We start from the raw sequence: 72,089 nt of genomic DNA, 5'->3' as shown, positions 1-72,089 counted from the left end.
ATGTTATTCCGAATTAAATGAATTTTATGATGCTTTGACACAACTTACTTTTTCAATTTTTAAGAGTCGAGAAAAAAGCTAAAGATGACTCTAGTCGCCTTTGATTTTTAATGAGCCTGAAGTGACAAGTGCTCAGATGGACATTTTCTTTTAAGGAGTATGAAAAGGAATGAAAGTGACTACTCTGGAAATCTAGACAGAGGGATTACCAAACCAATCGCAAAACTGCAGATACTTTTTATGTATGGCAGTCAATCTTCCCGAATGTTGTGTTCAGTGCATTGTGATCAGTAGGGCGGCAGACACAGCTTCCTAAGGATAAAGGATATAGCCTATTGTGGTCTCCCAATATATACTTGATGGTACGTGGGAGCACAAGTCCGTACTGGCACTTGTCGTATAAAAGAGGAGGAATCACCCAACCTACGATGAAAATGATAGTTACCAGGCTTTACGACGCCAGAATACGTCTCTAGCCTAGACTTCTGGATGTTGTGTGTTAGGTTCCAATGTGTTTTTATGTTCATTGAGGTTTATTTTACGGTTGATATTTCTTAAGAAGTTTGCCTTTAAGGTTCATCGCGTGATGTAGATATACAATTCCTAAATATGCAATCTAAGATGATAAACAGTAGTTTACTTTCCTTTCGCAATGAAAATCCTAGCTACTAAGGAAAGAGAAGTAAAATTCTTTCAACATAGAGCAGAGAGCACACACTAAGATGCACTGTCCTAAATCAATTTTAGCATGCAGTCTAAATGCAAATGCACATGAATGTATTTGTTTTTTAGTTTCCTTAATGTGATAATGACAAAAAGAAAACTAACTACAGATCTGAACTATCTTTTCTCAAAGCGACACTTCAACAATTTCTTTTCAAAAACGAAAGGAAGATTAAGACGATGCTATCAATTTCGACTTGAAAATTGCTTTCGACACTTCAAAGAATTGGTGATTCAAATCAAATACAATGGCAGAAGTGTAATCGACTATCTAAAAGAGGAAGACTTTACGACACTCTTTTCTTTGACTGAAAACGACACTTGCGACACTTTCAAATCAAAAGACGATAGTTCAATTAAGCTACTATTTGCAAAGGAGAACTGTAAATGATGAAAAATACACTAAAAAAATTCACAATTATTTATCAATGGAGGCTAAATAATGCAAAGGAAGAGAGTTTCAACAATGATATACTGATCATATACAACAAAACTATTGAATAAAGATGAAGACAATGAAGAAAAAACCAAAATCTGGAGGCAGAAACAGTCTCACTCAATCATCGCACCTGTAACATAGGGAAACAAGGATGCATCTCACCTGCAACACACGGGAGGTGCGATGCATCTAGGTTGCCAATGAGAGACAGTGCGATGGTCTAGGGACGAGACTGAGCTTGGTTTTCACTCACAGTTTGCAGCTAGTTCAGCGATTTAGGCTGAGCTACTAATAGACAGTAAACACAAAGTACAGGGGCTGATCTAATGAGGTTACTTGAGCTACCACCAGGGCACTTAGGATGTTTGCAAGTCAGTTGTTCAGTTCATAAACAAACCTGGAGATGGATTGAAGCAGCATTGATCCACTTTGCACTTGCATAGCAAATGCAGTTCGAAGGCTAGCTATCTTAACTTCAGGCTTTGTCTGTAGTTTATAAAGCAAACAAATAGAAACAAACAAACAAACTATTCACTCCCCAGTGGAGTTTCCATTTTGTTATCGGGAATACTAGTGTCCATTCGGAGCTGCTAGTCCCACTAAGACGGGTAGCTATCTTAGAAACAAACAATTTAAAGTCACTTGTGTTTTCCTTTATGAGAGATAGATGAGAGAGAAGCAGAGAGTACCAACCTCAGTCTTTCGCTTGGTTCCTTGCTTGTTTCCTCTCTCCCTTGATAGAGCTTTCGCCACTCCTTCCTCACTTGTCCCGCTTCAAAGAACACCTGTAGAGTCAAAGCAACAAAATACCATCAAAGCATAGAGATCTATAACCATAAACAATATAGGATCAGATGTATATTAACCATACAAATGCATACACAAATACAAGATTCAGAGATATACAAGTATATGGAGGAAAACTCAAATAGCTTTATTGATAGAAGTAGTAGAAGAGAGGATTACAACCAAGCTGTCTGATCTAGCGCCATCCTCCCAGCATGAAAGCCCTCTTCACCTCATGAAAGGCTAGATCACCCAACAATACAATATTTCATAGAGAAACCAACAACACTTCCTTACAAAATATAAAATTCCAGCCTCCTGGATCTCTGGTATGAGGGATCCATATATAGATATTTGCAGGTGGGTGATTCAGCTTCTGGGATTTTGATTAGTGTCATTTCACTGATAGTTCTTGGTTCCACTTGGAGATTTCATGATCTCTTACTCATCCCTGGGCGAATTTAGAGAGGGAAGTGTCAAATGGGCAGTTTCTAGAAGATTCTCTGGGTTTCCACCTAGCCAGCTGCCTCTACCATTTGTCTGCTCTCGCTCATCGCACCCTACAAAAGGGCTTTTCAGTATGCATCACACTTTTTGCATGTAGCAGGTCAGATGCATCGCACCCTTAGCACTGAGCAGTCTATATGGTCCAGTTTTGACCAGTTCTGAGTAGTTTTTCAGCGAGAACTTCTGGGAGATGATGTAATCGGCTGACCTTGTTCCTTTAGGGTATGAAACAACACTTTTAGGGGCTTAGAAGCCCTTGGTTTATGGACATATGAGATTGGGGTTGCAGTGCCCAAATATGTCTATAACATTACTGTAACAGTCACCTCTGACGGTCAGCCTGGTGGAGAAAATAAAAAGGCGATTATGCTAAGTTTAACTGGAGTTAGGTGTAGTTCAGCAAATTTGGTGGAGTATCTGTTATAGACATTTTTGTGCCTTACAACATAGAGCATGAAATGTCAATAATATAAGGGATCCAAAGTCCCTAAACATGTTGTTCTTACCCTTAGAGGAACAAGGTCAGCAAACCACAGCACTGCAAATCAGTTCTCCACTGAAAAACACTCAAAAACAGGTCAATTTTGGATCAAAGCAGCTTCTCCACTAGGCATCTGCGCTGCATAGCAGGTACAACAAAGGCTACCTGCGTTGCATAGCAAGTAGAACAAAGGCTACCTGCGTTGGGCGTACTTGGACATGTGGAGGAATCTTTTTCTCAAAGTGCCAGTGCCCAGGAAGCTTCCAAAAAGACACTTGATCAAGAGATCCACTTACCGATGTCTTGCGCAAATGGTCGGTCCAATCTCCTTTGTTTGCCGCTTGCTCCCAGCTCCAAGTCTTTTCACGGGCCCAGCTACACGAGATCCTGCAAATAAGACAAGAAAAGGAAACTACAAGAAGCATGCATTCATAATTGATTCAAGGATTAGCATAAATCAAAGACGCAAGTAAGACAATTCACCATTGAAACACATGCGAATAGAAGAACCTCAAATGCTTTATTAATATATGGAAGTAAGGTTTAGGCGGTGATACAACCATGAGAGGTCCAATCCAGCATCACCTTCCCGACGGAGAGAAATCTCTTCTTCACCTCCCTCAAGCAATCACCCAATGCTCACAACTGTAAACCAACAGCAATTCTTCGCGCTAAATTCCGGCCTCCAGATCCCATGGGATGAGATCCTTATATAGAGTTTTGGAGTGAAGGTAACTGGGGAACGTGTCTTATTGGTAGCTTGTGTTTCTTGCTATTCATTTCTTAAACAAAAGAGTACCGAATCGAATTGCATGCGAGTCCTTCGAATGAAAAGTAGAGGGCAGCTACTCTAGCCCAGTGCTGGGCATGTTTATGATTTGAAGAGCTGATCCACAAGGACTCTTTTTAGCTCTTTGTGATAGTGTTCATCTTCCTTTAATCATCCTCTAGTGTATACTTGACTGACAGCCTCTGATTTGGCCAAAAACCGTTCATTTTTTAGCAAACTGTGACCCGGAATCTGAGAGAGACGAGAGTTGTCTCATCAGTGCAGCTGCAACAAAGGCTACTTGCACTGCAACGCAGGTCCCGAAGGGGCTACCTGCGCTGCATCTCAGATTGACAGTGCAGCACCTGCGCTGATCCAGTTTTGCCTTGTGCAGCTGGGATTCCCCACTGTTTGTTGCCCAATTTTCAGTATTGTTTTTGCAGCCTGTTGTCAACCTGTATACCCAGCTGAAACCACTTCTCTTTGCCTTCATTCCGCCTCAGTTGTATGAAGAAACCGTGATTTTTCTTATTGTATTTCTTGCTGTCATTCACAGTTTCCCATAGCGAAAGTGAACTAGTCTTGCTATGACCTCTTGGATCTAGACCTGTGAGAAAGTGTCGTTACGATTCTAAGAGCTAGTTTATTGCTGTTCATAGCTGCTTGAACATTTACTTTCGTTATATGGTTCGAATTTCAGTATTTCTTGTGTTGAAACGAGTGAATCTTAAGGTGTTCTTTTGATTATTGGACAAACACTTGTTGCTTTCGCTTGAAATAGAATTTGAAATTATACAACAGCTTTCTTTTTGTCTTACACCAACACTAAGAGAGAAGAAAAGAAATACTTGCATTGTGCATGTGCGTTTTGACAGTTTGCATGTCGATTTAGGAAAAGTGCATCAGTGTGTGCTCTATAATCTGTTTGAAAAGATGATGTCTTTCTTTTCCTTCAGTAGTTAAGGTTTTCATAAGTTGAAAGAATTGAAAAAGCTTGCTTATCATTCTTAGACTGCATTTAGGAGTTGTATCATACAACACGTGGTGATCCATAAAGGCAAACTGCTAAACAAGATCAACCTAAAAAGAACTGAATTTATCTAACAACGCTTTGAAACATAACGGAACACAGTAGAGGTCTAGGTAGAGACGTGAACCGGCGTCGTTAAACATAGTGACTGTCGATCTCTACGAAGGTGGGTGATTCCTCCTGAGGGACGATAGCACTAATACGGACTTGTGCCCCCGCATACCGTCGCGTATATTGGGGGACCCCTATAGGAACAAAGCCTTTATCCATAGGAAGCCGTGTCGGCCGCCCTACTGATCGCGATGCAGTGAACACAGCATTCACGAAGATCAACCACTCGTACCGTAAAACGTATTCTGTGGTTTCGCGAAAGGTTTGGCACACCCTTGCCTAGAACTCCAGAGTAGTTTCTTTTGGCCTTTTTCAAACTCTATAACTGAAAAAGTCCATCCGAGCATTTGTCACTTCGGGCTCGTTAATACATCGAAGGAGACTAGAGTCATCTTTAGCTTTTTCTCGACTCTTAAAAAGTGAAAAAGCAAGTTGTGTCTTAAAAAAGCGTCTAAAATTAATTCATTTCGAAAACACATTTTACCCTGTGCATTGTTGGTTGATCAAGTAATCCGAAACCGTGGAAGAAAGTCAATCGATGAACCGTCGTTCGCGGAGGAACACGAGACAACCGTATTTGTCTCTGGAATCGAAAACAACCCGGGCAAAGCGATCTCGTTCAACTGGTTCCAAATCTCCTGTCAAAGTTAGAACAAGTGTTCCGACGACATCTGAGGTTCCAGTTACTCCAAACATTTCTGGAAACCCTGCCCCTATTGAAGAAGTTCAACAGCCCCAGAAGGACAGTAACACTGATCCTGGTCTGAGAGCAAATACTTGTGTTACTGAATCAGTTCCATCAGTGATCGGTTCAGAGAGTCTTGCTCCTCAAACAACTGTCGCTGTCGAAACAACCCCTTCTTCGGCACCAGAAATCTTCTACGGACCTGACGGTCTTCCTCTTCCACCCGGTCTGATTACAATAGAAGAGATTGTAGAAGATCCGCAAGCAACTACTCCAACACATTTTGGAGCAGGGATCACTCTACTTCCTACTGCATCAGAAGCTAGCCTATCACCCAGAGAAGTTCCTGAAGAATCACTAGGCAATCTACTGGATAGACTAAAAATGTCTGAACAACCGTCGACATCTAGCACTGTGCCAAATGACACAGCGACCGCAGAACTCCCTGCGGTCATTCCGACAATGTTCGCCGGCATGCCTTCTGTCCCTAACTCTCAACAGCTTGAGGGGGTCCCTTCGGGGGCCATAACGACAGTATGGTCTGTTCCTGTTTGTTCTCCCGGTATAATACCCGGTAACTCCTATGTTGGAACTCAACAGATTGATCCTTTCGGAAATCAGTTTGGGCAATCCGGTCCTTGAGGCGTAATAAATCCTCTCGGTTCCGGACCACCACCGTATGGGGGGCAATATGCTTTTTCATTACCTCCTCCGGGAGGTTACCCATACGGGAGCTCACAACCATACTCAGGTTATACTGGAATAACTACAAGTGGTTGGATACCTATGCTACCCCAGCAACCAAGAGTTGTGTATTCTATGCAACAATAGGTGCCTGTGACGAACATCCCGACGACACCAGCAATTGTGACTGTGTCGCAAGTTCAAACGATACCTGTTGCATGTCAACCTCAGTTTTCTCAGGTTGTAATGCAACAACCCTTTGACCCTGCAACCCAACCACAATAGCCGGCCGGCGGGGCGACACAAGCACAAACGGGTACCCTTACCCCTCATCTTGGCCCAGTGGTAAGCATTGCACAACAACCAATGGTACCACAACCATGGTTGGTGCAGTATCAACAACCGCAGTTCCAGCAAGTGTACCAAGGTACCGAGCAGCAAATTTTTGCGAATAATGGACAACCGTACCTACAATACGGTCAAAACCAACCACTCTATGGTGGAGTAGTCCATCAACCGTATCAGTCATATCAGCATCAATTACATTATGCTGGTATGCAAAGACCAACTGCTCAGGCGATTCCATCGTATCCTGGGTACGCTTCACCTAACCTGAGTCAACAGCTGCCATTCGTGGCAACTTTGGAGTTACCCGATTTACATCGATTGACAAACGATCTGATTGCCTACGTCCCTTGGTGGCCGGCGATTCCTCACAAACTTCCCTCCGACATTCCTAAATTCAATGGAAATCCGGGCGAAGACCCGTCGAATCACGTCATGACCTTTCATCTATGGTGTTCATCGAACACTCTGAACGATGATTCGATAAGACTTCGCCTCTTCCAGAGGACATTGACAGGTCCGGCGGCCAAATGGTATATAGAATTGCCAAGAGCCTCTTTCGACAACTTCAGCTCCCTAGCCACGACTTTCTTAACCCACTTTAAATTACCTATCAGGTATGAAACAGGAACCGAGATACTAACCAACTTCAAACAGACGACAGCTACTCACATATCTGATCATATACATGAGTGGCGTCGCCGTCGTAGGATGGTCAAAACATACGTTCTTGATCAGCTACTAGCTGAATGGTTTATAAAGTCATTACTTCCGGCTATAACAGAAGATGTGGCCAAGGGGGGAGTCGTAACAGAGGAGCAAGTCATTGCTCGTGCTCAATATTTAGACTTAGTATATACTCAGTCTGGCACGCTCTACGACAAAATACCTGATGCCCCCAGACCTGAATTTTCAATTCCTCCCCCTCCTAAATCGAACATTGACTCTCATGCCAGAAATGGCGTGATTGGCACTGCAAGCGCGAAGTCGAAAAAGGCTTCACCTCAGAAAGCCCGTAAGACTTCAGATCGAAATGCCCATGAAGAGATTCTTGCTTCGGAAGTAAATGCCATATCAGCAGATAAAGGCAAAGAAACCAATCAACCAGGAAGCAAGAAGAAGCAAAACAAAGGGAAGAAGAAGCAACAGGATGATCCGTCACCTGAAAAAGCTTCTTCAAGCTCTCCTAGGAAAGGGAAACAGAAAGGGAAGCCACCTGGTCCATGTTTTATATGTGACGAGGATCATTGGACACAAGATTGTCCATACAAAGCTGAGCTCAAGAGATTCTTTAAAAGTCCAAAGAACCCAGCTGTGTTGACTGACCCGTTTCCCAACCCAGGTCAAAATATGGTTGATAGTGGAAATGCTTCCCCGTCGCAAGTGCTGATGTTGTCAATCTCTAAGCAGCAAAATGATGCTTTGATTTCGACAAGGAGCAAAGATTACGGGAATCCGCAACTGTCAAACGAAAAAGGTAAAGATCAACCTAGTAGTTCGACAACAACTTCGATAGAAGTTGTCCCACCCATAATGCCAGAATTAACAATAAAACCACCTAAGGGTGTAGTACACAAGTCGACTTTTAATCCTCGTGCCAGAGCGGCGCAACATTATAACATAGTGGAAGATTTGGCTCAATCGCCATCCGCTATGTCGACTCTAGAAGTACTACAAAATTGTCCATCCCAAAGGCAGGCATTGTTATCGGCAATAGGGGGGTTGATCCTAAGGATTCCAATCTCGTGTCCTTTGATCACAAAGGGTATGACCCTCAGTTACCCGCTCAACTAGCTTTCCTTATTCAAGTAAAGGCCCTCAACAAAACTGTTCATAGAACAATTATTGACGAGGGGGCGTCGACATGTATTATGTCGATGAGCTGCTGGAAAACGCTAGGGTCACCAACCTTGTCGAGATCTTCGACAACACTAAAGGCTTTCGACGGTAGGACATATACCCCTTACGGTATCCTAAGTAACTTGAAGGTTGAACTAGGTGGAAAGACAGTAGAGATTGATGTTGAAGTGATAGATGGAAATCTGGATTACAACATCCTACTGGGAAGACCATGGATCTATGCCATGGTAGCTGTAGTGTCGACTTATTTTAGGAAGATCGCATTCCCGTTTGAAGGAGGGATTACGATCGTCGACCAACAGAACTTCCTCCTTAATGGTTCACAAGTTACGGGAAGCATTCCCATGATCCATGAAAGCGACCATTCAATTCAAGATATAGGAGTAGGCTTGTTGAAAGACCCCACGATGATGGGAACTTTCTCGCTACCAAATCATATGTACATAGGAAATGTACCATTGGTGGCTACCTGCAACATGATATCTTCCACGAAAGTCGCAAAAGACAAAGTCGTCATGGATCGGGCAATGGTGTTGCACCCGAGCCCAATCGAAATATTGTAGCAATCAATGTTTCAGGCATGGGAGGCGAGCCCAAATCAACGCTCGTCAAGCATTTGGGTAGATAGGTCAGGAGAATGTGGTACCCCTTTGGATCCTTGGTCACAAGTGCATGCAAGTGACGAAGGAATCCTGCAGTCAATGATGATTGAGGGGGCACCATGGGATGATAACCACCATCGTTCCCTTCCAAAGGAAGATACTCAAGGCGACCTGTATCACCCTTCAGTATTTGAATTCCTAATAAATACTGTAAATACGGTGGATTCCGAGAGAAACCTATCCAATATAGAAGAGACTATAGCCATAAATATCTCGACCAAAACAGACATTGTAGAGAATATTTATGTCGGCAAAGGTTGTTCCCCTTCAGAACAGGAAATATATAAAGCTCTTTTCCGCGAATTTAGAGATGTCTTTGCTTGGTCATATGATGAAATGCCAGGCATTGACTCGAGTATCGTTGAACATGAAATTAAGATGTATCCTAATGTCAAACCAGTGAGACAACGGCTTTGGCAGGTGCACCCCAAGAAAGCCGCTGCCATTAAGGCAGAAGTTGAAAAACTCCTCCATGCTGGTTTCATCTACCCGGTTCCTCTAACCGATTGGGTATCGAATATTGTCCCTGTTATGAAGAAACAACGGACAATACGAGTGTGCGTCGATTATAGGGATGTAAATCAAGCTTGTCCAAAGGACAACTACCCTACACCCTTCATCGACCAGATAATTGATGAATGCGCCGGATGTGAAATCTTTTCGTTTATGGACGGATTTTCCGGGTATAATCAAATTAATATCCGCCCACAGGACCAGTCAAAGACTGCATTTATTTGTCCGTGGGGCACATTCGCTTATCGAAAATTACCCTTTGGTTTAAAAAACGCAGGGGCGACGTTTCAGAGAGCAATGAATTATGCTTTCCATGACATCAAGAACATCGTTCAACCTTATCTCGACGATCTTCCGGCTCATTCGCAAAAGCGGACTGATCATCCGCATCATTTAAGAGCAATATTTCTACGTTGCCGACACTACAAGATAAGACTCAATCCGCACAAATGTGTGTTTTGCGTCGGTTCTGGTCGTTTACTTGGCTTTATAGTCTCCAAGGATGGGATTCGTCTCGACCCTTGCAAGGTGCAGGCAATCATTAATTTGCCTCCACCTTCGAACTTGCTTCAGATTCAGAAACTCTAACGGAAAGCAAACTTTCTGAGGAGGTTCATTCCAAATTACGCAGAACTTGCTAAAGGTTATACCCGTCTCCTGAAAAAGGATGTACCTTTCGTCTGGGACCAGGTTGCACAAGCTTCCTTTGATGCTTTGAAAGAAGCGCTAGTCAAAGCATCATTAATGTACGCCCCAGAATATCTAAGGGATTTTAACCTGTATCTGGCTGCAGCAGATACGACCATTGCGATGGTTTTAGTTCAAGAAGTCGACGGAACTGAACACCCTATATATTATTTAAGTAAAAACTTAAATGATACGGAAAGTAGATATTCTCATGTTGAAAAGCTGGCATTGGCAGTTGTTCAAGCGATTCAAAGATTTCGGCATTATGTCCTCTTTAGGAAGACCACTGTATTGTCAGATTGCAACCCCATGACTTATATACTGTCGCGACAGTTGCTTGGGGGCAAATATTCAAAGTGGATAGCTATCCTTCAAGAGTTTGATCTGGAATTTGTGAAATCCAAATCAAAGAAAGCTTTAGTTTTCGCAGAATTATTATGCGATCTCCCGTCATCGTACAACGGTGAAACGTCCAAAGAATCGATCGTGGACGAAAGTTTGTTTCTGATATCAGCAAGTGATGAGTGGTATGGAGATATAATAATTTATCTCCAAACCCAAAAGTTTCGGCCAGACACCTCTCACTCAGAACAAAAACGCATTCGATACCAAGCCAAAGACTACATGATCTTCGGTAATACGCTTTACCGTCGTGGTGTCGATACGGTCCTGAGGAGGTGTCTAACCCATGAGGAAGCCGAAAAAGCCCTGAACGAATGTCATTCAGGCACCTGTGGGGGGCATCAATCTGGATATGCTACAGCACAAAGAATCTTACGAGCAGGATACTTCTGGCCAACCATGTTCAAAGATTGCATAACCGCAGTTAGAAGTTGCCATGCATGTCAGATTTTTGATAGCAAAACCAGAAGACCCCCCGCTCCTCTACAGCCAATAATAGTTGTGGGGCCTTTCACCAAGTGGGGCATCGATTTCATGCAATGTAACCCCACCTCGACCGGGGGGCATGGGTATATTATAGTCGCAGTTGACTATTTTACCAAATGGGCCGAGGCGATGCCTACATTGGATAACACTGGTGAAACATCAGCCCTATTCTTTTTTAATCATGTGGTCACTAGATTCGGCGTGCCACAGGCCATAGTAACAGATCATGGATCGCATTTTCACAATCACATGATGGTTGAATTAACTGCCAAACTAGGATTGTCTCACGACAACTCTACTCCGTACTATCCGCAAGCTAACGGACAAGTTGAAGCGATCAACAAAGTCCTGAAGCGCATGCTGCAAAGGATGGTGGGGGTTCACAAAAGAAGATGGCATTTGATCCTGTACTCGGCCTTGTGGGCCTACCGAACATCGGTAAGGAATGCCACTAGGTTCACACCGTTTCAACTGGTGTATGGCCTAGAGGCGATCCTACTAGTCCAGTGTGAAATTTCGTCCCTTAAACTCGCAATTGATCTCCTCCCCGGAACCTCAGAAGAAGAAGCTCGTTTCTTGGAATTAATCCAGTTGGATGAAACCCGTCATGATGCCGCCTTGGTCAACAAAGCCCATAAGAAACGAGTCAAAGCGCAGTTCGACAAAAATGTCAAACCCCGTGTCTTCTCGGAAGGTGATTTGGTCTTGCTTTATGACCAAGAATCCGATAAATTGGGAGCTGGGAAATTCAAGTCCTTATGGATGGGCCCTTATATTGTTAAAAGTGCGTTAGCAAAAGGTGCCTACGAGTTGGTAGATTATGACGGAATTCCACTGGCGCAACCCCGCAACGGGTTGTACCTTAAGCGTTACTATGCCTAATAGTAACCTGTATGCTTTTGTTACATTTTTGTTTTCGCTAAAGCGTTTGTTCCGGTTTAAGTAATCCGCTTTTTACACTTATTGCAGATGTCAAATCCATTGGAACCATGGGTTGGATATGCTGACGGAGCGAGTCGTAGTTCGAGGAACCTATCCTCAGCAGCATGGGCCATTTTTAACCCAAGCGGCGAGTTAATGAGTTTCAGGGGGGTATGTATTGGTCAATCAACAAATAATATCGCTGAGTATAGCGCGTTGATAGAGCTCCTCTCTGATGCCATCACCCATGGCATACGCCGGCTAGTCGTCAGGCTAGACTCACAGCTCGTGGTACTACAGCTCAAAGGTACCTACTCTGTCTGAAATCCAGCTATTTATCGCAAGTTCCTAAGAGTTAAATTCTTGGAAAGACAGTTTGATTTTATCCAATATCAACACATTTCCAGAAACTTAAACACATTAACCGACTCATTAGCAAACTATGTGTTAGATAGACATTTGTAAAGTTGATAAAAAGAGAAGCATCATCGATGTTTCATACATGGATCACATAAAAACTGGAATAAACCCCGAAAATCAAAGATATATATAATTGTTTACGGTTTACATATAATGTTCTGTAACCAAGACAAAATCGGTCATACGACCCCAAAACTCAAAAATGGCTGGGGGGCACCCTAGCCTAGTGATGCTCATGATAACATGCCACGGCCTGTGCGATCATGCGCAGAAGACGAGACCATCGTCTAGGAACACCAGCAGTATGTCGCTGCAGTCGCAGAGGCAACTCGTTAATCCGTACATCCGGAATCCCAAAGGTAAGACCTTCGACCTGTTCCTGCACAGCTGCAAGAGTCTCGGCCAAGTCAAGGTCACGGAGAATAGCTCTCCCTGGAGCCTCCCCTGCTGGGGCAGCGGCCGGAACTCCCGGACGAACTGCTGGACGGACGGGGCCCACATCTGCATGCACACATGAGTTTGATTAGAGTCTTGATAGAGTAAAGCACAAGGACATTATAAAGAAAAAACAGTAAACAGTGATAAGGTCAAAATATTTACCGAGATCACCCCACTGCTCGCCATCCGGTAGTACCAAATCCGGATCACCTCAGAAATCCATGCCAATATATGGATACTCGGAAAAAGCCATATCCTGCCGCTCGAACCACCTAAAGAAGGCATCAGTGAAAGTAATCTTGGATTGACCTGCATGTCTAGCCATGTGGTCAACCCACCTCTGCATGCGTGGCTCAGTAGGAGATGGCAAGTCGAGGACAATGTACTGAGGTTGCATCAGGGGTATCTTCTCCAAAGCGAAGGCAGTCAAAACTGAACCAAAGCCAAAATTCTTCAGTCCCATGTCCTTTACTTTGGTCAACTGGTTTTTCATCTGAACCAGTACTGCATCACACCAGTTAAAAACTTTCGGCTGAAGACATTCCAGGGCGTGCTGCACATATGACCTGTTGGCAACATGAGGGGATGCACTACCGGCCATCCTACAAATCGTGTACAGAATAGACCTGAGAGACCTGTCAGTGACATCGCAGATAGAAATCCTGCCGTCTCTGCTCGGCTGGGATCCCTCCCTGCAATACTGACGGATATAATCTTTCACGGAATCACTCCCTCGGGCCGAACCGGACAAAGAAATGGGGGCACCCCGCCTTGACAACCCGGTCTAGAAGTAAATGTCCACTATGGTCAAAGGGATGGACTTGCCCCTAATCTGGAACACTTGGTTAACAGGATCCCAAGCATCAAGCAGGTACTGCAGTAAACGTATCTGTGCCCTCATCCTAGATATGCGGAAGAATTTTAGCAAGCCAGAGTTCCGCAACGCGCTCACGGTAACAGGATCATGGAGGGCAATCATGTCCTCCTCTTCATGCTCTTGTTCTCGCCACGTAAGAGTCATTCTGCTCCAATAAACTCTGCAAAACCAACAAGAGGAGGAGTAAGATCCCTGACTCAGTGAAGAAAATGGCAAAATTCTCATGAAAAAGTATGCAACTAAGATGTTTTCTGCGCCCAACGCAGGTAGGGAAGGGTCTCACCTGTGTTGGGAGGCAAACTGCCTTTGGAAATGAAGGCCCCAACGCAGGTTTCGATATAGGGCACCTGCGCTGATGGCAGAGCGCCCTAGAGAAACCCCAGGGGCTCATGGGGGCAGGAAAACAAGCATGAAACTGAGAAATAAGACCATGAAAAGATAGAGCTAGGGTTTAGCTCCTACCTGGTGAAAACGGCGCTGAAAATCGTCCACAGAATCTCCCAAAATCAGCTGGTGAAAAATCGAGAGGAAGAGGCACCTCCAAAGCTCCAACAAACCAAATGCACATGAAATGGTAAAATGAGAGGTAAAAACATCTTTTAATTGCTTTTTACGTAGTTCAAAGTAAAATATTAGTATTTTTACTTCATGTTATCCGTTTCTAACAAAGTTTGTTGCAGCAATTGATGAAAACAGTACTATCTCTGAAAAGAAAAAGCTAGTCATGGTAAAATATGAATTTGATCTTATCAAACGAGCAGTTTTGGCAAAGTTCATGCTCGTTAAAAAATAAACGCAAGATCCGAGCAGTTTTAATGTGGAAATTCATGCTCGTTAAAAAATAAACGTAAGCTTGTGAGCAGGATTCCCCCCAGAGTTCAAGCTCATTCAGAAAAAATTTACCGGTAAATAACCATTTGAGACCGTAAATTCATCAGCCATAAAAGCCTTGGTCGTGTTTGTGCACCGTCACCTCCACTTTGTCATTTGGCCGATCATTCACATCCATTTGATTGTTTACCTATTTTGAGGAACAACTGCGAAGAGTGATCCCACCTAGCCATCCTTGTAATACTGCCGTGATTGGAAAATTCCAACCTGTACCTGGAATCTGTTGCTATCCCTGTTTATCACTCGTTCCTCAAAATACGAGTCTTCTTTGAGCTCTTTTCACTGACTCGTAAAAAATGAAAAGTTTGCCGAGTTTTGGCCTTCCAGCTCGTCAAAAGGACCGGAAGAGCTATCCCTCCTCTAGATTTTAATCTTTTTGGACCTGAGGGATTATTGCACAAAAAGATCGAGCGCTTGTCTAGTTCGGCTCGATAAAGATATCAAACATTCATCCCTTCTGTATTGTTTTATACTTTTTCGGACTTAAGGGATTAGATGACGAAAAAGGACCCCTGGAGTCCACTTTATGTACCCTTTTCAGACTCTCTAAATATGAAAAGGACCGAGTTGTCTTTGTCGTTGGGCTCGTTAAAAATATTAGATAGCGACAAACTTGTCTTTAGACGAGAACGAGTTTCCCTATCGTTAGGCTCGTTAAAACATAGCGATGGGCTTGCCCGAAGGGCAGGTTATAGAACAAGCATATGTTATCCTCCTCAAGCTTGACAAAAATAAAGAGGTACTGGTCAGAAATGACTGGGGAAAAATTGGGAAGAACCTCAAAGCTTAATGGTAGCAAGTCGCTCTTGAACATGACACTTTTGCCTCCGTAAATATCGGGTTGGGTTATTATCATTCACCGGTCCCTTCACCATGGTCTCGCCATACCATCCATACATGGGGTAATGCTACCGATCCATCACATCAGTGTCGTTATATGTTCAAGAGATATCATTCAGAAAGTGTCAACCGGGTCCCATCCACTACCGTACATCATCTTTTATCCTTCCATGACCGCCACCCTGAATCATATTTCACAGATCGTTTTCACCATCATCACTAGCTCCGTTCCGTGTCACTGATGTGGGATTCATTAAGGCCCTCCTTTGACGGATCACTTCTTGTCGACATCAGCTCATTATCCAAGAAGTTGATCTAGGAACACCCCCTCAGTACTTTGAAGCTTGCATGCCTCAATGGCAAGTTTCTCACTCCCAGCGATAGGTATACATTAATGACCTTCGACCAGGAGACTTTGCGTGGTGTTCGACGTCAGATCGTATATTCACACCACGTGAATTGTGTTGCAGTACCTTGAGGGTCATCATCATTATCGGTGATTCCTCTCGCGCTTGTTAACAGTTTACATTATTGACTGGTAATCAAGCGATGTCTTTCCATGTTCGACTTCAAGAAATTCTCACATGGATCGACTTGTACTAAAGTGAAGATCGGACAAGTTTGAAGACCCCGGATCTAGTTTCATCCATCCGGGCTGCGATATATATTCAGGAGATAAAAACATAGACATGTGCAGCAGATGATCATCCTACTAAAAGGATGATAATTAAAAGCAAAGAATTATCAGTCTATTATTAGACGATCGTCTGTTTATGTACAGCAAATGTATTTATAAAGCTGAGCATGGGAAATGCCCGCATCAGCTAGATCATGAAAAGAAAGTATGAAAAGATAATGTATTGTATTGTATTTTGTTACAGGTCACCTCCCGACGATTGAATGAACTTCGGATCCTCCTAATAAAGCATTTCACCCGATAAACGACCTCATACTTTAGGGGGCAACTGTTATAGACATTTTTGTGCCTTACAGCATAGAGCATGAAATGTCAATAATCTAAGGGATCCAAAGTCCCTAAACATGTTGTTCTTACCCTTAGAGGAACAAGGTCAGCAAACCACAGCACTGCAAATCAGTTCTCCACTGAAAAACACTCAAAAACAGGTCAATTTTGGATCAAAGCAGCTGCTCCACTAGGCATCTGCGCTGCATAGCAGGTACAACAAAGGCTACCTGCGTTGCATAGCAAGTAGAACAAAGGCTACCTGCGTTGGGCGTACTTGGACATGTGGAGGAATCTTTTTCTCAAAGTGCCAGTGCCCAGGAAGCTTCCAAAAAGACACTTGATCATAAGATTCGCCTAATGATGAGTTAAGAGCTTCTAAAACTCCAAGTGGAAGGCAGAAACTCTGAGTGAAGGACTGAAGAACAACTGGAGTTGAAGAGGACAACAAGTCACACATCAAGATGACTTACCTTCACTCCAAAACTCTATATAAGGATCTCATCCCATGGGATCTGGAGGCCGGAATTTAGCGCGAAGAATTGCTGTTGGTTTACAGTTGTGAGCATTGGGTGATTGCTTGAGGGAGGTGAAGAAGAGATTTCTCTCCGTCGGGAAGGTGATGCTGGATTGGAACTCTCATGGTTGTATCACCGCCTGAACCTTACTTCCATATATTAATAAAGCATTTGAGGTTCTTCTATTCGCATGTGTTTCAATGGTGAATTGTCTTACTTGCGTCTTTGATTTATGCTAATCCTTGAATCGATTATGAATGCATGCTTCTTGTAGTTTCCTTTTCTTGTCTTATTTGCAGGATCTCGTGTAGCTGGGCCCGTGAAAAGACTTGGAGCTGGGAGCAAGCGGCAAACAAAGGAGATTGGACCGACCATTTGCGCAAGACATCGGTAAGTGGATCTCTTCCTTTTATCTCTTGCATGTCATAAAGAAGAAACTTTAGATAGCTTTGCTTTCAGCTGTTGCTAAGGAACTGTCACCCTTAGAGTGGGTTAGGGTCATTCCGAGTTGGATACTTTCCCCCACAACAGTATCCTTGGGGGATATTGATTAAATGCACTCCACGAGCAGTTTTCGAAAAGTGAGAGGGAGTGAAACAAGAGGCTAGCTACGCTAATTGGAGCCTTCTGAAGCCAATGGAATAGTCCAAAGAAGCTGAAGAAGTCATCTTCATGGAGATTTTCATCTAGGGAGATTTTGGAGCTCAGGGCCACCATGAGTTGGAAGCAGTTGTAGGAGCTACCAATACTTGTTCTTAGCGAATCGACAGTGATTCCTAACTGTAATGAGCCTTCTGAATCCATTGTAGGGATTTGCAGAAGCATTTGAAGACATTTAAAGGTCGAGACGCTACAAGGAAGTTTCAGACAACCTAGTGCCAATAATGGAGGAAGGCCTAGTTTGGGGATGCAGTGCTCATTTTGACCAAATGTTCAGTCTATTTTTAGTGTTTGTATGTGCTAGAGATAGGAGATGAGGTTTCAAAGACAGTTAAATAATTCTGAAGGAGTTAGTGCCATCAAGAAGCTCAGGGTAACTCAAAGCACTGATTGAAGGAATCAAGTCTAAGGGAGCTTAGATCTGCTTGCGAAGTGATGACAACCATGACAGCGATATAGATGGTATTCTAAGCCCATTGGTTCAGTTTAGTAACCTTTGGAGTTAAGTGTGGAACTTGTAAAAGAAACTTTGCCATAATCCCAAAGAGCCAAGTCAATATGACAAAAGCTCAAGGAGACGTAGCCCACGATATTCGGGTGAACTCCTAGATTAAATTTGCTTTTATGTGTGGTTGTTTATTTGCCGCATTATATGGCTATTATATGTGTTTAATATCAGTAGAAAAAAATGAACTTAAAGCACTTAAATAATTAAAAGAAAACATACCCCTATTTCAAGTATTTAATTCTGTAAATGTCATATATAAGCTAGATCATTTATTTGTTTAACTGAGTGGGAGGTTCTTGTAAGCATAACAAGTTATCAAACTCCCATTTCAGATCAAGGGTCATGAGGGTTTTTTAAGAGATCCTCTCTCGGAACAAACTTACAGACTCTATCTGCACAGAACATCGTGTAGAAAAATGAGTGCTTACTGTTAGCACTCCAAGAAACTCTCCTAGGTTATAGCTCGGAGATGCTTGGTAACATATAAATCTTCAATATCATTCTTTGAACTATTGGAATGGATTGGGGCTCGGATCAAGTCAGATGACTGTTTCAACTCTGTTTTCACTCAAGACATGCATGAACACCCTCAACTTGACAAGGCTTTCGACCACTAATGCTCAATAGTTTATAGATTCAATGGATAGGTGGAGAATCCTGACTGTACCGACAGATGCATACATAAACACATATGAATGGCTAGCTACAGAAAGTAAATGAAGCTTGCAAATCTAATTTATCAACGTAGAGATAAGATGACAATTATCTGGCATTAGACACAGAAGAAACTGGAATAAGCTATTCAAGTGCAAGCTTAGAACAAAGGAGAAGATGGCGATTGAACATGTAATAGCAAAAGAAGCTTGTATTACTAGAATGAAGATGAGACGCTGGGAGGAATAGAGTATCCACAGTCTCTGAAAGTTGAATCTTTATTCCCTTCAACTTTCAGCCATTTATAGGATTTTTACAATACTCTCGAACTCTCTGAGGCTCAAGATGTCTTAATCTATCCCCTTTGTCTTCTAACTACCTGATGCCATAACTCGAAAAACATGAGCTCAGAGAGCTCTGTTTCTAACCAACATGGTAATCAAATTCTGGTAAGTTCGCTGCGTTGTCAGGTGGTTCACTCGTGCCAGCGTGTTCCATGATCATTTCTGTTGGTTCGGCTGCATCGTGCTGTTGTTTTTTTTCCCTTTCGACCATGCATTATGTTATTTCAGGCGACGAAGATCGAGCCAAGGAAGAATAGATGAGAGAGTGCACAGGAGCCGTCGAAGTGATATGATCAATGGACATGATCATATCACAGAGATAGAGGAATTGATATCGCATCGGCGGATTTAAAAGCGAAAGGTGAGAGGTGAAGGGTTGGCAGACAGTGCGATGGGATTGCAATACGCCGATGGACAATTAAGCGATGTGTGATAGCCGTTGGATCGGCGAATGAAATGGACAGTGGAGATCGATCTGATCAGAGATCAGAGAATGGAGAGCGCAGCGGAAAGGAGATGAACCGAGAGCGGACCCACCGATATTTATGAGTGTGGGTATATAATTTTTGAAGTCCGGCTTATGGCCAAAGCAGAGCAAGAGGAGACATGGACCATCAAAGCTAAAACATGGGACATTTCTGTTAAAATAGTAGCACTGCACCTCAGGGCTAACACTGGCTCCTTTTGGGGATGAAAGCCTCCCTGTGAGGTTTCAAGAACTGCAGACCACTACCTTTCCAGTAACAACCAAAACAAACTTATCTCCTAGTGTTCCATTGGGCATGGAGTTTATTTGCATAGAAAACAAAAACTGAAAAAACCTATTATAATATTAAGGCCTTAAAGCCTCATATGAAGTAAAGTTTCAAAAATCGCCCATTGACTGGGCCATCAAAAACACCTTCCCCCTCCAAATTGTGCAGAATGAAAGTATTGTTCATCTGAACTTGAGCAATGACGAATGGTCCCATCCATAAGGCATCAAATTTACCATGGTTGCCTTTCTTTTCCTTCAATGCATCCCATTTGAGAACCCAGTAACCAACTTGAAAAATGTCCATTTTTGCCTTTCTATAAAGGTTTCTTTGATCTTCTTCTGATGAATTCTTGACTTCTCAACCAGTTGTTCTTTGATCTGTTGTAGTTCAACCAAGTTACTCATTCTCCTCGCCATGTCATTCTCTTCATCCTATTCTTCTTGCAAGAATTTTGCCATAGGGAGAATTAGTTGGATAGGAAAAATGGCATCAGTGCCATAAACCAGCTTAAATGGAGAATTTCCTATGGACTTCTTGTTGGTAACTCTGTCAGCCCACAGTGCAAACTTCAACTTGGAATCCCAGTTCTTTTTGTTTTCCTCCAATAGTTTTTTGATTATCCTTACAAGGCTCTTGTTAGATGATTTTGCCATGCCATTGCCTTGAGGATAATATATGGTAGAATGCACCAATTGAATGCCCATGGATTCACACATGTCCACCAATTCTTCTGCCCTGAAAGCTGATGCATTATCAGGGACTAGTTTGGCTGGGCAACCAAATCTAGTGAAAATATTCTCATTCAAGAACTTTATGATAACCAGATGATTAACATTTTTAGTGGGTATAGCCTCAATCCATTTGGTAAAATAATCAATGGCTACCAAGATCCATTTGTGTCGGCCACTGGAATGTGGATTGATCTCACCTATGAAGTCCAAGCCCCACTGTTGGAAGGGACCATTGGCGTGTACTGGCTTCAAGGGTAGAGATTTTCGTTGTTGTGTTCCTGCAAACCTCTGACATTTGTCACAAGACTTCACAAAAGAAAACACATCAAAGAACAAAGTAGGCCAATAATACCTAGCTCTTAGGATCTTCTGGGCTGTGGTTTTCCAATAATGATGCCCTCCACAGATGCTAGAATGGAACTGGTGCATGACTTCCACGGATTGTCCTTTGTCTAGACATCTCAAGAGGATCCCTGATGGGTCTTCCAATAACACAAGTTTTTATTAATGCATAATTTGGCTGATCTGAGCTTAATGGCTTGAGCTTGACTTGAGCTAAGCCCTGGAGGGACTTCTAGCTTCCGCAAAAAATGAACTACAAAGGAATACCATTCACAGGTGGCTAGATTTTCAGCCAAAGACTGATTCTGCTCTTGCTCACCACCTGAATTTGAACCCATGCAATTGATGTCTAACAAACTGCAATTTTCCTCATCTATAAGCTTAGCCAAGCCCTGGCCTTTGACAAGCTTGGTGGACTTCACCTCTATGTTGAACTCTATGAATTTTGCAATCCATTTAGCTCTCTTTCCATCAATATCTAGCTGAGTTAGGACATCTTTTACTGAGGCTGAAGGTACATACGCAACCACTTTGGAATGCAGAATATAAATTCTGAATGCCTTTAAAGATTTTATGAGAGCATAAGCTTGTTTTTCAATAAGGTCATACCTTAGTTCAGCATCCCTCAGAGTTTTGCTGAAAAAGGCCACAGGGTGCTCTACACCTTCATCATTTTCCTGCAATAGAACTGTTGCAAGTGTATCATAAGAGGCAAAAGAGAAGATATAGAACTCCCTAGTATAATCTGGATTGATTAGAGTGGGAGCTTCCATGATAGCTTGTTTGATGGCTTCAAAAGAGCTTCTTGCACCATCTATCCATTTTAGTTTTGATCCTTTCTTCAGCATGGAAGTGATCTGCTTCACCAGCTTTGCAAAGTTTGGAATAAACCTCCTGACAAAGTTAATCTTACCCAGGAAAGATTGAATGTCCCTTTTTGACCTTGGAATGGACAATGTCTGAATTGCATGAACTCTTGTTGGATCGATCTTCACACCTTCAGTGTTGAAAATGCAACAAGATGATGGAGCTCAGTGGAAAGGAGTCGCCTTCACTAAGTGGGCCCGCAGGCTATTTTTGGCGCAAAGTCTATTTTTAGACTATGTCTATTTTTAGACATATGGATCATGGTCTATGAGTTGCAGGATGCTATTTGTGGATGATTGGTCATGTTGGTAAAAATAGATGGACTTCTATTTTTAGACATATGGGCGGAGTCTATTTTTAGACTGCTCAGTCTAAAAATAGAATAGTCGAATATTATTAGCTCTTAATAATATTTGGACTATAAACATTAACTTATTCTCTTGGAGCACTTCAGTTTGAGCTACAGATGTGGCACATGCAGCTGTCAGAAGGAAATACGCTTTTCCTATGGGTCAGTTGAGCTATTGCATGGTGGACTTCAGTTAGAACTCAAGTGGTTGAGTTTTGGTGGAGTTGATTGAGGAGTTGATGGAGTTGTGTTCAGTTTGACTTGGTTGAACTAGTTGTATTTAGTCTAACTAAAGGATACACTAGTGATGAGTGATGTGAATTAATTATTAATTAATTCACTAATTATTAAATCATAAAGCAACTGAAGAATACATCAGTTAACTCAGTGCATGGACAGTTCAGTGGAGACAGGTGTTAGAGGTAAGTGAAAGGGCAAGACAGCTGTCAGTTGTGACTATAGTTGTGCATGAGATTTGCACATGCATGGATTGAGATTGCCCATGAGGATTTCGCAGTGTCACACAAGGTAATAACGAGTTTTCTTCAGCCATTCATCATTATTCTCTTGCAGGATTGCGCAGTGGAGGCAGGCAAATAGTGGAGGAGATTTGAGGCTTCAGATCTGAGCTAGTTTGTGTGTAACAGGTGGAGATAGTATTGAGTACTTGCGAGGAGTATTGTACTATGTATTGTTACATGTTCTCAATCATTATAATATACAGATAGTGTGGGGTTTTCAGCTGTATGCTTTCCCAGGGTTACATATTGTGTTAATGTGCGCATGCGATTGATGTTTCATTGTTTTTAATGCTGCTAAATTGATGATCAACGTAGAGGAGATTATGTGTTGTGCATGTATTCCACAATAGTGTATAATCAGGATAATCTCTATGAATAAGTGTCATATTATTCAAAATTTCTACATGGTATCAGAGCTGTTGATCATCAGATCTATTATTCAGAAAGTGTTTACATTTTATTTCTTCAGGCAGAGTCTGTAATCGGGCCAGGTAGCCTCTGGACTCATCCTTCTTTTGGAAGGTGAGATATCCAGTGAATGCCCATACAGTCAATCTTTGTACAAGAAATACTTTGTTCTCACGAATTTTAGATCAGAGGCGGTTGAGTTTTGAGTTGGTGGAATTCGAATTTGCAACAGTGTTTTCTTGGTGTCAAAGTTGCAATGTCTTTCAACGGATTGCGATTGGAGTATGCTCTTGAGGGCAACTCGAATTATATTGCATGGAAAGACAGGATGGACGCGGTGTTAGATGACAATGGGCTAAAGGAGTTCATATATTCTGAGGTCCCAAAGCCTACTGATGCTGCTCACGTTGATGCTTGGCAAAAGAAGACAGCTAAGTGTCGAAGGATTCTGTTGGAGGGCGTGAAGGATCACATTGTATCTAGCCTGCATAGAAAGGCTTCTCCATACTTGATGTGGAAAGCGTTGACAGAATTATTCCAAAGCAGGAGTGACAGAGGAAGTTGGCACTCAAGGATAAACTCGGAAACATTAAGTGTGAGAATGGAGATAGTATGCCCAGGTATCTCACGAAGTTCACCCAATGCCGGGATGAGCTGGGAAGTGTGGAGGTGACTATCAATGATGAGGACTTGGTGAGCTTGGTTGTCCTTGGTCTTCCGAAGAGTTGGCATTCCTATCAAGACTCTGTCAATGGTCAGGAGAAATTGCCAGGATGGGAGAGACTTTGGTCGGATCTTGTGCAAGAGGAGATCAGGCGGAATACCAGGGACGGATCTTCATCAAAGGCATATGATGAAGAAAATTGTGCTTTGGCTGCCAAAGCAAAGAAGGGGAATGAGAAGGGTTCTCTTTCCGAATCCAGTTCTTCCAATGATGGGAAGAAGCTTGACAAATTGAAAGTGCGATGCTTTTGTTGTCATGAGGTGGGCCATTATGCTACAAATTGTCCACGGAGGAAATCCAAGAAGGGATCTGGGGAATGATATGAAGGTGAGGCACTTTCTTCACAGTTTGAGTTGGATTTCACACTCTTCGCATGCATGGTTTCATCCATGGTGGGAAGTGGTTGGTTTCTTGATAGTGGAGCTTCTTTCCACATGACCGGTGACAAAAGTTTGTTCAGTACTTTGGAGGAGAAAGATCTCCAGATGCTCATAGCGATGGGTAATGATGAGAAGTATAGTGTCTCAGGTGTAGGCACGGTTATTTTTCAGAGGGAGCATGGAGCTCGCCTTACCTTGCCTGATGTCAAGTATTTACCAATACTGAAGAGAAACTTGGTGTCAATCGCGATACTGGAAGACAAAGGCTATGATGTAGTCTTCAAGAAGGGAAAGGTTTTCCTTAGACACATCATCACTAGACAGGTGAAGCAGATTGGTTCACGGGTCAAGAACCTGTATGCTCTTGAGGTTCAAGATGCATACAAAGCCTTGAGCAGCGAGGCAACTGATGGAGACTTGGTGGTTGAGAGGGAGCGTATAATACCTCTCAACATGCAGAGCCAGAAGAAGTCTCAAACGATTGTGGAGGAGCCACGATTGGTGCAACAACTTCAGGAGGTTGTGGAGCAGTCACAACAAGGGAAGCTGAGAGGAGATTGAGTAGAGACATCTACTCATGCAGAGACCTCCAGTAGGAAGAAACTTCGAGCCAGGTGGGCTGAGGGATCACATGCAGCCATACCTCTAGGTAGGAGGTGGGGTGATGTGGATTGATCGTCCCAAGGAGGAGGGGTAGGATCCTTGAGGTACCCAACCTCTCGGATGAGACCTTGCTATGGGAGCCCCGATGTGGAGTCGCAGGAACTGACTGATTGGGTAGAGACAGATGCGGATGGAGCGGCAGAGAGAGCGACAGTGTAGGGAATCCCAGGACAACGCATAGCTAGTAGGCTGCAGCAATGCGAGAGGCACAAGTGTTTTGCACAGTGCTAGGTGACACAGAGAGGTGTGCAATGGTGCGAGATGCATGGAGATGTTTCAGTAGCACAGATGTCAGAGAGGGAGCACTTGTCAGCAGCAGGTAGAGCTTTAGCATCAGAGTATGTTCCTAGCCCAACAGAGTGGTTAGTTGGGAGTGTTTTTGTTCCAAGTGTTGTTGGAGCAAGTGGACCGAGCAAATGCGTTGCATGCAGAACATTACAGAGGCAGGATAAGGGTTGCAGATAATCCATATCTTATTGAGAGGGAGCGTTGAAAATGCAACAAGATGATGGAGCTTAGTGGAAAGGAGTCGCCTTCACTAAGTGGGCCCACAGACTATTTTTGGCGCAAAGTCTATTTTTAGACTATGTCTATTTTTAGACATATGGATCATGGTCTATGAGTTGCAGGATGCTATTTGTGGATGATTGGTCATGTTGGTAAAAATAGATGGACTTCTATTTTTAGACATATGGGCGGAGTCTATTTTTAGACTGCTCAGTCTAAAAATAGAACAGTCGAATATTATTAGCTCTTAATAATATTTGGACTATAAACATTATCTTATTCTCTTGGAGCACTTCAGTTTGAGCTACAGATGTGCACATACAACTGTCAGAAGGAAATACGCTTTTCCTATGGGTCAGTTGAGCTATTGCATGGTGGACTTCAGTTAGAACTCAAGTGGTTGAGTTTTGGTGGAGTTGATTGAGGAGTTGATGGAGTTGTGTTCAGTTTGACTTGGTTGAACTAGTTGTATTTAGTCTAACTAAAGAATACAGTAGTGATGAGTGATGTGAATTAATTATTAATTAATTCACTAATTATTAACTCATAAAGAAACTGAAGAATACATCAGTTAACTCAGTGCATGGACAGTTCAGTGGAGACAGGTGTTAGAGGTAAGTGAAAGGGCAAGACAACTGTCAGTTGTGACTATAGTTGTGCATGAGATTTGCACATGCATGGATTGAGATTGCCCATGAGGATTGCGCAGTGTCACACAAGGTAATAATGAGTTTGCTTTAGCCATTCATCATTATTCTCTTGCAAGTTTGCGCAGTGGAGGCAGGCAAACAATGGAGGAGATTTGAGGCTTCAGATCTGAGCTAGTTTGTGTGTAACAGGTGGAGATAGTACTGAGTACTTGCGAGGAGTATTGTACTATGTATTGTTACATGTTCTCAATCATTATAATATACAGATAGTGTGGGGTTTTCAGCTGTATGCTTTCCCCGGGTTACATACTGTGTTAATGTGTGCATGCGATTGATGTTTCATTGTTTTTAATGCTGCTAAATTGATGATCAACGTAGAGGAGATTATGTATTGTGCATGTATTCCGCAAATAGTGTATAATCAGGATAATCTCTGTGAATAAGTGTCATATTATTCAAAATTTCTACATTCAGCAGAAACAATATGTCCCAGAAGTTTACCTTCTTCTAGAGAAAACTGTGACTTCATTGGGTTCACAGAATTCCAAAATGTCTGCACTTTAGAAACACCTTCTTCAAATGCTGCAAATGGTCCTTGTGACGATTGGAAAAGGCTGTTATGTTGTCAAGGTAAATAAGGACAAACTTGTCCTTCTCTCCCACAAAGGCTATGTCCATGGCCCTCTAAAAAGTAGCCCCAACATTCATCAGTCCAAAAGGCATCTTGGAGTACATGAAAGTGCCCCAAGGAGTAGTGAAGGCTATATTTTCCTGATCTTCTGGATGTACAAAAATCTGATTGTAACCTGAAAATCCATCTAAAAAAGACATGACTCTAGCCCCTGAAACTTTTTGCCGCAAGTGTTCCATTTTAGGTAGGGGGTAGTTGTCTTTTTTAGAGCATTTGTTCAGATTCCTGAAGTCAACACAAAGCCTGATTTCTCCATTCTTCTTTCTTAATACCACAAGGTTAGCTATCCACTTTGAATACCTTAGGGGAACTATGATCTTGGCATCCAACAACTTCTTGATTTCCTTTTCAATCAAAGGCAATAAGAGAGGGCTGATAGGTCTTAATTTCTGCTTAAAAAGGATGGTGTTCTTCTCTAGTGGAATCTTATGCTGAATGATGTTGGTGTCATAGGTCTTAAGATCACTGTACTCCCAAGAAAAAATATCAGCAAATTGTTTCATCAAGGTGCAATACTCGGAACTTTGGGCAGAAGACAAGTGAGTGGACATATTTATGTACTTTGGATGGGCTAGACTCCCTACATTGTGTCTATGAACTGCAGACTCTTTTTCTTTTTTGGCAGACTTATAAGGTACATCATTATGATCAAACAACTTCTCTTGGGGCACCAATCCTTTGGGTATATGGTTACTAGGCAGCTAAACAATGCTATCCTGACCAATTTCGTCCTTTAGCTTGGACAGGTTGCATTCTTCAATGATTTCGTTTTCTTGGTCAATGTGCATTTCAGAAAATTCATCAATGACTTGTAAAAACCTATTAATTTCATCATCATCTTCAAAAACTTTCCAGTATTTGACATTGTCAGGCAGAGATGGTCTATATTTCACCTGAACTTCATAAGTCAATTTAGGAGGCAAAGGAGGAATGAACGTACTAGCAGACACAACAAGGGAATCAGCAAGCTGGTTCTTCATTCTAGGGATGTGAGAAATGTTGAAACTATTGAAAGAACCCTTGAGCTTCCATACCTCATCTCTGTATGCTTTCAGACTTGGATGCTTTGCTTGGAAAGTTTTGTTCACCTACTAAATGATAAGGTCTGCATCTCCAAACGCCTTCAAACCTTTGATGCCCATTTCTTTAGCAACGTTTAAGCCCAATATCAAGGCTTTGTACTCTGCTATGTTATTTGTGACTTGAAAAGTTAACTTGAAAGATAAATGAATGCATTCTTGTGTGGGGGACAAAAGGACTACACCTGCCCTTGCAGCTTCCTTAAAGCAAGCTCCATCAAAGAACATGTCCCAAATTTGTGGGCCTTCTTCCTCTGTGATATGGCAAACCCGTTTCTTAAGCTGCATGGAGGCCAACTGGGATTCTCTAATTTGAAGAATACAGGCTCCAAAATCAGTGTCGACAGCATATATGGGATGATTAGTGGGATTCCTTTCATCACTGATGATATAAGCCAACTGAGCTTCTCTGTATAATCTCCTACTCTCACCTCCAAAAACTGGGACAGTAACATAGGACATATCATTTTGCAATGTTACACCTAATCTCTTGATCCAACCTTTGGAGAGCAACATGCCAAACTTGGGGGGTACATCTGCTACCACAATATCCATCGTCATGCTCTTCATGGGAAACTAAGACAAGGTGATGGCTAGGTCTTTGATTAATCCCAAACATTTCACTTTTCTAGAGTCAAAAGAAAATAGATCATGATAAGACTTGGTAATGTCAAGACTGAACTCATCTATGACAGCCTTGGGCATTAGATTATGGCTGGCTCCTGTGTCCAGAAGGCAGTTGTGAAGGATTTTGTCATGAATAGTCAAAGAGACATAGAATGATGGGGAGCTGTCATCACAATTTTCAATCATTGGGCTGAGAACAACAACTGGTTTGTCGTCTTGCATATTTACATAGTCAGTGGAGGCTTGGATGGCTTTAGGCTCAAGGGCCTCGAGGATAGATCTCTTGAAGGACTCATTCTTCACTAGTTCAATTAGAGGTATATGTATGCTTAGCTTCTGAATTTCTGATTCAAAATTGAAAGGAGAAGGAGACTTGTCAAGGCCTCTTACCTTGTGGGCTGGAGCTTTGAGGATGATGGGATCAATTGCCAGTCGATCTGCTTATTAGCTTGCTGTATTGCAGGGACGACAACTCTCTAAACATGAGTTTCCTTGGCATTATTCCTCTTCGACCTCAGATCATATTTGTGTTGATCATCAGTTTGCAGAACAACTCCACCATCCCACTCTTGGCTGATCTGGTCATTGAATAATGACTTTTCATAGGCAGCTGAAGTAAAAAAGGAGGCACTGCCTTTGTCTTCCAGACAGTGGATCTCATCATCTTCTTCAAACTGTTGTTCTTCCATGACTACATTCTGGAAAGGGGTCTTCACCCTTTGGTCTTCATTGGCATCTTTGCTTCTTTGCAGAATTTGCAACTGCTCATTAGCTCTTCTATATGGATTTGGATTTCTAGGAGCAAAGGTATTAGGAACTCTTCCTTTCCCAGGGTGCTGCTCAACCTTTAATTTGGAGATTTCAGAGGCTAATGACTCCATCATCTTAGTCATTTTATCTATCTTGGGATCTGAAGATGTTGAAGATTCGCCCCTCTGTCTCCTTCTATCAACAATCCCCTTGAGCTTCTCTGTAGCCATGATGTTTGATTCTACTTCCAAGACTGCATCCTACATATCAGCCAAGGTAGCACATCGTCTCTCCCTCAACAGTAGACAGAAGTCAACATCAAAGGCACTGGCATAGGTGAGTTTAGCAGAGGTAATGGTGGGTTTTACTTCAGCTAGTATCTTACTGTACATGCGATTAAACCTCTTATTAAAATCAGACAACAACTCACCATTTTCCCTCTTTAAGTTCCCAAACTCGGTGTGGTAGTAGAGTAGATCCTTCTTATCCCCCCAATGCTTTAGGAATGCATCAACTAAAGCCTCAATATCTGCTATAGAACTTGGGGTCAATTCTCTAAACCATTTTCTAGCCTCTCCATCTAGACTTTGGACAAAGACTCTCATCCATACATCATCTTCACTAATGTCCAGGTTATCAGCATAGCTATAGAATGATTCAAGATGTTCCTCAGCTGTAACACCTTCAGTCCCAGTGAACTTAGGCATATACTTATGATATTCTCCAGTAGGTATGGCATTCAAAGGAGTGGGTAGTACTAGAGGTCCATACCTAGCAGCTATGATTCTTTCCATTTTGGTAGGTGCTTGTGGACGTGCCATAGCTGTGGGGGCTATAAGGGTATTGGAAGTCTGAATGACAGAGGGTTGATGAGTGACTGATAGGACTAAAGGAGTATGATGGATAGGAGGAGAGGCTTCCTTTGGGCTTACAACGAAAGAAGAACCTAAAGAATAAGGAGCTTTATGAATCTCTGAGATTTTTTCTTCACTGCTAGTATTAGATGTTATACTCTCAACATGTATTTGTTCTATTACAAGATTTTCTTGAAGAGATATAGAATATTGTTTAGAGATACCTGAACTTGATGCTCCTTTCTGCAATGCCTTTCTTTCTTTGATGATTTTTTCAGGGTCAGGTACTGGGTCAGCTTGTGGCTTCTAAGGATTTCTCCGAGTATGCCTCACAAACTGAGCTAGAACTATGAAGTGGAGTCGCCAAGAGGTTCATCCTCCAGTAGAGTCGCCAGATAGATGACTACAACCCAAATAGTGTCCAGACTTTGTCTATCATCAAAGCTAGATCTGTGTCATCTCCCAGGGAAGCTGAGCTTCAATCTCCTCTCCCCGGCAACGACGCCAATTATGTTAGCACTCCAGGGAACTCTCCTAGGTTGTAGCTCGGAGATACCTGGTAACATATAAATCTTCAATATCGTTCTTTGAACTATTGGAATGGATTAGGGCTCGGATCAAGTCAGATGACTGTTTCAACTCTTTTTTCACTCAAGACATGCATGAACACCCTCAGCTTGACAAGACTTTTGACCATTAATGCTCAATAGTTTATAGATTCAATGGATAAGTGGAGAATCCTGACTGTACCAATAGATGCATACATAAACACATATGAATGGCTAGCTACAAAAAGCTTATGAAGCTTGCAAATCTAATTTATCAACGCAGAGATAAGATGACAGTTATCTAGCATTAGACGCAGAAGAAACATGAATAACCTATTCAAGTGCAAGCTTAGAACAGAGGAGAAGATGGCGATTGAACATGTAACAGCAAAAGAAGCTTGTATTACTGGAATGAAGATGAGACACAGGGAGGAATAGAGTATCCACAGTCTCCGAAAGTTGAACCCTTATTCCCTCCAACTTTCAGCCATTTATAGGCTTTTTACATACTCTCAAACTCTCTGAGGCTCGAGATGTCTTAATCTATCCCCTCTGTCTGCTAACTACCTGATGCCATAACTCGACAAACATGAGCTCAGAGAGCTCTGTTTCTAACCAACATGGCAATCAAATTTTGTTAATTTCGCCGCGCTGTTAGGTGGTTCACTCTTGTTAGCACGTTCCATGATCATTTTTGTTGGTTCGGTTGCATTGTGTTGTTGTTTTTTTCCCTTTCGACCATGCATTCTGTTATTTCAGGCGGTGGAGATCAAGCCAAGGAAGAATAGATGAGAGAGTGCACAGGAGCCGTCAGAGCGATATGATCAATGGACAAGATCATATCACAGAGATAGAGGAATTGATATCGCATTAGCGGATTTAAAAGCGAAAGGTGAGAGGTGAAAGGTTGGCGGACAGTGCGATGGGATTGCGATAAGCCGATGGACGACTAAGCGATGCATGATAGCCGTTGGATCGGCGAATGAAATGGACGGCGGAGACTGATCTGATTAGAGATCGGAGAATGGAGGGCGCAACGGAAAGGAGATGAACCGAGAGCGGACTTGCTGATATTTATGAGCGTGGGTGTATAATTTTTGAAGTCCAAGTTATGGCCAAAGTGGCGCAAGAGGAGACGTGGACCATCAAAGCTAAAACATGGGACATTTCCGTTAAAATAGCAGCACTGCACCTCAGGGCTAACACTTACTAAAAAGGAAAATGAGTTTTAAGAAAATGTAGAACATTACTTTGCTTGATTGAGAGTGGGGGAGAAAATCCTTATAGAAACCTGGTTGCTCAATCGACCTTAAGCGCTGGTCAAGGAGGCATCCCACGTGCTAGAACCCTTTCCATATTCTCTGACTACTCCTTTAAGCGTCGCTTGAAATGGTCAGATTTTCTCAGGAAACCCCATGTAAGTCGTTGGTTAAGTTACATTTGGTGACAAGAAATAGTGTCCCCTGATTCAAAGCTCTCCCAGGAAACCACATAGTAACCCCATGTAAGTGGCCAGATAAATCACATTTAGTGACAAGAAATAGCAACGATTGATTCAAGCTCTCACAGGGAAACCACACGTAATATAAAGCGTCTGAGAGATTTAAATTCTCAAATTGGTAGAAGGAATATTGTACTACAATATATGCAACCGGACTTTCTTTTTACATTGTCGTCTGAAGATTCGATTTATGGATCAGTAAGACATTTTTATGTCCTTTTCTTTTTACAGTGTCGTCTCATGATGTGATTTATGGATTAGTAAGACATTTTTATATCTTGCAGGATAAGGAGGTGAATAATCGAATTGTCAAAGTTCATGCAAAGGATGGTAACTTTGTTGAATAAGAGTATAAAATTTTGATGGTAGGAGATGTAGTGAGGGTGGAGAAGGATTCTTTTTCCTAGCCGACCTTTTCTTATTGTCATCAAGCTATGAGGATGGTGTTTTCTATCTTGAGACAATGAACCTTGACAAAGAGACAGATTTAAATTTAAAGCAAGCATTGAAAGTGATAACAAAATTGCATAACAATGAAAGTTTCCAATCCTTTAAGGCTTTTATCAAATGTGAGGATCCAAACCCAAGCTTGTACACATTTTTTTAGCGGTATGGAATATGATGGTCAAACCTATCCTCTGTCATCTCAACATATTCTTCTTAGAGACTCAAAAGCTCCTCAACACAGAATATATCTATGGTGTGATAAGTTTTAGTGGACATGATACAAAAGTGATGCAAAACACGATTGACCCACCATCAAAGAGAAGTGGGATTGAGAGGAAAATGGATAAAATTATTTATTTCTCCTTCAATATGTTGGTTTCGATTGCATTGGTCAGTTCAACAACCTTTGGTGTCAAAACTAGGGATGACATGCTAGATTGGTGGGACTTAAGACCGAATGATGCAAATGCTTATTTTAATCATGCCAAACCAGCGTTAGCATCACTTTTGCACTTTGTGACAACACTTATCCTGTATGGTTACCTCATCCCAATTTCTCTCTATGTATCAATAGAAATTATGAAGGTCCCATAGAGCATGTTAATTAAAACTAGGGATGACATGCTAGATTGGTGGGACTTAAGACCGAATGATGCAAATGCTTATTTTAATCATGCCAAACCAGCTTTAGCATCATTTTTGCACTTTGTGGCAGCACTTATCCTTATGGTTACCTCATCCCAATTTCTCTCTATATTCAATAGAAATTGTGAAGGTCTCATAGAGTAGCCTATTTTACCCAAAAATATGGAAAATCTTGCCAGACTTTGAAAAAATTTAGTAATTTTTTTTGGAAATTCAGATTATAGATGTCAAGTGACAACTTTTGGTGCCCTGGATTGATTTTTGATGGTGTTGAATCCATTTTTGATGGTGTTGAATCCATTTTCACCGTTACAAGATTAAGCACTAATCAAATTTTTTTGGGAAAAAATAATGGGATTCTGAGGATTTTTTGGCCGTCCACGACAAAATTGATTCCTCGGTAAACAACACCTGTTTATTAAGAGGCAAAATTGATTCCTCGGTAAACAACACCTGTTTATTAATAAGGACCAGCAAATGTATTATACTGAAACAAATAGGCCTGCACAAGCCCGCACATCCAATTTGAATGGAGAAGTTGGGCAGGTTGACACTATCCTATCTGATAAAACTTGTACATTGACCTACAATTTGATGGAGTTCCTAAAGTGCTCTATTGCGGGTACTACCTATGCTCAAGGTATGACGGCGGTGGAAAGGGCAATGGCAGAAAGGCTAGGAAAATATGTTGTAGAGCTGCAGAACTTGTCCTTTGAAGACAATGAGGTAAATGATCAAGTCGGCACTGAAATGGAGACGAAACCTCGTTTTAAAGGTTTCGATTTCAGAGACAAATGCCGCATGAATGGACATTGGCAGCAGGAGCCGCATGCAGATGTTATTCATATGTTTTTTTGTATTTTGGCTATTTGCCAAACTGCAATCCCTGAATAATATGAAGAGACTGGTAAAATCAGTTACGAAGCTGAGTCACCAGATGAAGCAGCTTTGTTGTAGCAGCAAAGGGAGCTTGGCTTTGAATTTTTCAAATGTACACAGACAAGTGTTATGCTGCATGAACCAGGTCTCATGCCCTACCCTTGACCAGGTAGAGAGGTGGGTGTTTGTACACAATATTTTTCCCCATATGGATCTTTGTCGTTTATTTCTGGTGTTATATCAAGTTGATGCTGGATAGGTTTATTGTGGAGGCTGTAAGCTCCAGACCATTTTATGGCCCGTAATGTGATATCAGATAGAGGTCGTATTATGCAGCGAGTACATAATTTTAAATGTATGGAGTTTAGTAGTGCTCGAAAAAGAATGTCTGTGATAGTAAGGAAGGAGGAGGATCGGTTGTTTCTATCTTGCAAGGGCGCAGACAGGGTATATCTCAACCCTTTATAAATCGTTTCTCTTTATGAGCGAAAAGACAAGTATTCAATATTATTAAAATCTTACGAGCAAAAAATGTGAGAACAGAGATTTTCCAAATATCTGTCGGTATAAAGATTTCAAGTATATGAAGTGTCTTGAAGACAAGCATAGAATTTAGCCTTAGGCCTTTTCCTCCTCATGTGTTGGCTCTTATATATTAATATTGGAGGCATGCAGGCCAACAATATGTTGGAAACCTTGTTAAAGTCATTGCCAATGATTGTTCTGCTTATAATGCTTGTATTGGGCGATGGATTCTTTTATAATGACTATTTTTATGTCTGTGTGGTGTCATTTTGAAACATTGTCAAAGAAGCAAGGAAGAGGATTTGAGGAAGCCACGAGAACTCATATAAGCAAATATGTTGATGCTGGGTTAAAAACCTTGGCAATTGCATGCTGTGAGCTTGATGAAGGGGAGTACAAAGTCTGGAATGAAGAATTTATGGAGGCTATAAATACTATACGTGCAGACCAGGATGCAAAAGTGGATGCTATCACAGACAAAATTGAAAGGGAATTTATTCTTGTTGGCGCAACTGTTGTCGAGGACAAACTGCAGAAGGGGGTGGGTCATAATATAAAAAATGTCTTGTTTTTCTTATGGCACAATTTCTGTTGTCATTAGTTGATGACTCATGAAAGAGACACTGCTTTGTTTTATTATTTTGTATGAAGTATTTTTTTTTCAGTTTTTTCTTTCATCTGTTCACATGAACTAAAGTGATTTCTTTCATAACTTGCAGGTTCCTCAGTGCATTGACAAGCTAGAACATGCTGGTATTAAGATCTGGGGTTTGACTGGAGATAATTGGAAACTGCCATCAATATTGGGTATAGTCTAAAGCACTTGATACTATGTGTTTGAAAATATTTTATAGTTAAATTTTAATTTACCTCTGTGGTTATCAAAGGGTCACCATTTCCTCCTACTCATTTGCCTTAAATGGATTTTATCCCTGCGTATTTGCATGCAGTTTTCTGAGACAAAGAATGAAACAAATACTGATCACATTGGATACACTGGAGATAAATGTAGTAGAGGCACAAGGAGACGAGGAAGTCATTTCAAAGGTAAATGCCTCATCTTATGACTGTTTCACAAGAACCTGAAACACATATCTATATCTTCAATATATCCAAAGGATTCATACTCTGAATTTGCATGTCATTGTTTTATTATTTTTTCTGGTCTCTAAGGGAAAGTGTACGGAAACAAATTAGTGAGACAAATGCAAGTGAGTTCAGTAAGTAGCAATGACGATGTGTTTTCTCTGATTATCGATTGGAAGTCATTGGCATATGCATTGGAGAAAGAAATCATAGAGAAGTTTCTGAGTGTGGCTATTGGCTATGCATCAGTTATTTGCTACCGAGTCTCACCAAAACATAAAGCACTTGTAAGTGTCCTCTGGAACCAGGTTCACTAGGATTTCAAATATTTTTCTATCAGGGACTTTCCTTTTGAGATAATTAAAATCCATGTCTTTGTCATTAAAGTCCACGATGTAGCATTTTATTACAAAGGCCCATTCTATCATCATCAAAGGCCATTTTTCCCTTACTAGAACATCTCAGAATAGATTGTGTTGAAGTATGTGGTGGTCGACATTATTCAAGGATTGTTTCAAATTGGTTAAAAAATGTGTGCAGTGCCTAAATGCAGGCATGAAACCTTAGATCCTAGATTACAATGATCTCTCCCCAATCCCATTGATAAAACCTTTTGAACATTAGTGGATAGATTTTATTAGACCATTTCTGCTAGTGAAAAATATGCAATTTTGATATATAATTGTGGCCACTTAGCTTTTCACTAAGTAGACAGAGACCAAAGCTGTTAGAGTAGCCTCATCAGAAGCCAGAACTAAATTGCTTTTCGAGGTCATGATTATAGGTTTAGATGTCTGATCCAAATCACTTATAAGTTCTAACCATGACAGCCCCATATTCTATAGATTTAGCCTGTTTAGAATAAAAGCTCTAGCTCATCAGATAGTTGAAACTTGAGACACACCATAAATGTTGTAAAGGATGGATTTGACCCACTATCGAAAATGCACTAATGCTTTGTTGCTTAGCTGTTTGGCGCTGGACCTTTGATAGTGTAATGGGGGAGAGGGCTCTTAATATAGGACTCTAATCACTGAATGAGTCTTCATGGTGGAAACAAGCTAGATCTCGACCCGGTCAAGGTCTCTTTCCCCAAGTGTATATCCAAAATGCATAGAGAAAGCCCAGGAAAATGTAAAATTCTAGACGATCTTTCTCCCTATAAAGTAAAGAGTTGTAGCCTCTTGTTTCCACCACCCTTAACATAAGCTGTTCCAAAACCTTAAATATCTAACTGAGTTCTAATCAAAATGTTAAAATGTGCAACTAGGGCCAAATTCCACTTTGGGCAGCTCATTGGCCTTAGATGATTATTGGACAATATTCCTCTTTTCGAGAGGACCAAAATCGACTCTGGAAGCACTAAAATCGGACAAGAAGAAATATGTTTTTGATTTCAAGCCCTCAAGAGCACAATTGGTCAAGGTCGGCTAGGGGTCGATTAGACAAATTGATCCCCCTCCAATGCATACAAATAAAGGAGACTTTCATCCTCATTTGGCACATTCACTTACACATCATTCTCTCTCCTCATCTGATTGTCATTGGTTTGTACATCTGAGGCAGCTATTCATCCACACGTGCGAAGTTTCTTGGGCTGATCTGACCTGTTTTGACTTTCTGTTGTGAGGAGACTTTGACCAGCATTGACTTTTGGACTTTAGAAGGACTGTTTGACTGCATTTTGACCAGGGATAGGTCTGGCCATGCAGGCTGCATTATCTGCCACAGAAACCGAGGCAAAATGAGCTGCTTTGACCAGGATTGACCACAGAGTTGCAAGACTGTTTTGACTGCAGGTTGACTACATGATTTGACTGGGTTTAACTGCTGATTTGTTGACTGTTTTCACTGCTGTTTGACCACCAAGGAAGGCCGAGTTTGACTAAGGTTGACTGAGCTCAAGAAGGCAAGTTTGACTGCTGTTTTGATCGTTGACTACTGATTGGTTAGGGCAAGTTGAATTTTTAGAATTGCAGTCCTTCATCAAGCTGATCAGATTTACATTGGTTTGGGTAATTTGCAAAAGTCAAGTCACATTGACTTTGACTCTCATCGTTAAAGTCAAGTCACATTGACTTTGACTCTCATCATTGTACTCTATTGGACATTCTCTCTCTGCTGAACATTTGATATTTGATAATAAGAAGGATTGATTAAGGGTTTTCCCCATCTTGGGGTTTTTCCCTAGCTTGAGCCAAATATTGGTGTTCTCTTGTCTTGACTTGTCTTCTGCATTTATTGTTTATGTTCTATCTACAGTTACTGTCAATGTGAATTAATGGTTTATGTGATTGCTATTGGAAATTAAAGTGGAATTGACATTGGGCTAATAAAAGGACATTGAAGTAATTGTTGCAAGCATAGAACATACCATTGTTATCTAAAATTAACATGGTATCAAAGCTAAGGTGAGGACAAGCCCAAGCAAGAGAACAAGCAATCACCAAGATATTTGTTGACAAGGACTAGTCTCCATGGCTGCTACTTCATATTTCAAGACTGAGGATAAGCTCAATGACAAGTCTGACTATCATGCATGGAAGATGACTTTGGACCTGACCTTGGAGGAGCATGAAGTATTGGATTATGTGCAAGGGAAAGTGGTAGAATCTCCTTCAAATGCACTTGCTGCTGCCAGAACAAAGTATAGAAAAGGTGAGGTCAAAGCTAAGCAAATTTTGATTGATTCCATTCAAAAGCATTTGGTTGCCTATATTTCTGATTTGGGAACTTCTAAGGAAATGTATGATAAGTTGGTCGGAATGTTCAAAGTGAACAATGCAAATCAAATCCCCTTTCTCAAGAACAAGCTAAAGGATATCAAGATGGATGAACAAGAGTCTATCCAATCCTATTTTATGAGAATAACTCAAGTCAAGAATGACTTGCTATCTATTGGAGAAGTTACTGCTAATAGGGAACTCACTCTCATCACACTTGGAGATCTTTCAAGACCATGGGATACATTTTCCACCACTATACTCAATAATGACAACATACCTAGTTTTGATGAGCTATTGGCTAGATGCATTCAAGAGGAAACAAGGATGATGGAGAGAGATAAGTCCTCCAATGGAAATGAACCTACTGCTTTCTCTACACATGCTAAAAGAAGGAATGATGTCGGTCCATCTAATTCAAGGAGACATGATCAAGGATCTAAGAAGGGATTCAAAGGAAGAGGCAAAGGAAGATGCTACAATTGCAACAGGTTCGACCACTATGCTAGAGAGTGTCCTCACAAGAAAAATCCTCCAAGGGATGACAACAACAACAACAACAATTACAAAGACAATAACAATCAAAGAAACAATAGGTATAACAATAAAGGAAAGAGGAATACTCTCGCCGCTTGAGAAGGAAATAATCGACCTCCCAATAGGACAAGAAATGCCAGGTATGATGAAAATAATGTTGTAGAAAAACAAGATGAGTTCTAACTTATTTCTGCTTTATCTACTGCCTCTCCTCCGAATACTTTGGATTAGTGTTACTTGGGAGCGGGAGCGGGAGCGGAAGCGGGAGCGGGAGCGACCATTTTCAGAAGCTCCCGGTTTGGGAGCGAATCCCGGAGCGATTTTTTAAAAATATATATATTTTTTATATTTTTTAATTTTTGATACATATATGTCAACAAAAACATGTAGAATGATGAAATAGACATAAAAAACATAAAAAAACATAAATTGATCATTGAACCATATCACATCAATCATCTAGAAATTATAATCGTCATCAACCTTAGTAAAATAATAAATTAAAATAACATTCAATTCAATAACATTTATCATCATTGATCACCAAAGTAACAAGTTGTACTTGTAAGCCAAGTTTAACCATTACAAGAAGTAATATCGAAGATATTTCTAAGTCCTAACTTCTAACTGTTAACATGATATGAAATGTTAAAAATTTATAAAATGAAACATGAATAATGAGATGAAATGAAACAACTTTAGTCTTTCACAAAGCATCATATTCATAATTCACAATCATTACCAATGAGTTATAATTGCCAAGGCCCAACTTCAAACTTCAAATTTTCATTGTCACAGTGATATAATGTTTACAAAAAATATCATAATGTCATAATGATATGAAAGAGTCAAGAGTCAAGAGTCAAGGACTCAAAACTCAACACTGAACAGTTATGAAAACTAAAGTGACAAGTCTAATAGAAACTAAAAAAGACAAGTAAACTGTAAATCTACAAGTGGCCCTTGCCACGAGAGTCTCCAGGAGTATAAGTAGGTCTTGGCGGTCTTCTAGGAGTCTCCCTCCCAGACCGACGACCAGAACTAGAGCCTCCACGCGAGGGTGTCGATGGAGGTGGCGACAGCAATGGAACAAGACTCGGGCCCCGAGAACTGCTACTGGATGGTGGAGGTGGAGGTGGCATGGCTGCTGCAGCTGCTTCAGCTGCATCCCGTACAAGCTCATCTTCTAGTTCTTCCATATGTACAATGCCATCCTCTAAATTGTCGTCCTCAGGGTGACTGTCCCAAATTTTATATGTGGGATCTTCATTGGCCCGATCACAGTAATGGCTCAACAACCTCAAATTGTAGTGCACATAAACCAAGCTTTCTGCTCGGTTTTCGTTGAGCCTGTTTCTTTTCACATTATGTATATAACTGTAGGTGCTCCAACACCTCTCTGCAGAAGAAGAATTTACAACCTGTGCAAGAACTTTCAATGCCAATTTTCGCAAAAGTCCGTCGCCGCCATATGTTTCCCACCATGTGAGAGAATCAAATTTATCTTTGTCGTCCATTGCATGGAAGTTACCATACAAACCACTGCCAGTGAAGTATCTGCCTATTTCAAGGCGCACAGCTGCACATTCCTCCCTGTCAGGCACCAACTTTTCTAATGCATCCAGATATCCTTTAGTTACCTCTCGATCTAAATGGGGTTTGGTCCTAACACCACCCCTGCTGCAGGTTTGCCCAACCAAGAATCTGAGTAGTATTTTGGCGTAAGGATATACGCCAAGCAATGTAGTGGAAGGTTAAGCTTTTTCCACCGTTCACACACACAATCGTGAATCAGATTGTACAAGTCGGGATCTCTGTTATTAACAATGTCTTTTATTTCCCCCAACATGGTATCCATTTGCTCATACACCTCGCCAATCACCGGTTTGTCTGTATCTGCAAACCGAATCATGTTATAAATTGGCTTGGTGAAATCCAATACCTGTCTCACAGCTGTCCAAAACTGCCCATCAAGAGCGGCCTCCTCCACCGTATCAAAACCTGCAATGTCAGCTACATTTGTAGCCCTTTCCTTTAACACCTGCCAATTTGGACTTGATACCATGCTAGCTAAACCCTCTCTTACCTTCAAAAGGCGCCTGAAGGTGAGGTAATAGCTACCAAATCTAGTCCTCGCAATCTTCAGCAACTCCAATCTCGAGTGACTGCGGAAAAGGCCATGGGTATTGCTATGATTTGTAATAAATTTTATCATTTTTTTTCCTCTCTTGTACAAATCCCCAATCCATTGGTATTGTTCATTTTTGTTTTTGACAATATCATGCAACAAAAGGTTCAATGTGTGAACCAAACATCCAGACCAAAATATGTTCGGGTATCTATCCTCAATAATTGCTCCCGCTGCCTTACAATTAGGAGCATTATCAGTGATGACTTGGATGACATTGTATGGGCCAATACGCTCAATTGTTTCAAGCAATGCTTCTGCAATGTTGATAGCGGTCTTGAACTTGTCTGAGTAATCATGTGCAGCTAGAAAAATGGGACCACTTCGGGACACAGCAAGAACACTTATCAATGGCTTGCCTTTTACATTTGTCCATCCATCAGATACAATGGACACCCCATTGTCAGTCCAAGAACTTGTCATTTTATTCAAAGAATGTGATATTTTTGCTTTTTCATGATCAAGGCCAACTGTTCTTGCCTTGTCATACCCAGGGCTCTTGTATCCTTTAGGGGCATCATTTATGGCAGAAACCATTTCGTGCCAATAAGGTGAGCGTAGAACATTGAATGGTATCCCATTTGCATAGAGGAACCTGTAAATTTTTGAATCCACATCATTCCTACACCCCTCATCAAGGAAATCTGATATGCTTCTACGGCGTAAAGATGATGACCCTGAGCCTCCATGTCCATATCCACTGCCTTGGGAGGATGCTGAAGGAGTTCTTTGTGAGCTTGGTTCAAAGAAACCCCTTGATCTTTTTGCTTTGTATTGGGCGTCCTCCTCTTCCTTTATGTATTTGGCTCTATCAACTGTTGACACCCCGTTGCAAGTTCTGATTCCTATTTGTTTCTCTCCATCCCATGCCCTTTTCCCGCAAAGGTGTCTTCTCAAACGGGTGTATGAGCCTGTGAAATCAGTGTTGCAATGGGGGCAATGAAATTTAGTGGTTCCACCCCCTCTCCCTGTTTCAGGCCTCTGAACATATTTCCACAATGGAGTTTGGTCTTGTTTAGTTTTTTCACCCTCATGTTCACCCTCCACATCCTCCTCACTGGGGTTTTCACCTATTTGACTTCCTCCGGCTTCTTCATCCACCTCTTCAGGGTCAGGCCCCCTCCGTTTCCTACTCTCCACCACCATAATAACCAGAAAGGGGACCAGGAAGAGGAAAATGCCAATAAAAATGCTCAGGTCCATCGTGTTTGATGTTTGTAGGGTTTGAGTCTTGAATCTGCAAATTAATTTAGTTTATTGGGATTAATTCATTTAATTTATTAATTTAATTTAAATTAATGATCTTTAAACTCAAACAGGTAAATGAAACTAACCAAATTAACTACCTAACCAGCTAAACTAACTAAATGATTAAGTTACATACCTCTGCAAGCTTGCTCCTCGCTCCTTGGCACTTGCTCCTCGCTCCTCAGCTCTGGCTCCTTGCTCCTCAGCTCTTGCTCCAGCTCTCAATCTCTTGCTCAAGCTCTCAATCACTTGCTCAACAAAGTTGTAATGACAAGTTTTTGGCCCATTGGGCTTATAAAACAAAAAAAATTAGCTAAATTTTTTTAATTTTTCGGGTCCGGCGGAATTTTTTTCCGCCGAACCGCTCCCGGCCGGTTAAAAATCGCTCCCGGAGCGTTTTTTAATGCCCGGGAGCGATTAGGGAGCGATCGGGGAGCGATCGCTCCCGGGCATTAAAAAACGCTCCGGGAGCTCGGGAGCGATCGCTCCCTGAAACGCTCCCTATCAGAGCAGGGAGCGTAAATTTTTTTAAGGGAGCACGCTCCCGAAAATCGCTCCCGTCCGGGAGCGATTTTGGGAGCGCGCTCCCGACCCGCTCCCGAGCCGCTCCCACCCGGAGCGCGCTTCGGGAGCGGGTTCGAAGGGGGGGGGGGGGCGCTCCCCCGCAACACTGCTTTGGATCATTGGTTAATTGATAGTGGAGCCTCAAGGCATTTCATTGGATATAAGGAGGCTCTCTCAAATTTAGTTGAGAGGAAAATTGAGAGGAAAACTAATCTAAAGATTATACTTGGAGATAATTCCACCTACCTCGTAAAAGGTACAGGAACTGTCACTCTTCACTTGAACTATGGTAAAAACATACATCTTCCGGAAGTCTTGTATGTGCCCGATTTGAAGAAGAATTTGGTGTCTATTTCTGCGATGGAAGACAAAGGCTTCAAGGTAGCTTTCATTGATGGAAAGGTATGTGTATGGAATAGAAACTTCAAAGATGCTTTTATTCTTAGATTTAGGGTTGATGGTCTTTATCAAGTTGGTGGAAATCCTTTGGGGGCATTGGCAAATAATACATCTATTCAATGTGAGCTATGGCATCGAGGATTTGCCCACTTACATTACAAAGCCTTACCTGGGATAAGGAAGATGGTCACAGGGATGCGCGAGTTTCATATGAACCATGAAGGAGTCTGTCAAGGTTGTACAACTAGGAAACATAGAAAGGGACCATTCCCTTTTAGTGAAAGTAAGACAATTGATATTCTTCAGTTGATCCATTCGGACTTGTCTTGTGTCTTGCCCGTAACTCCATTAGGAGGATACTCATACTATGCAATTTTTGTGGATGACTTCTCATGCAAGACATAGATTTATTTCTTGAAGAGGAAGGATGAAGTGTTCAAGTAGTTCTATTCTTTCAAAGCATTGGTGGAGAATCAAATGGGAAAGAAGATCAAGACATTGAGGACTGATAATGCAACCAAATATGAATCCAATGAATTTAATGACTTTTACAGAGTGATCGACATTAAGAGGGAGACAACTGTTCCATATACTCTAGAGAAAAATGGTGTTGCTGAAAGAAAGAATCAAACTATTATGCAAGCCACCCGTGCCATGATCTATGATCAAGGTCTACTGGAATTCTTGTGGGGAGAAGCTACTAACATTGTTATATATGTTCAAAATAGAAGCCCTCATCAAGCTTTGGATTTCAATTTTCAAGACACCCGAAGAAGTTTTCACTGGTAAGATACCTGGTGTTTCTCATTTTAGAATATTTGGTTATCATGTATATTTTCATGTGCCTAAAGAGAAAAAGGAATAGTTGGAAGCTTCGAAAGAAAGGTATATTCGTTGGATATAGGGAAAATTCAAAGGCATATAGAATTGTTGTTCCTGGTCGAACAGAAGTAGAAGTGAGTAGAGATGTTACTTTTGATGAAGACGCTACCCTCGGGAAAGCCAGAGATCTCCCCATTTCAAGAAAGGATGATGATGCTACTGAAAAACAAGAAGAACCTCTGATGGATGAGCCTATGCCCGATGTTGATGGCCTAATGGATCCTCTTGATCCACCTCCTTGTGATCCCTCTACCTCAAGGAAAAGACCACTATGGCTCAAGGATACACTTGAAGATGCTGAAAAACATTCCTCTCCAAGAGGAACATTTTGGGAAAGTAAGAATCCCAACAGGTATCAAGGGTACTTGGCTGCCATGAGTACTATTATTCAAACTGAACCTTGCACCTTCGAAGAAGCCGTGAAGCACCAAGTATGGAAAGATGCTATGTCTGAGGAATATGAATTGATCATGAAGAATGATGTCTGGGAAGTGGTGCCTAGACCCAAGGACAAGTTTGTGGTCACTTCAAAATGGATTTACAAAATTAAACATGGAGTTGATGGAAGTGCTGAAAAATATAAGGCAAGGTTCGTGGCTTGTGGTTTCTCTCAAAAGGAAGGAGTGAACTATGATGAAATATTTGCACCAGTCGCTTGATATACCACTATCTGATCCATAATTGCTCTTGCTGCCAATCAAGGGTGGAGCCTACATCAAATGGACATCAAGACTGCTTTCTTGCATGGTTCACTTAAGGAGGAAGTATACTTGGAACAACCTTAGGGGTTTGAAGTATAAGATCAAAGGACACATGTATGTAGGTTGAAGAAAGCCCTCTATGGGTTGAAGCAAGCCCTAGGGCTTGGTATGAGAGGATTGATAGTTATCTTATGAAGCTGGGATTTACAAGGAGTTATGCTGATCCAAACCTATACTTTAAGGTTGAAAAGGACATGCCACTTATCTTGGTCTTGTATGTCGATGATCTATTTCTAATTGGTGCTGACCCTCTCATTTATCAATGCAAGAGGGAGTTGGCTTCCGAATTCAAGATGAAGGACCTAGGACTGATGCATTACTTCCTAGGCTTGGAGGTCTGGCAAAAGCCAGACGAGATTTTCCTTTCTCAAGGGAAATACATTGTGAAGTTGTTGGAAACATGTGGGATGATGGAATGCAAGTTTGTGTCTACTTCGATGGAGCTAAACTTCAAGAAGCTATGTGGAAGTGCTGCTGGTCCCGAATTGCAAATCCTTTTGAAGATAGACAACTTGTGGGGGGCTTGATGTCTTGGTAAGCTCCCGACCAGACATATGCTTTTCTATAAATACTTTGAGTCAATTTATGGTTGAGCCTCATCATATACATTGGATTGCTGCAAAGAATCTCTTAAGATATCTTCATGGCACTATTAGCTATGGTCTGAGGTACACTGTCGGGAATTTGAGACTACATGGATATTCTGATGCTACCTGGGTTGGCAGTGTGGTGGATAGAAAAAAGCACGTAAGGATGTTGCTTCTCTTTGGGATCTGCTTCAGTTTCTTGGATGAGCAGGAAGCAAAAATCGGTTGCTTAAGCACCGTCATGGTCGAATATATTACAACTAGTATGGCCTATTGTGAAGCTATTTGGTTGAGGAAGCTCTTCAGTGAGCTATTTGAGCATGTGCTAGATACCACCATCATTTATTGCGATAACCAAAGTGGGATTCGCCTTTAATAGAATCTCGCATTCCATGACCGCCCCAAGCATATTAACATCAGGTACCACTTTATCCGAGATATGCTACAGTAGGGAGCAATAAGGCTCCAACACATCAAGACTGATGAACACGTTGCTGACATTCTCACGAAGCCCTTGGGGAAGGCCAAGTTCTTAGCCTTTCGAGAGAGACTTGGAGCCGTGGAAAGACCCTCCCATGAGGGTCCTGCTTGAGTTGGAATTGAGCTCTGGGAGCTCTTGGGGGGCCTGGGTACTTCTTGGAGCTCACCTTCCCTTGTGGAGTACATAGCCCAACATGATTGAGCACAGGGTGAGTGGTTCACCTTCCCTTCCCCTGAGAATGACATATGCATAGGATGAGTGGTTCACCTTCTCCTATGACATATGAGTAGGATGAGTGGTTCACCTTCTCTTGCGGATGCCCCAACATACATCCTACCCTTGTAGTCTGGGACTCTTGGGAAATACCTATCATTTGGCCAATGAGTTGGGAAAAGTGGTTAGGGACCATAGCACTACAAATGGACTCATCGTGTACTGCCGTACTCCCTATGTCTAGGATGCATGATGTTCAACAACTTGATTGCTCAGAGTCAAGTCCGATTGGGGTTCTACCCTTGGTTATGTGGACTTACTTTCGTCAGTGGAGAGTGGTAATGTGTTGTGACTCACTCTCGATCGATCCTTTTAAGTTTTTATTATTTATATCAATCTTCAACAGAGACGAGATGAGATGCAGAGATAATACATGATGATTAGAATGGCATGATGATGATGGATATTGACAGGTGGAATTCTCCCTAGATGAGAGGGAGTGCTGAAATGTGCAACTAGGGCCAAATTCCACTATGGGCAGCTCATTGGCCTTAGATGATTATTGGACAATATTCCTCTTTTCCAAAGGACCAAAATCGACCCTAGAAGCACTAAAATCAGACAAGGAGAAATATGTTTTTGATGTCAAGCCCTCAAGAGCACAATTGGTCAAGGTCGGCTTGGGGTCAATTAGACAAATTGATCCCCCTCCAACGCTTATAAATAAAGGAGACTTTCATCCTCATTTGGCACATTAACTCACACATCATTCTCTCTTCTCATCTGATTGTCATTGGTTTGTACATATGAGGCAGCTATTCATCCACACGTGCGAAGTTTCTTGGGCTGATCTGACCTGTTGACTTTTTGTTGTGAGGAGACTTTGACCAGAATTTACTTCTGGACTTTAGAAGGTCTGTTTGACTGCGTTTTGACCAGGGATAGGTCTGTCCAAGAAGGCTGCATTATCTGGCACAGAAACTGAGGCAAAAGGAGCTGTTTTGACCAGGGTTGACCACAGAGTTGCAGGACTGTTTTGACCGCAGGTTTACTACATGATTTGACTGGGTTTGACCACTGATTTGTTGACTGTTTTTACTGCTGTTTGACCACCAAGGAAGGTCGAGTTTGACTAAGGTTGACCGAGCTCAAGAAGGCAAGTTTGACTGCTGTTTTGACCATTGACTGCTGACTGGTTAGGGCAAGTTGACTGCTGTTGACTTTTCAGAATTGCAGTCCTTCATCAAGCTGATCAGATTTACATTGGTTTGGGTAATTTGCAAAAGTCAAGTCACATTGACTTTCACTTTCATCATTGTACTCGCTGAACATTTGATATTTGATAATAAAAAGGATTGATCAAGGGTTTTTCCCATCTTGGGCCAAATATTGGTGTTCTCTTGTCTTTTGCATTTATTGTTTATGTTCTGTCTACAGTTACTGTCAATATGAATTAATGGTTTATGTGATTGCTATTGGAAATTAAAGTGGAATTGAGATTGGGCTAATAAAAGAACATTGAAATGATGTTGCAAGCATAGAACATACAATTGTTATCTAAAATTAACACAAAATATGTCATTATCAGTTAACATCTTACACATCACCGGCCAAATAAGATCAGAATTCTAAAAGGTCAGAAAACCTTGAGGAAACTAGATGCCTCTCAATAAATTCATCTATTACAAGAAAACCTTCAGCCAAGTGCAAATTAGGTCTAAACAATCTCTCTCAGTATAGAAGGGGGTAATTTCCCTAGTGGGATGCCTTCCTATTGGTTGAGAATAGAATGTAACTGCTGCTAGGAGTAAATGAGCAACTTCCTCGATTAATCCCACAGTAATACACCCTCTTCATGTGCCAAAAACAGAGTGTGACTCCCTCATTTAGGTAACCTTACTGTTGTAACGACTGCCAGAAATAGTATTTGACAAGTACGACAATGGCAGCAAGGGTGTCTGGAAGAACAAGCTTAAAAACAGAGCCCTCTAATCTTGTAGCAAACTTCTCTCTAGTTGGAAAAAAATCTGCCAACACAGCAAGTCAGAGTTCCCATTGATCAGGAAATCTGATTCAATTTTTGACAATCTAGGTCAATTCAGAATTGGGAAAAACCCCTAAAAGCATTATTCCACCATGCATAGCTCTTGGATCATGGTAGAACTTTGCTCATGCCTGAGATTTCTGCCATATTCTTATGAAATTTGCATCCAAAAAGAAGTCTATTTGCTAAAAGATCAGCTTACTTCCTAAAAACTCCCAAAGGTGGTGCACTTTGGGTCATCCTCCTGCTAACCTGGGTATTACTTCAGGATAAAGGGCCCACGCTGATCCCTGAAACACAAACATAATACGTGTTAGGAAAAGTGGAGGGGGGGTGGTTGCACTCTCCATTGAAGTGTACTCTTCATTGATGCGCATAGCTGCCAGCTCCATGATAACATTTACCTACTATCATATATAAATGTTGCCAGATCTAAAGTAACATCCAAGGAGTGTGCCCTCCTAGTTGGCATAACTCAAGTAAATAATGACTTTCCAGCAGTCCACCCTAATGTAACTCCTCATTGAGGGTGCCGTTCATGTAATTAGTAAAGTTAACTCCCTCAGGAACCTCTAATGCTGGTTGTGACTAGTTATACCAGTAAGAATGTAGATCCAAAAATAATTGAAATAACCATCTCAAGTACTGTGCCTTCCTCTGTTGTCATAAATGAATTTGGACAGGCCCAAAAGTAGTATCAAATCAACACCTTTCCTCTGTTGTTAAGTGCTCCCTGCTGCTTGTTATAACTCCCATCACAAGAATGCCCAATCTCTTGTTGTAGATACTATGTTTGGGCATCAAAGGAGTGCCCCATATCCTGATTTATCTCCTCAAAATAACACTCTAACTTCTGAACATAACCCACAGCCACATACTTTTACTACAGTGCCCTATTATCGTGAAAGGTACTTCAAGCATTTGCATCCTCAGTAGAAGTAATGAAGGAACTTCCTTACATTTATTTTTAATATGCCCTTAATCAAGACAGGTGTGGAAAGAAGTTGAACATCAGACCTCATTTCAGCATTTGTGGGATAAATCGATCCTAGAAGATTGCTTTCAAGAGTAGTTTAATAGAAGAGAGCTGAAGGATTGCTTTCAAGTGCACTTCAGTAGAAGAGAGCTGAAGGAATATAGAACACTTACATACTTGATTACTTGGGGAATCTGGTTAGTGAGAAATACCAAGCTTTTTGAGGATGTTTAAGTTCCCAATTTCAAAGTTTCATTACAAGCTCTTTCACTGCTTTCTCCTTATAAGGCTAGTATAAAGCCAAAACCCACACATATGATAGGAGAGGTGATTATTAACAAGGATTATGTGTGGAGCTTCTTTGATGGATCCTGCCAGGGTCTAGAACACTTCTGAAGTCTGGGTATTGTGCTATTTACTACTAAGGATAACAATTTCACTAGTAATGAAAATATGGTTATTGGGACCAATAATGAAGGTGAATTTAGAAAATTATTTTTCCTATTGAAGTGTGCTATGGAGAAAAATATGGTGCAACTACAAGTTTTTGAAGACTCGCCTATGACTATCAAATGGATGAACAATAAAATCTAGGTCCACAGTTTGGGACTTTCTCAGTTGGGATTACATTTGGAGGATATCTTTGTTCTTTATCAGATGATTAGTTTTATTCATATATTTAAAGAATTGAGCGATTTTGGAGGATATCTCTGGTCTTCATCTCTGGTAATCTAAGGATCTCTTTTGACCATTGAAATGTTGAAAAGTAGCGAGTAAAGGTCTTCTTGACTTGTGCCTTAGTCAAGATAGACCTTGCTCAAGTCTTCCTTAGCATGCATAAGTTCGTAAGGAGTAGGACGAGTTCATGATAATACTTTGACTTAAGTGCAGAGGTTGGAGAGGCAGTTAAGTCAATTTCCAAGGTGCGAGTTAGATTTGGAGAAGGACAAGTGAAAGTCTCAAGCTCTAAACTAAGACTAGGACGAGTTACAATAGTTAGTGAGACTCAGTCAACTAATCAATCACAAGTCTGAGTTCCGAAACTAAACTTCCGAGATTTAGCTAGGAAGAGCATGGAAGGAGAGGCCTTTACGCAACTTTTGATAAAAAAAATTCCTTGCAGAAGTGTGCTAATATTTAGGAGGAAATTCCTAAATAATAGAGGCTGCCCAACGCTAGGAAATAAGAGCCAGGTAGTGCAAGGATTTAGGAGCTGGGTTAGGGTTTATTGCAAGCGGGTTTCAACTAAGTATTAGCAGTGAGAACAAGCTTGTTCTCTAGTGAAACAGATTGCCTTGTAACTAATTCTATATTGTTCAATTATGTCAATAAAATTCTATAGCTAGCAAAGGGTTTTCCCAGTTGGGTTCTCTAGAAAATTTATTGCATTATTGTGTGTGAATGTGTTTTTATTTCTGTTCCTATTCCACTGCAAATTACGTAGAGAAATTATGTGTCTTGGTGCAACAAAATTGTTTTTAGGATTGACATCATAGCAGTTGCAGAATTTCAAGGAAATTATACATGGAATCAAAGCTCGAAAAAACATAAATACCAACACACAGAGTTTATATTTGTGAAGAGAAGAGAGCAAATTTGTGATGAGCAGTTCCTTGGAAAGGGAGGATGGAAAACCAAGGACTGAGATTTGACCATTGTTTAGAGGGAGCCTCTAACTTTGTCTCGTGGATAGGGAGGATCATGATAGTATTAGAGGATAATGGGGTGGGAGAAATTGTGAAGCATGCTATACCACCACCATAAGATCCCCAACAGTTGGCCCAACATACTATGAATGATGTCAAGGCTAGGAGGATTATTCTAGAAGGGATCAAAGATCATATAGCTTCTCAGATCCATGAGAAGATGTCAACTTTTGAGATGTTCAAATCTATTTTAGATCTATATTAGAGTTCCAGTGATACCAAGAAGCTTTCTCTTAAGGAGAAGCTAAGGAGTATTTGGATGAGACCAGGAGAGCCCATCATCACATATCTTACGAAGTTCACTCAGGTTTGAGATGAGCTAGGTGGTGTGGGTGTCACTGTACCTGAGCATGACCTTGTCAGTTTTGCCTTACTAGGACTTCACAAGTCTTGGTATGGCTTCCAGGATGTTGTTAGTGGTAGAGAGAATTTTCCTAGTTGGGAAAGGTTATGGACTAACTACGTTCAGGAGGAGATTTGGGGAGGAACCCGTGATGGTAGAGCAACAAAGACCAAGGACGAGGAGAATTTTGCTCTTGCAGGTAAGGCCAAGGGAAAGAAAGGCAAAGGCCGAGTCTAGTTAGAAGGGCGAGAAGAAGAAGAAGGATCTAAGTAAGATCAAGTGCTTCCATTGCCATGAGTTTGGGCATTGTTACCCACTACTAGTGGGTGACCCCTATAGGAGAAATTTTCTCCTAGATTTGTCTTCAGTTGGCAGCCAACAATCCCTTGCAGCCACTAGATAGCTCGATGTGCCACCATTCTCTGCCACGTGAGCCAGACATTATGTGCTCTCACCCATATGTTATGATTGCACGTTAGAAGGTGGGCCTTCCAACCCCGAAGGTATGAATTTTCATTACGTAATTAAGTGTTTATGCTTACTTTTCTTGGGCACATTTAGAAATGGATTAGTGGGGGGATTCGGTGGAAAGAATGGGCGTGGATTGTACTTTTGTTCCCTTGTCTCGACTTGGTGGTTAATCTTGTATCTTAGTCTCGCGGGATCTCCTCTACTAGCTACTAGCTTTAGGAGTGACACTACGTGGGAAACCTTGATTTTTGCATGGTCCCGCTTATCGACACCATATATATCACTCCTTTCCGTTCATTATAATCCCTTTTCACACTTTTCCCATTCGGGTCCACATTTGCCCATTAGGTTCACAAGGGGTTAGCCTCCCCTTCCCCTTGTCCACACTTTGGGTTGGGCCTGGAACGATGCCCTGAAGGTTGATGCAGCTAAAAAGAAAGTTAAAAGCATAATTTGGCCACTTATAATAGGAAATGTACCACATAATGCAGAAGATGGTTGGGACATAAGAATTTAGCACGTGGGAAAAAGCCAAGCATGAGCTCTACCCCTTGTCATTATGGCCATCACCCTGGTTCCTAGGGCCCCTATGTGTGCCCCTCACATCATTAAGGAACCCATGTTTGTCCCAACCCCTGGTGGACGATGAATTGCCCAACCTTAAGGGGATGATCACTGCTTTATCATACACATCATGCTCTCATCCCCTAGAGCCTCGAGTAGTTAAAAGAAAGAAAAATCAATAAAAGGAAAAAGGCATATGAAGAAGGGTGGAAAAGCAAAGGCCAAGGTAACTCATGTACCACAATTGCTCTCATCTACATCTATACACCCAATGTGTGGGCTTCCCTCATTATAACTGCCCTTGTACTGTGGCATGTGGCTTAGTGCCTTCCTTGTTGCCCCACTCTGTTCCACTATCATTTCGCTTGACACCTACCATTTGACAGATGTACCATGGACTTTTTACTCCCTTAGAAGTTGAAACCACCTAATAGGGTCCTTTATTAACCCCTCTCTTGAGCTTGGTGACACCCGTACACTCTAAAGCCCATTTGGAAGGGCATGCCACTATGAAGTGTTTACTTGTGCCCCTGATTAACAAGCTTATTTACTTGATTACACTAATCAATTGTTGTATTGGAAGGTGAGGAGACACCTTGGATCTTATACAGGATTGCAGGTGGGTCTTCATCTTGGACTTGGCCTCCCTATATAGGATCCAAGCCCTCAAGAGGTCATAATGGTACTTGTAGGGTGAGCATTGAGAGCCATGGGCCTCCACCACAACAGTGCATTTATTGTCATGCCAGGGGCATCTTCAACACCACACATTACTTGTTCATGCCCCAACCATATAGATATGATGATGCACTTGGACCATGTTGCCCAGCCGGCCACACATTCGTACCTAACACTTTGTAGTTGATCCAGAGCCCATACAGGGTTTTGTCTCATCCGAAGAGACATGGGAGGGTTTGTGTCATCATTCAAGCCCTTATTGATGGAGCATTGACATGCTTGATCTAGTTGGAGACCCATGAGAGCATTCATTGTGCCTCTCAGCCACTTGGGAGCACCATAGCTGTTTTGCTCAGAAACCAAGCCCCCCCCCACTCTCCTTGGTCATCATTTCGGGAGCCCTTCTCTTCATCATGGCACATGGAGGACTTATCTTGGCCTTCCAACGACCCTTTGCACGGCTATTTTATCATTTCAGCCTCATTAGGAAGGCTTATTTTGCACCTATGAGCTATTTGGTGGGCTTGTCACCAATAAGATTGTTATTTGGCACATTAAATTTATTTTTAGGGGCTCATTAGGCTAATTAGACTAAATCAAATCCCTAAAGGCTCATATAAATAGAAGGAGAGCCTCCTTTGTGAATCATCATCATTTGGATTGGGATTTCTCTTGTAAAAGAATTCAGACCTGCAATTGATGGACAAAATTGGATGTTGTTGATGCATTTTGATGTTTGGATTTTCGCTATTCTTGTCTTGGATCTTCTAATTGCAATTATGATGGATGGATATACTCGCATTGCCTAGTAAGGTTGATTTTTTATGCTATATCTTTATTTTATTGCATGTCTAATGTGTGGAATAACTTGTCATAATCTCGTTGATGCCCTAATTTAATGCAAATGATTGAAAATCATTGGATTATTGAAAATATTGCATGCATTATTCATTAGGTGATGTGAATGACTGTTCCTAGAGGCTTTCCTTGTCTTGGAATCCTTGAAACTCCACCACTTCTTGCCCAACGAAGTATAAATTCCTTTGCTAGTCGAAATGTTGCCTCCTAGGGTTAGCGAAGGCTACATAAGACTCCTTGATAGAGAAAAATTCTTTCGTCAAAGCTAATCTTGACTCCATTTCTCCCAATTGTCTAGGCATTGGTCCTAATCCTAGTTGATCAACCATAAACCTTTCTCTTTTCCTTTATTTTTCCATTTTTTGTCCCTAACCTTAGAAGGCTACTAGGGTCTAGTGCGAATTGCATTAGGAGGATCTCCTTGGGGTGCGAGTTGGTACACTACTACACTGTCCTCTCCTCTAGCTCTCGTCAAAACTTGAAGCAATTCCAATGGCTAGTTTGAGAGAAATATCAAGCCTTAGCTCCAAAACCGTTTCTATCCTTTACCTTCTTTGGTTAGCGACATTCCAAAGGCCATTTGCTCTTGAAAAATCGTTGGAAGTTAATAATTCTTTGATCTCTCTCATCCTTGCTTGACCTAGGTATCTCGTCGAATATCATCCCTCTTGGAATTTTGCAAACCCTAGGCCTCACTTGGATTCTCCTAGGTCTCTCTTGTGGTCCCAAACCTTTATATGGTTGTTACCTTACAAAATCCTAAGAGAGGTCTTTCCCATTCCCTTAGGAAGCCTTGATTTAGGTGTATCCCTTGTTATCAAGTAATCTTTCCTCCTAGGTCTAGGTCTTCTCACTAGCCTTTCTTGGAGAGCCATTAAGCTTCGTTGAAGCAAGTGAGCCTCATATTGAGCCTCTCCTTTGAATGGGCTTTGGAAATCACGTCGCACCTTACCATTGATCCCATCACCCTAGTGATTTCCTTTATACTGGGACTCCTCCCATCGGTGAAAGTCTGTAAAGAGCAGGGGACACTGACTAAGGTGACAGTGGGTCTTTGTCCCATTGTTGTCATTTGGTCTAGTAGTTTTCCCTTTGGTACCCCTCCTAGGACCCATGCTAGATTATGTGGCATCAGGCACTATGCTACCAAGTGTCCAAATCGAAATAAGATGTCTAATAAGAATCACACGGTTGCATCAACTGAGGTAGATGGGTTTGCTTCTCAGTTTGAGAATGATTTATCATTGATAGCTTGCATGGAAAGCTTAGTAGGAAGCAACATGTGGTATATTGATTCCTGAGCCTCTTTCCACATGACTGAGAACATGGAGTATTTCAGCCAACTGAAGGAGCAGGACATGCAACTTCAAATCGAGCTAGGAGATGATTGCAAGTACGCGTCTAGGGGAGTTGGTACTGTTAGCTTTGAGAGGGAGTCCGGGAGTCCTCTCCATCTCAGAGACGTCCTCTATGTTCCAGGACTGAAGAAGAACCTTGTTTCAATAGCTACCCTTGAGGACAATGGATATGATGTCATCTTCAATAGAGGTAAGGCATACCTCAAGCACTTAGCTTATGGAGCAGTGAAGCAGATAGGTGTGAGGGTGAAGAACCTTTACAAGTTGCAGGTTGAGACATGTGCAACCTTGAGCAACAAGGCAGGTGGTGAGCATAGTAGAGATGTTGGAGAACTTTGGCATAGGCGCATGGGACACTTGCATCATGGGGCACTGAAGATTTTTCAGCAGGTAGCCACAAGTTTACCAGCATGCAATTTTGATCATCATGATGTGTGCAAGGGGTGCACACTTGGCAACTATGCCAAGACTTGTTTTCAAGGCCAAGACAAGAAAGCTAAGGATATTTTGGAGTTGGTGCATTCAGATCCATGCGGGGGGCCCTTCACTTCTTTGTCTCTTATGAGACACAGGTATTATGTTACCTTCATTGATGATTATTCTCGAAAAACTTGGATATTTTTCATGAAGAAGAAAAATGAGGTCTTAACCAATTTCATGGAGTTTAAGGCCTTGGTAGAAAACCAGACCGGGGAAATGATCAAGGCAGTGAGGAGTGACAATGGTAGAGAATACGTCTCCAATGCCTTCAAGGAGTTGTGTGCAAAGGAGGGCATTAGGAGAGAGATGATAGCACCCCATAACCCTCAGCAAAATGGGTGGTTGAGAGGAAGAACCGCAGTATTGTTGGAGCGGCCAAGGCCATGTTACATGATCAGGGATTGCCTATGTTCTTGTGGGTATAGGCATGCAACACTGTAGTATTTTTGCAGAACATAAGTCCACATAGAGTTCTTAGATGAGTTACACCAGAGGAGGCTTTGACAGGCAAGAAGCTTGATGTTTCACACTTTTGTATCTTTGGCACAAAACTTTGTCGCCATGTGTCCAAAGATAACAGGAAAAAGCTGGAGCCCATAGTAGAAAAGAGTATTTTCGTGGGATACAGTGAGACAACTCAGGCATATAGGGTGTATCGACTAGGACTCAGGAAGACGATTCTCAAGCGGGATGTCAGGTTTGAGGAGTCCAGAGCTCTGAGTAAGTCTTTAGAGCGAGAGAAGGTTGGAGTATCTGAGATGGAGGAGCTACTCGCTCCCAAGGAGGAGCCTCGACTAGGATCACATATTGAATCTCAGCTAGTTGGCAAGAGGTCCGCATAGTAGGATCCATAGCAGGATGCAAAGTAAGATGTTGAGGAGAAGAGACCAGGGCGAGAGCAGGCAACTACTTAGTTAGAGACTCCTAGCACAGGGAGGAAGAAAGCCAAGTGGGTCGAGAAGTTGATTCAGGAGGCCCAGGAGCAGGTTGAAGCTCCTAGCACCATGTTCAGGTAGAGCAAGTAGCCATAGAGGTACACAAGATATATGGCACTAATGACAGAGGTGGTGGACACTGAGCCTTCTAGTTATAAGGAGGCAACTTCTTAGCAGGTTTGGTAGGATGCCATGGTGGAGGAATATTCCTCCATCATGAAGAACGATGTCTAGGAGATTGTGCCATGACCTGAGGGCAAATCAGTAGTAGGCTCACGCTGGGTGTACAAGGTGAAGCATGGAGCAAATGGGAGTGTGGAGAAGTACAAGGCCAGGTTTGTGGCCAAGGGCTTCTCATAGATTGAGGGCATAGACTATGATGATACCTTTGCCTCAGTAGCACAATATTCATCCATCAAGATTATTTTGGCACTTGCAACACAGATGGGGTTGACAGAGTGAGGTTTGAGGGCTTCACAGATGCAGATTGGGCAGGGTGCTCCACAGATCGAAAGAGTACTTTAGGTGGCATCTTTAGCATTGGGTCGACAAATGTTTCTTGGTACAATAGGAAGCAAAGATCAGTTGCACTTAGTTCAGCAGAGGCCAAGTACATGGCTGCCAGTTTGGCAGCATGCAAGGCTATTTGGATGAGGAAGTTACTTGTGGGACTTTTCAGACAGAGGATGGAGCCTACTATGATACACTGTGATAATCAGAGTTGCATCAAGCTCTTTGAGAACCCAGTGTTTCATGATCGCTCAAAGCATATCGAGATCAGGTATCATCATCTCAGAGATTATGTGCATAAAGGGATAGTGAAGCTATCGTTTATTCCAACAGAGGAGCAAACAACAAATATCTTGACCAAGGCATTAGAAAGAAGGAATTTTGTTCATTTCAAAGATAAGTTGGGAGTTGTACAAAATCCCTTTCTCGCTAAGAGGGAGTGTTGAAAAGTAGCAAGTAATGGTCTTCTTGACTAGTGCCTAGTCATGATAGATCTCGCTCAAGTCTTCTTTAGCATGCAGGAGTTCCTAAGGAGTAGGATGAGTTCATGATAACAATTTGACTTAAGCACAAAAGTTGGAGAGGCAGTTAAGTCAATCTCCAAGGTGTGAGGTAGATTTGGAGAAGGACAAGCGAGAGTCTCAAGTTCTAAATTGAGACTAGGGCAAGTTACAAGAGTCAGTGAGACTCAGTCAACTAATCAATCACAAGTCCGAGTTCCCAAAATAAACTTGCCATTTTTAGCTGATCGAATTGTTTATAAGGAGGTCGAAAGGCATAATTGTAACATAATTTTGTGAGCACGAGTTTGTGTGAGAGCTGGTTGCTAGGAAGAGCATGGAAGGAGAGGCCTTTACACAGCTTTTGACAGACAGAATTCCTTGCAGAAGTGTGCTGATATTTAGGAGGAAATTCCTAAATAATAGGGGCTGCCCAGTGCTAGGACACAGGAGCTAGGCAGCGCAAGGATTTAGGAGCTGGGTCAGGGTTTATTGCAAGTGAGTTTCAGCTAAGTATTAGCAGTGAGAACAAGCTTGTTCTCTAGTGAAACAGATTACCTTGTAACGAATTCTATATTGCTCAATTTTGTCAACAAAAGTCTACTAGTAGAGGGTTTTCCCAGTTGGGTTCCCTAGAAAATTTACTGCATTATGGTGTGTGAATGTGTTTTTATTTCTGTTCCTATTCCACTGCAAATTACATAGAGTAATTCTGTGTCTTGGTGCAATGAACTTGTTTTCAGGATTGACATCATAGTAGTTGCAGAATTTCAAGGAAATTCTATATGAAATTTGATCTTCTATGTGGATTGTCTAATCAAGTAGATGGCTTTCTAACTTGGTAAGCTTTTTCAAGGTGGCATTTTTCTAACCAGTAAGATTGGGATTAATCAATCTATCTTCCATACTTTCTTCTCCCCTTTCTTGATTCACCCAATCAACTAAGTCACTAGTCACTGAAATCATAATTTTTAAATCAAGTTTTTCTAGGGATACCCCTTTGAGGTTGGAAAAGCACTAGCAAAAAGTGAGAAGAAACCAACCAAAATGACAGTTGGGGTTGATTTCTTGTTGTTACACCCAAAACTCTCTTTTGATCTTGTGGCAGGTCACAAGGACAGTTTCGAGTGCTAAGATACCTGTACAGCTTGATTCTTTTTCCATTGTTGAAATAAATGATATGATCTTCTGGACGGAGAAGAATCATATTGATAAATTGCTTTGGAATTGAGGATAACACCATATTTTTTGATATTTATCATATCGAAATCTCAACGACTGTTGTTGAAATAGATATATTTGGGTTGTGTGATACCCTTTTTATACCTCATTCCCATTTGCTAGCTGAACCTCATAACTTAACCTCATTCCCATTTCCTAGCTGAACCTCATAACTATAGGGAGTCTTTTTGACTACTACTTGTGCCTAACTTCACAAGTTCCTTGAGCAGAAAAGTGCGAGTAGACCATGGATTCTACTCCATCAACTCTGTTAATTTTCATACTAATGAAAGACAATTCCAATTTTTCAAATTTCATAAGAAATTGCCTTTTTCTGTAGCAACATCTTTTGTGGCTTTATCTTTGCAGATGATTGATGTCTTCAAATTTTGTGTGTACCTTGTAGTTATTATCTATATGTGTATGTTTATATATTGCTAAAAAGGGAATCGATGTTTAGATGCATTGTCAAATCGTTAAGCTTTTGAAAATCTATTCCACTCACACTCAAGTTACCTTGCATCTGTGCATGCACCTATGCTTTTAGTGTCATTTTCTTTAAACTCAGAGGTATTCTTTTATCTATGATTGCTTAGGGGCAATAGTTGGCTTTGTTAGCTTCTGCATTGTGAATGATGTGTCAATGCAGTTTAGTCCATATATTTTGTTGAGCTCCAAAATCATGAATTTTGACATGGAGTATAAGAGTGTGTATCTGTCTTGTTTCAAAGGAATGTCACCACTATTTGAGTTTTTTTGCAACACACAATTGACATATTCATCCACTTTTGAGTCCTTAGGTGTTAAAAGTTAAATTTTGTTGCCTGAAAAATCAGCCTAATTTGGCAAGGAATAATGACTTCCATATGAAGCATAAAAACGTATCAATGGCACATGTAACTTTTGAGGAAATATTGTTAGTACTTAGTTTGTAAAGCAATTTTGAATGGACAAGTGATTTGTAACGCTTTTGACCAAGAAAGTCTCATGCTATTTTTTCACTTTGTAGGTACATGTTTCTTTGATAGGAGAAAATCAGATGAGAATAGCATGGATTACAAATGATACCAATATACCCTCAGTTGTGGAGTATGAAACCTCTCCAAGAGTATACAATTCTTCAGCCAAGGGAGAACACACTTTGTATACTTGGGTTACAGATCTGGCCAGATTCACAATGTTATACTTGGGCCACTAAAAGCTAATACAATTTATTATTATCGTTGTATAACTTATGGTCCAAAGTATAATGTCAAAACACCAAGATCACAATTCCCCATAACTTTTGCGATTGTGGGGAAGACCATTTCCCCGTTCCACCTTATTTTGTTATTTGGTATATACCAAATTCTAACATACTTGAAATTTTAAAAAGAACAAAATGTGGGTGGAGATAGAATAGTCCCCATCTATTCTTCGTTTCATCTCTGTTTTTCATTATTTTTCTTTTCCCTCACTTTTGCTTTGAGCAAGTTTTGACTCTGACCTATTTTTTTCACCATTGTTGACTACCAACCATGGTGAGAACATGGGTTCCTAACAAGCATGGAGTTACATTTGATTCTTGTGTTTCACCATCCCAACTAAGAAAAATAGACTGTTGATAGATCCAATATTACAATATCATCTGCTCTATATTTCTTCGAGCTGCCTAGTAATTCTGGCTAACAATTTCTTCACATTTACATTATCAATACACTTCAGAGTAGACATCTCATGTGTTTTTCTTCAATTTACAATAGGTGACTTGGGACAGACAGGGCAGACAAATTAACGTTACAACACATTCACCAGACAAATTATGATGTCTTTTTGTTGCCAGGTGATCTTTCATATGTAGATACCCAACAACCATTATGGGATGAATTTGAGAAAAACCATATCTTCACAAGCACCTTACCACTTTACTGATGAGCACCTTGTGATATCTAGAGAATCAAAATTTGTTGAATGGTTCCCAGCTCACTAGTTTCATAGGAGTAATACTATTCTACATGTCGGATATGCCTTCGTATGGCTAGTGGGGTTTCCCTCACCAGGGGTGGAAATTAACTCCGGGATTCATTTTGATCTCGAGGGATCCTCATTTGTTGTATAACTGAGATTGGGCATGCCTTATTCCAAACGCATCTTTAATTGCAGTGTTGATCATAAATGTAGCTAAATTTAAATTTTATTTCAATTCAAGGAACAAGGGAGATGGAGCCAGATCTGTAGTTGTACAGCTTTATTATATGGCATTTTCATTTGATTGTAACATTTCTTTCTCTTTCTTACTTGATAACACTTTGCCCATTTTGATTTCTGAAAATAATTTTTGAACTTGCACTTGTCATATCTAGCTGTGCAGGAGCTGTGATGTCCATTTCTATTTGAGAATAATTTTTGATTTTGGCCTTGTCATATTTGGTTGGTGCAGGTTGGAGCAGCGGATGTGATGGAATAATTGGAATATGGCATTGTAATTGACTCCAGACCTGATGAAGAAAATTGTCCAACAAAGGGAAACCTTGAACGCAATAATTTGAAAATGAGGTGATTTGCAAATAAGAGGAATACACAGGCTTAGTTAATACTTTTTTGCATTCTCCTTGTGTCTTAAATTCAAGGTTTCGTTAATACTTTTCAGCATTCTCCTTGTATCTTAAATTTAATGCTTAGTTAATACTTTTCCTCATTTTCCTTGTGTCTTAAATTTGTGTTTGAGGTTCATGGTGTATTGAAAACAAAGCAAAGAATTTTGTTAGGTTGTGTACTTGGATAGTTTTGTATAAGTAGAATATGAACTTTGTGATGATATCATTTGGATAAATATCTCATTTTTAATTTCTACTTAGGCAGATTTGCCAATTTATAGAAAAGAACCCTGATGTCAAATTTGTCAAGGTGAACTATGAAGAAAACAGGTTTATGTGCTACAATTTACGCATCATGTTTCACCCTTTTACTGCTGCAGAGATTACAAACCAGCACCTGACATCACACATGTCTGCTGTTAAATTGACCACTCTATTTGTCGTGCTAGATTGACCACTCTGTGTATCTTTTATCTCATCCAAGCTTTCTATCTTTTCTATTATCCACCGTATTTCATGTATTAGTGCTCAAGGTCAAGGTTGATCATCTATTTTTTTTCGTTTTTAATCTTCACCTTTCTTGTAACACAGGTATAGTTATTTCCATTATTAGAGAAAACTTGAGAAGCTTTAAATTTGTCTGATATTACTGTCTCACATATTATGGTGTGAAATTTGATATAGCTATTTCCATTATTGTAGATTAAGTTTTTAATTTTTCTGAGACTACTATCTCATGTTATGGTGCGCAGGTTAAGCTTCTATTTTTCTTTTCTGGTCTTTAATTTCATTATAATAAAATCAATAAATAAAGTTTAATTTTGGAGTTGTTTTCCAATTCCAAGTAAGTGGATCTGTTGCTTTCAAAGAATTGTTATGTGCAGCTGCAAAGTTTGACCCTTTGGTCTGAACTACACCTATGGTTGACCAGTGAATCTCTTTCCCCCCTTCCGAGTTGTTTCCAGGCAACTGGGCCTTTTGAGGTCTCTTTGGTTTCAAAACAGTTTGGTTTGTGGTCCATCAATAGCTTTGTTTGCAGTAGCTTTTTTTGCTAGCTCCCTTATCTTCAGAGCTTTTGAAGGCTTATTCCTTCGTTCCTACCAATCTGAGGAAACTGCTACTTGTTTTTTCAGCTATGGATGATTATTTTTTTTTCCATAAGTTTTGAGAATGCTCCCAGACAATTTATATTGATTTGGGTACATATGTGCCAAATGGTTTCGTACCTGTGAAAAAGAGTTGAAGCTTATGGTCCAAAGTTTGATATAAGTCCTAATCATCCCACAATCCACCAATCCCCTTGAAACACTGTATCTCATTCTTTATCTTCAGGGTTCAAAGAAAAAAACAGTGTTCAGTGCCCTCTCAAGAGAGGTTGAATAGCTAAGCCATTTTGCACTTTCTAATTTTGTTTATTCCATTTGGACATACTGTCAAGTTTCAACCAATCACTAAATGCCCATGAATAATTAGATCAATGCTAGACTTCAAATATTTCAATAGGATATGTAAGTGCGGCTTTAATACAATCACCGGTGCTTTGTGTGCTTGAAGGCCAATTGCTTTTACAATCATCAGTGCTTTGGGTGAAGGCCCAATGCTTTTTGGTGCCAAGATAGATTCCTGCCGCCTTTTTTCTTCAAAGGCCACCAGGTATTCTATTTGAGAGGCCCCTGTGTTGGAGTGACACTAGGGTATATGTATCATTGATCAGTTTCCCTTCATACAGGGAGAAACCTGTGGATTTGATGGTGTTAACCAATCAAGGTTTAGAAAAGTGGTTCCTGTACCTAACTAAACCATTTCAATCAACTACTATTTCTCCTTAAAAATGCTAAACCACTATTTCTTGTAAATATGAAAAACTGAAAATGTTGTTGGAAATTGCTAGATCTTTTTGCTTTTGAAAGCCATACCTCCCAGATAACATTGCACATGAAACCTGAAAAGTAAAAGTCTTAATGTTGTATTATAGTACCCGAGCACGGCTTTGGGAGTGAAGGGAGATATTGAAAAGTGGATAAACAAAGAATCCATGAATGTTCATGATTGAGACAGGGCATTGCTAATCCTAGCATCGTCCAATATCTCCATCTTAGCTATGAATTTCTTCAAGCCTGCCCTTCGCACAATTACAACACATTATCTATTTTGATAGATTTCCCAAAAGAGCACACAGTGACAATAAATAGTCTATTTGTTGCCATTTATTTCATGTAATTGTCCTTCAATTCAGAGCCATCTAAATTTTCAGTGTTTTCATCATTCAATATGCCATTGTCTGCCAGTCACATAAATGAGATTGTGCCTTCTTTCAGTGATCACCCAAATATATAGCTGCAATAGTGCCATAATTTGGGAGAGGGGTTTCAGACACTTTCAAATCAGACATGACAAATAAGCCAGTGGGTAGTTTATTCAAAGAGCCATGGAGTACAAGGATTATTGGGCATCCCTGACATGAGGAGGTACATTCTCATGCAATTTCTCCTTAGGTTGCCTGACCTTTTTTTTTTTGTAAACTTGGTGGTGCTCCCTCTATTTATATTAATTTTCCAAAATCAGAGACTTCCATTTGCTCCAGGTGGCTTACCTGCCCGAAGGAAACCAGATAGCCACCTATCTGCATTAAAACCTGTCCAAAATTTGAAAAGGTTTTTTTCTATCCATCTAGCGACATTGTCTTTATTGTCTATACTACTGTTCAGATTAAACAAATTAAACAAGTAAAAGCATTTCATCAAAATTTTATCAGATTTGTACTGGACCGCTGCTTCAATCCTCGTTCGAGGATATTACTGGGGCTGGCGCTTTGGCACTGGAGCCAAGCATCTCGCTCCTCTTCATATCTTGTAGTGTCTGCTCAATTCTTCCCAAGGCCAAGTTGTTTATGTAGGTCTGTATCTGAACTGTTGTTATTTCCCTGAGTAGTTCAGCCCTGACTGGATCCTTTTCCTTGGTATTCTCCTTTGCCTCTGTTCCGCCACACGCTGCTTGTTCTCGATTAAGGGTCATGGCCCGTGCCACCACATTCTTCATGACCCAATATTGCTGTATTGTTTGTCTGAAGAGGGAGTGACGGCCTCGAGAATTCCCTGGATCAGGTACCATACTTTCCCACTCCTCCATGGGGATGTATTGGTTCTTGATACTGTCATTAAGTTCTCTCTCCCAACCAACAATTTGGGCTCTGGTGTCCAGCGGGTTCCTTGCCATATAGGCGTCAATAAGGGTTTTCATATGTTCACTGCCCGACTTTCTCCCTCTTTTCCTTTGTTCTTTGTTCGAGCCGCTCGTTCCTTCTACCGTCTTTTTATCTCGCTTGCCTTTCCTGGGCGCCATGTTACTCCCTGCCTGCCTGTCACTGTCTTCTTCTCGTTGTTCTCTGTCTTCCTCACTGTGCTGGGTGTGGTGTGAGGTGAGACCTATCACATAGTCATTACAATTATCAGTTTTATAATAGTAAAACAAAACAATTTCCCATTTACCTATGTCCTTTTTGTTATCCATTCCATTGCCAGAATTTGTTTCCTTCGATTTTTCTTTCGTAATGTCACCAATCCTCTCAATGTTCTTGGTTCTTTCATTTCCTTTTTCTCTTGCCGTTTTTCCCTCACGGCAACAAACGACACTCGACCTGCCTGTCCTGGGCGTCCTCATGGTTTCTTCCCCAGGTAAGTTTGGTTTTCTGTTCCTCCCTTCCCAGGGTCTCTCTGGATTGGCTATGTCTTCCCTCAGGGTGCTGGGCCTTTACTCCTCCCCTAGCGGTATCTTGTTTCCCTGATTCTCTTTTTTCTCTGTTCTTTTCCTTCCCCAAGGTGCTTCCTTGTTACCTTCTGGTTTCCTCTTATAGTTTCCTACCAGGGTAACTATAGTCTCGCTCTGTTTGGTTTTATTTTGAACATTTGCCATGGTGTAGACCTCTACCATCCTGGGTTCTATTCCCTCCCACCTTAGCTTCCTACCCCGGGTTTTCTTAAGATTTTCTACTATTTTTGCCTGACCAGGGTCGCAGGGGTGTCTGGGTTCCTCCTTGCCTGACTCATTCATTTTGTTTATCAAATTTCCTATATTCCTACAAATATTCATCCTGAGCCTTACAAAGCTAGGGGTCAGAGGAACAACATACCAACTTGCAGGTCTGATACCTCTTTTGTCCGCACGCTGGAACGTCGGTCCTCGACCACCTTTCCTCTCTCCAGCTCTCGTCTTCGTCTTCTGCATGCATCTAAATATGCCCTGATCTCCCTTATGGTTTATGCCCCTCCCCGTCCTGTCGTTTATCTTTGCTGCCATCTGTTTGTCATTATTCCTTACGCTAATCCCTACGTCGTCACCTTGGAATGATGACCCCCTGTCCTGGCCACCACCTCCTTGCATTAACCCTCACTTGCTCCCGACTGCTCTTGCCGTATTCGTGTTGTCCTCGTCCTGCCACTTGCTGACATCCTTCTACCCGCCCCCCTGCTTACTTCCCTGCCCTCTTCGCTGTCACGCTCATCCGTCTCCACCCTCATTCTCTCGGGGGCTATACCTTCGTTGTTCCGCCCATCCACTTGCCTTCTTCCCTGTCCACTCACTTCATTTCCCTCGTCTGTCCTCTCACACACTTGTCCTCTACCTCCCCCTTCCCAGTCCCATCGCCTCGGTCCCTCTTGATTTCTTGTGTTGCACCTCGATCCAGGATTCCCCTCTCCTCTTTTGTCATGTTCTAGGATTTTTACTAAGTTTGCCATCTCCTCCATTTGGTATAACTCTTCCTCGTTTGCGTCTACAGTTCTTCCTACATGACTTCTCCCCCAATTTGCCAGGTTGTCAGCTGGTGCGTTGCCTTTCCTTCTTACATGGGTGGGGAGGATGTAGTCTATCTGTCTGGTAAGTTTACCAATCTCCTGCACCAGCCAAGCGGTTCTCTAGCTTCGGCTGATCTTCTCCCACTGGGTTCCTTGCTGTAGCTGTTTGACTATTTCGATTGCCATTTTCGAGTCTCCTTCAACTTGAAGTTTTTGGTATTTCTCTCTTATTGCAATTTCCAACCCTTTTTTCAGGGCGTGAAGCTCTGCTTCATTGTTTGTCGCGTTGCCACAGTCCATCGCATAGATTCTGAGGGTCCTCCCCCTATCATCTCTGAATACTCCGCCGGTCCCTGCCTCGCCGGGATTCCCTTTCGCAACACCATCGAAGTTTAATTTGATGAACTCCTTCTGGGGTCTTCTGAATTGGTTGACCTCCTTCACCTCATTGGTTTGGTGTTTCCTGGCTGGCTTATGCATCATGCTTGGTTTTAGGTTTAGGCGTGTCATTATCTTTGTTTCCTTTGGGTTAGTTTTCCAATCCTCCTCGAACCAGTTCTCTGTTAGAATGGTCTCTCTGATGTTTTGGATGATCTGGTTCCATATTTTTGTTTTTGCTCTACCTTCCTCCTTGAAGATCAATCTGTTTTGTTCTTTCCATATATTCCACAGAACAAATCCTAGCGAGAGTCTCCATGCCCTGTTCAGGATCGTATTCTGGTATGGTTTTTTCCTCTAGTTCTCTATTGTTGTTTGCATGTTGTTTGGATTCCTGTCGCTAATTTCAAAAATTTGTTGATGTTGTTTCCATAGGTTTTCGCTAACGTTGCAAGCATTGGTTAGGTGCTCCATTGTCTCTTCCTGTTCTCTGCAGAGGGCACATCTCGATGGGCCTTGCATTCCTTTTTTTTGTAGTTGGTCCCATGTTAGTGCTCTCCCATGGCTCAAGATCCAGATGAAGAAGGCTATCTTCGGCCATGTTTTTGCTTTCCATATACTTTCCCATTTTTTTTGTTTCTGGATGTCTATTGTGTTCTGCTTTTATTTGGTAGCCTTCTCTTATTGTAAACATGCCTTTGATTTTATGGCCCCATCTTAGGGTGTCTGAACCTTCTTTTATCGCTATTTTCCTTGTTGCCATTTCCTTGTCATAGAATTCTCATTGGGGTGTTTTCAGCGCTTCTGGCCAATTTTGCTGTTCTTTCCACTTTCTCCAGTATCCTTCTGGTTCCGGGCACCAGTAATTTTGTACTGTGTCACCCTCGTGTAAGTTGGTGAATTGGTGGATCTTTGTGCGCTGCGGTTGGCTGTTGAGTTTTTTTCTCTGTTGCCACGCTTCTTCCCAGAAGTTGGGTTTATCTCCTCCTCTGAATTCCCATAATTTTTGTTCTCTGATCAGGTCCTTGTTGGCACTTGCGAGATCCAGATTGCAGAGCCTTTCTTCTCGTTTTGGTTTATCAGCTTTCCTTCTAAGGACCTGGGCATATCGTATTTTCTCTCCCATAGTTTTTTCCAGAGGTCTACCCCTCCCTGAATCCATCTCCACCACAACTTTGCCCCCATTACCTGATTCAAAATGTAAGGATCTTGGAGTCCAAGGCCTCCATATTTTAGGGATTTGCTCAACCAACTCCCGGATAGAAGCGCCCATTTCTTTGTTGTACTAGGTCCTTGCCATAGGAATTTTTTGAACATGTCTACCATTTTCTGGCAGACTGTTTTAGGGGTGTCTTGGCTGGTTAGTTGGTATATCGGGATGGATTGAAGCAATGATTTTAGCAGAATGATGCAACTCGAGATGTTCAGTGTTCTGAATGTCCAGTTTGCATTTTCCGTTGAATATTTCCCATCAAGGTGTTCCAATTGGCCACTCCGTTTTGTTGGTCATTTAGCTGGATACCTAGATACTTTGTGGGGAAATCCCAATTCTGAATCCCATGGATCTTGCTAGGAAAGCTTGGGAGGGTGCTGGGGTGTTGAAGAAATATATATCCGATTTCTCTTTATTTATCTATGTCCCAGAAGCACTTGTGAAATCTGTGAGAATTTCTATTATTTTTCTGGCTTCTTTGAGCGTTGCCTGTCCATATAGCATTACGTCATCAACAAATTGCTGGTGGGTTAGAGGAAGATCATTCCCCCAGAGTCTTAGGCCCTTATATTGTTCGCTGTATACTTTAGCTTTGATGTATCTTCCTAGACCTTCGGCTGCGAGGATAAACAAGAATGGTGATAACGGGTCGCCTTGCCTGAGCCCTCTAGTCGCATTGAAAGCTTCTGTAGGTAATCCGTTGAGCAGGATTGGCAGAACTGGAGTGGTTACCATTGACATTACCCAACTTATCCATCTCTTATCGAAGCCAAATGCCTTTAGGATTTTTTGGAGGTATCCCCAGTTTAGTCTGTCGTAAGCTTTGGCCAAATCTAATTTTACCAGCATCCCTTTGGTTTTTGAATTTTTCAATGAGTGTATTGCTTCTTGTGCCACCACTATGCCATCTGTTATTTGTCTGCCTTTGACAAACCCTGTCTGCTCTTGGGATATCAACCCAGGTAGTATGGGTTTCAGTCGGTTCACCATTATTGTAGCTAAGATTTTATATATAACATTGCAAAGAGCTATAGGTCGGAATCCTTGTGGTTCTTCCGAGTGCTCTGTCTTCGGTATCAGGGTTAGAAATGTAGCGTTCAGGGCCGAATGCATTCTTTTGGTACATCTGGATTCCTCTACTACATTCACTATGTCTTTACTCATGAAGGTCCATGTTGCTTGGAAGAATTCTATAGTGAAGCCATCAGGCCCAGGTGCTTTATTCTTCACCATATTTTTGATTACCTCCTGCACCTCCGCTTTCGTTATTACTCTTAGTAGAGCCAAATTTTGATCTCTACTTACTAGATTAGGGATATGTTGACTAATTTTGCGAATATTGTCCTCCCTTCTGATATTTGGTTATGTTAGGAGCCCTTTGAAATGATAAACAAGCAGATTCTCCATTTCGTCCTTCTGCGTTACCCTGCTGCCTTGCTGGTCCATTAGGGAGAAAATTCTGTTGTGTTGTCTATATTGTACCATTGCTTTATGGAAGAATTTCGTGTTTCTTTCTCCTTCTTTTAGCCATTGAATTCTTGACTTTTGTTTCCAAAGGATTTCCTCTTATTTTCTCCTTTCTTCCAATTTATTTATCACAAGTCCCTCCTCTTCTACCAGCTCTTCGCTTCTTCCTTCCTCTATGATTTTCTGTTGTATTTGTTTCATCTTTATCTGGAGTATTTCTTGTTCCTTCTGTATGTTCCCAAATTCTTCTTTGTTCCATTTCTTTATCCTCCCTTTTAGGTCTTTTAATCTGAGTTGAAAGGTGTGCATTTGGTTTCTTCCTTCCATCACATTCTCAGTCCCTCTCCACCATTCCTTCATTTTATCGATAAAGGTGGTTTCTCTTAGCCAGAAAGCCTCAAACCTAAAGGGTCTGTTCTGGTTCTGTTGGTTCATGGCTATTTCTAATTTAATAGGTCAATGGTTCAATCCTAAACACGGGAGGATTGTTGCTTCATAGAAAATATCTTTCCCAATGAAGTGTTATGTTGCTAGGAATCTATCTATCCTAGAGGCTATTTGTCTACTTCCTCCCCTTCGATTGTTCCACGTGTATTTTCCATTTATGGTTGGGATATCTACCAAATTTAGTTCCGCTTGAAGATCCCTGAACCTCTCCATCTCTGGTTCTTCTCTTTGCATACCTCATTTTTTCTCCTCTATTGATGTTGTCAAGTTAAATTCCCCTGCTATCATCCACAGTTTCTCCTCGTGGAGTTTTCCAATCTGTTGTAATTGAAGGAGGAAACTTCCTCTTTCCGTTGGAATATGAGGACCATATACTGTAGAGACTAGAAACCATTCTCGAGTTTCCGATTAGCCGGAATCGCCCAATGAGGATTCTTTTCATGCCTATCCAGTAATCTACAGTAATCTCTGCAGGGTTCCATAGTATTGCTATGCCCCCCGCATTGCCTTTCACATCTATCGTTATGCATTCATATTTTGGTTTTATTTTATTTAGGATTTCCTCCATTTTCCCTCCTGATATTTTTGTTTCTTATATCAGCATGAGTTGAGGTTTCTCTTTTCTTAGCCTTTCTGCTAAGTGTCTCTGTTTTCCTTTACTATTAAGGCCTCTTATATTCCAAGATGTGATTATCATTGGGTTGCTTGGTTGATTTGGTGGAATACCGCCGATAGCGGTACTACCCTCCCTATATTTACTAGCATTTCTCCCATGATATGTATAGATTCCTGTAGGTTTCTTCGACCTCTTTTCTTTCCGCCTTTCGCTTTGTTAGGGTAGTCTTGGGTACTGTCTTGTTGAAGGCCTAGTTGTTCTACCATCTCCATTTTCCCTTGTCCCTGTTTTGCTTGATACTGTTGGAATGTTTCTCTGTATAGTCGTTTTTGCTCTTCTGGAATGAATCGTTCATCTAGGTGTCTCCATTCATTTAATAGTTTCCTCAGCGCCTCTTCTTCCAAGCTTAATTCTTCTCCTCTACTTCTATATATTTCCATTATAGTGTTATCCATCTTCTCCCTCTCTTCCTTTTCCTTCTTCTCTGTCCGCTCGCTTTGGGCTTTTCTCTTAGGTTTTGTTTGCTTGTGCCGTTTTCCTTTCCTTTTCCCCCTGATAGTCCATTGTTTGAGTCTTGTTGTTATCTTCTTCTTCTTCTTGTAGTACTTCAAAGCTATTTGTTCTGCTGGGTTGGGCTTGTTGTTCTTTCTTTCCCCCGCTGGTGTTCTCTCTTGTTTGTCTTCTTTTGCTTTTTACTTCTTGAAACCCTTCCTTGTCTTCTTGGTTTTTCCTCTGCTGTTTATGCCTGTACTCCTCTTCTTCTATGTTTAGTGGGCATTCCTTAAAAAGATGTCCATACTCATGACATCTTCTACATCTGAATGGAATATGTTCGTAGTCAAGGGTTTGCTGCCAGACCTCTTCGTGATACTCTAGTTCTACTGTATCTGAGATGGGATCAACTATATTCATGTAAACACAAATTCTAGCATATGAGGTGTATCTTACTTTTTTTGTTGTTTCTGCTATTCTGACAAATCTGCCTATCGTGTTTCCTATGCCCTCTAGAATCTCCAGGTCCCAGAAGTCCATTGGGAGGCCAAATAACCTAACCCACACCAGAGTTGCTGGGAATTTTTCCTTGTCTGGGTCATAACATTCTTCCCAGTATCTCATGAACAATCTAGCATTATAATGAAAGTAAGGGCCATTCTCAAAAACTTTTTCTTGGTTCGAGAATATTACCATGAAGAAGCCTCTTGCTCCCAACTTTAGCTCGATGTGGCCTCGGGGTTGCCATTTTTGCTGAATCCATTTGGTGAGGTCCCTTTCAGTCGGCCATACTCCAATGAACTTGCATATAAGCGCATGGTCTTTCATGTAACTTCTGTATCGCTCCAGTTTGTTCATCGGGATTATAAATCTTAGTTTCTCCGTCGCACATGGTAAACATTTGCTTCTACTGTCGGCCTGCCATCTTGCTCCAAGGACTGGTCCTGGTTTTCTTGTTTCTCCCGCCTGGTTACTGGTGTTCTGAAATTCCCCTGCCACCGCATCTCGATAGGAGGGGATCTCTCCCCCCTCTCCTCCTATGTCATTCTCCTTTGATTCTTGGTGTCTGAGTTTGTCGCTTACAACAGTCTGTAGTTCTCCAAAGCGTCGCCTAACTCATGGCCCCTTGACCATTAGGGCTGC

General features: G+C 41.4%; 1 protein-coding gene and 2 pseudogenes across 2 annotated transcripts; all 3 read left to right on the top strand.

Annotated features, from left to right (window-relative positions):
• The first annotated feature begins 32,126 nt into the window (after positions 1–32,126).
• LOC149223927 (putative phospholipid-transporting ATPase 7 pseudogene) lies at positions 32,127–33,196 on the top strand (annotated as a pseudogene).
• A 501-nt stretch (positions 33,197–33,697) lies between these two features.
• LOC149223926 (putative phospholipid-transporting ATPase 12 pseudogene) lies at positions 33,698–34,291 on the top strand (annotated as a pseudogene).
• LOC149223925 (putative phospholipid-transporting ATPase 11) lies at positions 34,117–61,641 on the top strand. Of its 2 annotated transcripts, none has more exons than XM_089385968.1 (5): positions 34,117–34,573; positions 34,938–35,192; positions 35,371–35,458; positions 35,825–36,024; positions 59,974–60,258. In XM_089385968.1, the coding sequence occupies exons 1-5, from the start codon at positions 34,421–34,423 to the stop codon at positions 60,160–60,162; spliced, it is 885 nt and encodes a 294-aa protein (XP_089242094.1). In that variant the 5' UTR covers positions 34,117–34,420; the 3' UTR covers positions 60,163–60,258. The 2 variants fall into 2 exon arrangements, with proteins under 2 accessions (XP_089242094.1, XP_089242095.1); XM_089385969.1 differs by lacking the exon at positions 59,974–60,258 and adding an exon at positions 61,384–61,641 and having other exon boundaries at positions 34,267–34,573.
• The last annotated feature ends 10,448 nt before the right edge of the window (positions 61,642–72,089 follow it).

The sequence above is a fragment of the Pinus tabuliformis genome, chromosome Q, assembly GCF_031772625.1.
Source record: "Pinus tabuliformis cultivar Carrire ecotype Pingquan chromosome Q, CPIR1, whole genome shotgun sequence".
Classification (NCBI taxonomy): domain Eukaryota; kingdom Viridiplantae; phylum Streptophyta; class Pinopsida; order Pinales; family Pinaceae; genus Pinus; species Pinus tabuliformis.
This window is presented reverse-complemented; position numbering and strand designations above follow the sequence as displayed.

Bases quoted from the DNA above. Each gene is read 5' to 3' on its own strand.
- LOC149223925 (XM_089385968.1), top strand. From the start codon at position 34,421: ATGGCCCGTAATGTGATATCAGATAGAGGTCGTATTATGCAGCGAGTA. The intron at 35,193-35,370 runs GTGGGTCATAAT...CATAACTTGCAG, and splicing joins AGGACAAACTGCAGAAGGGG to GTTCCTCAGTGCATTGACAA. The intron at 36,025-59,973 runs GTAAGTGTCCTC...TTCACTTTGTAG, and splicing joins CACCAAAACATAAAGCACTT to GTACATGTTTCTTTGATAGG.